General features: G+C 38.6%; 6 protein-coding genes and 4 non-coding genes across 12 annotated transcripts in view; all 10 read left to right on the forward strand.

Annotated features, from left to right (window-relative positions):
- LOC132979364 (zinc finger protein GLIS1) overlaps positions 1-8059 on the forward strand; it is a 54941-nt gene extending 46882 nt beyond the window's left edge. The window contains exons 6-9 of the mRNA XM_061045097.1: positions 425-581; positions 5490-5644; positions 5730-5825; positions 6414-8059. Coding sequence (XP_060901080.1) covers positions 425-581; positions 5490-5644; positions 5730-5825; positions 6414-6556 — 551 coding nt within the window. The 3' untranslated portion in view covers positions 6557-8059. The remainder of the gene's footprint in view (positions 1-424; positions 582-5489; positions 5645-5729; positions 5826-6413) is intronic.
- A 1500-nt stretch (positions 8060-9559) lies between these two features.
- si:ch211-106k21.5 (leucine-rich repeat-containing protein 26) lies at positions 9560-16613 on the forward strand. Of its 2 annotated transcripts, XM_061045099.1 has the most exons (3): positions 9560-9594; positions 14678-14815; positions 14898-16613. In XM_061045099.1, the coding sequence occupies exon 3, from the start codon at positions 14900-14902 to the stop codon at positions 16121-16123; it is 1224 nt and encodes a 407-aa protein (XP_060901082.1). In that variant the 5' UTR covers positions 9560-9594; positions 14678-14815; positions 14898-14899; the 3' UTR covers positions 16124-16613. The 2 variants fall into 2 exon arrangements, with proteins under 2 accessions (XP_060901082.1, XP_060901081.1); XM_061045098.1 differs by lacking the exon at positions 14678-14815.
- A 6292-nt stretch (positions 16614-22905) lies between these two features.
- Positions 22906-26349, forward strand: best4 (bestrophin 4). Its single transcript, XM_061043739.1, has 10 exons — positions 22906-23000; positions 23103-23284; positions 23362-23462; positions 23540-23773; positions 24491-24645; positions 24771-24848; positions 24946-25098; positions 25190-25270; positions 25803-25957; positions 26067-26349. The coding sequence occupies exons 2-10, from the start codon at positions 23133-23135 to the stop codon at positions 26347-26349; spliced, it is 1392 nt and encodes a 463-aa protein (XP_060899722.1). The 5' UTR covers positions 22906-23000; positions 23103-23132.
- Positions 26350-28057: 1708 nt separating this feature from the next.
- Positions 28058-35218, forward strand: hectd3 (HECT domain containing 3). 2 transcript variants are annotated; one of them, XM_061045101.1, is made up of 20 exons: positions 28058-28171; positions 28509-28957; positions 29355-29608; positions 29720-29855; positions 30092-30213; positions 30535-30648; positions 30994-31076; positions 31241-31406; positions 31494-31575; positions 31980-32162; positions 32725-32777; positions 32875-33043; positions 33141-33254; positions 33360-33449; positions 33725-33931; positions 34027-34156; positions 34297-34371; positions 34467-34548; positions 34679-34750; positions 35000-35218. In XM_061045101.1, the coding sequence occupies exons 2-20, from the start codon at positions 28604-28606 to the stop codon at positions 35082-35084; spliced, it is 2571 nt and encodes an 856-aa protein (XP_060901084.1). In that variant the 5' UTR covers positions 28058-28171; positions 28509-28603; the 3' UTR covers positions 35085-35218. The 2 variants fall into 2 exon arrangements, with proteins under 2 accessions (XP_060901084.1, XP_060901083.1); XM_061045100.1 differs by having other exon boundaries at positions 30994-31075; positions 31231-31406.
- Positions 35219-36267: 1049 nt separating this feature from the next.
- Positions 36268-40324, forward strand: rps8a (ribosomal protein S8a). Its single transcript, XM_061045102.1, has 6 exons — positions 36268-36370; positions 37507-37613; positions 37855-37954; positions 38156-38331; positions 38760-38889; positions 40166-40324. The coding sequence occupies exons 1-6, from the start codon at positions 36367-36369 to the stop codon at positions 40273-40275; spliced, it is 627 nt and encodes a 208-aa protein (XP_060901085.1). The 5' UTR covers positions 36268-36366; the 3' UTR covers positions 40276-40324.
- On the forward strand, positions 37347-37422 carry LOC132979677 (small nucleolar RNA SNORD55/SNORD39). The gene has a single exon (XR_009674087.1). It is a non-coding gene; the product is annotated as a small nucleolar RNA SNORD55/SNORD39 (small nucleolar RNA).
- Positions 37661-37770, forward strand: LOC132979680 (small nucleolar RNA SNORD46). The gene has a single exon (XR_009674090.1). It is a non-coding gene; the product is annotated as a small nucleolar RNA SNORD46 (small nucleolar RNA).
- On the forward strand, positions 38561-38629 carry LOC132979679 (small nucleolar RNA SNORD38). Its single transcript, XR_009674089.1, has one exon. It is a non-coding gene; the product is annotated as a small nucleolar RNA SNORD38 (small nucleolar RNA).
- On the forward strand, positions 39865-39933 carry LOC132979678 (small nucleolar RNA SNORD38). The gene has a single exon (XR_009674088.1). It is a non-coding gene; the product is annotated as a small nucleolar RNA SNORD38 (small nucleolar RNA).
- Positions 40325-44448: 4124 nt separating the features above from the next.
- The window catches only part of acadm (acyl-CoA dehydrogenase medium chain), a 9580-nt gene continuing 21 nt past the window's right edge, over positions 44449-54007 (forward strand). The window contains exons 1-12 of the mRNA XM_061045103.1: positions 44449-44570; positions 46437-46548; positions 47107-47204; positions 48135-48204; positions 48435-48535; positions 48829-48909; positions 49090-49220; positions 50064-50172; positions 50782-50922; positions 51024-51119; positions 52311-52559; positions 52657-54007. The exon at positions 52657-54007 is cut by the window's right edge and continues 21 nt beyond it. Of these exons, the coding sequence (XP_060901086.1) occupies positions 44556-44570; positions 46437-46548; positions 47107-47204; positions 48135-48204; positions 48435-48535; positions 48829-48909; positions 49090-49220; positions 50064-50172; positions 50782-50922; positions 51024-51119; positions 52311-52559; positions 52657-52728 (1275 nt within the window). The 5' untranslated portion in view covers positions 44449-44555 and the 3' untranslated portion in view covers positions 52729-54007. The remainder of the gene's footprint in view (positions 44571-46436; positions 46549-47106; positions 47205-48134; positions 48205-48434; positions 48536-48828; positions 48910-49089; positions 49221-50063; positions 50173-50781; positions 50923-51023; positions 51120-52310; positions 52560-52656) is intronic.

Raw genomic sequence — 54007 nt, forward strand, 5'->3', positions numbered from 1 at the left:
CTTTTTTCACCGGATGTTTGAGAAATGAAAATTGTACTTGTAAGATATTTTATTGACTTAAAGATAAAGTGATTCACTGTTAAAAGATTGTCTAAGGTACAGAAGTAAAGTTGTAGACGTAGCTTTATTAAATTAAGATCTATCGATGCGGGAACAATCTAGCAAAGTATTCCGGCATTCGTTGACCTACTTTGAGTTTTTGGAACAAACTGAGCAAAATGGCAGAGATTGTATTTCAGATACGGTTTAAGGAAGTTGTTAAATGTTTTGGTCTTTGTTCTAATCTCGACTGCTGTTTTAATCTAGATCACTGAAGCTTGTTAAACCTTCACTAAAGGAGCAAGCTTTCAAACTGACATGTGATGTTGGATACTCAAAAGATTAGAAGAAGTTAAACTTTCATAAATCTTTGTCTCTCTTTCAGGTGTGTACTCGAACAGCAGCATCGTCCACAACAGGGGAAATTCAGAGTTTCTTCCTCCATCAGCAGACACTTGCTCCAGGTATCAAGGCCTAGAGGGAAGCTTTGACGCCAACAGTCCGATGTCTTCACTTACGAGCCCGGGGAGCATCAGAGAAGGGTGAGTGTACGATGTAATGTAAGCAGATCAATGAAGTTAAATGTGTTGCATCCAAAAAGTCAATTAGGCTTTTTATTTATCCATGCAGGGAAACATCACTGTAAACACATGGGCTTCTTGAGCAATCCTGCAGTTGAACATGTTCACTCCTTCAAACAGATTTATGAAACGGACTGTGAGTTGTTAAGTGCCGTGTTCATGGGCAACACAGCAGTTGGTACAGCTTTTTCCCCTTTTTCATTCTGCTTCAGGGAATTGCTCTTGTTTCATGGAGTAAGTTCACAATAAAAAAAAAAGGGATAACGCTGTTCAACAATCATTTAAAAATGGCTTTGCCTTTATTTCTTGGAAGTCAGGGTATTTTACTCAACAATGTGCCCACAGGCAAACCTAAATGGTCATTTCATCCAGTACAAAAACATATTTTCCCACTTACCACTTGTGTGTTTGGCAGAGTTTTGAGTTATCTGCTGCTTGAGCTTTTCCTGCCAACACAATACAATGGACCTGAATGAGAATTTGTTTGTATTTGGCAGTTTTCATCCAGAGAAGTTTTTTTTTACGAAAGATAAAAATAGCAAGAACTGGCCACATATTTCTGCTTCTCTTGGCAAGTGAAAACTGATCTATTGGTCATTCACTCAAAAATCATTCTTCATTTGATGGATTTTGTATTATTAGTATTTTTTAAACTGCTAGAACCTTTGTTGCTCCTCTTGTCTGGAAAGCACACGCATAAAAACTGGCAGCTTATGCTTGCTGGAATGGACCAGAGACATTATCACCAGTGATGGAGTTTTGGCTTCGCGGTTGCAGTGATTGGGGACTTGGTGGCCACAGAACTTAGTGTTCTGTAAACTGAGACAAATGTTGTCTAGCCCAGTGTAAAAGTAGATGTGAGACTAAAAAGATACAGCTGACAGCCTCTAGGCCTGCAGTCTTTGGATAATATTGCCTCAAATCATTGGTCACAAAAGAACTGCCCGTAAACCAGATTTTATTGGCACAAAAGAAACAACAAAGACCGTCTGTCCAGTAAAAGAGAGCTGATAAGGGCCAACATAACATTTCTGTGGTTTAATACATGATATAGAATCTTCACATTGTGTATACTGTACATAGTTTCACATGATATTGTCCAGCGTTTCCACTATTTATTTTCAAATGGGCTTTGGATTTTGGCAGAGATGTTAAGATGGGTTCAACCTCAAACTTATAGGTTTAAGTTTGAAGGTTTTTTCTCAGCACAGGGTCCACTGACTGGAAAAGCAGATATCACCTGATTTTTAAAGCTTTAAGCCTCATCCTATGGTATTCATGCAGTGGACACATTTCCAGTAAGTTAACTTTGTGCTCATGACTCTTTTTTGCTAAGGTGAATAAGTGGCATTGTGATCTTTATATTGAAAATTTACATTCTGTTATTCAATATAACACTTTATGGGTAAGATGTCAAACATGCCTTTATCATTTTTGGATGTTGGTGGAAATTTGTCAAGAGTACATTTTGGTTTGAGATGTGTTTTTTGCCGTACACTGCTCAAGAAGAAAAAATAATAATAATTGATTCCTCTCACTCTCTCTCACTCTGACGTCTCGTCATTAGTGCATGTCTAAATGACATGTTTGCACTTGTGTGTTTAGCATGTGTCACAAAATCAGAGTGAAAAGTTGTAATTTCCCGGATTAGTAAAGTGTTATAAATTTAATAAAATATCTCAAGGACTAATGCATCTGGACTTTTTTTGACATGTAAAATATGATAACAATGCAAAACTAACCATTAGAAGGTTCTTGTTTAAGTAAATAATGAGTCACTTTTACAGTTTGCAGCATTTCAAAGCCTCCATCTCCTCCAAGTTTTCAGCCTGAGCTTCCATAAAGTTCTGCACAATCCGTCCATTGACGTCTCTTTATAGCGACTGAGGATGTCATAGAATCCCACGGGTGCCCGCAGTACAGACGGCCAGCCAAAGCCAATACCAGACGAGCACTTGTTTTTCCCCCAAACGACTTAGCGAGACGTTAAACACGTGAAAGTCAATTATCTTTGCTCCACAGCAGAGCAGGCATCAAGCTCTGACCTCATAGCCAGGCGGGTGTTTACTCTGGCCGAGACGAGCCATTTCAACGTCTTTTAATTATTTAATACTTGAGGGATTCAGAGGCCCGCGTTCAGGCATGTCCATCAGCGAGTATTTGTGATGTGCAGTGTTTGTGTATTTTGCGGTAGAGGGGTGTTGGGAAGATGGATTGGCTTTTGGAGCGGCTTGTCTCTCAGAAACTATGATGACTCTCACACAGAAACACTTTATTCAATTTGAAGGAAAGAGAAGAAATGAAGTTTACTTTTCAGAAGCTCCCAGTGACACCGGATCCAAAGAGCCAGTTTCACTGAAATGTTTGGCATGTCCACACATTTTTGTTTTTACTGTATCCCTAACATGCAATAAGTGTACTTAAGTTTCTTTAAGTAGTTGATTGGTAGTGCTTAGATCACATTAAATCTCCATATGTGTTACATACATTTAACATGATCCCCTGTGATCTTTATCACAGAAGTACTCTGGCGTCTTTCCTCCGCCAAAACTGAAAGCAGATCAGTTTAGTGTGCGCAGGCTGGCACCTTTGGAGAACCCACTCATCCCCTCCTCTGATCCAGTCAGAGTTTGCTGCTATTAAAAAGCAGCCATGGATTTAAAGCAAGGTTCCATGATGTATAATATGCATATAAATAAGAGAGCTCAAATTCTGCGTGCAGGATTCTTTTCATTCCAGATACCAGAAGGGCAGATGGCTGTGGTAAGCTAGTATTAAGTACGAGAAAAAGTCAGTGCGCGATGGAGGGGTTTAGACGATAAAATATGATCAGAGGAACAGTTTCCTGAGGTGGTGCTGACAGCCTCTCCCTCAGGCGCGGGCCCTCTGTTAAGCTCATGCATCAGGGAACTTTTGGGCATACCGGGCCCACAAAACGACAGATCGACTCAAACATCCCAGCTATGTTGTTGCACTGTCGCAAGAATGTAAGCCGTGGAACAGACGCGGTTGTTTATAGTTAAGGTCAGCTCTGATGATTCTGGGGCCAATGAGGGGGAATCCAGAGAACTGCTGAATTCTTGGGGCTCGCAGTCATCGCGGCACATTCATTTCAACAGTCGTACTATATCAAAGCCTACCATGTTTACATAATCTTATACAAAGCCTGGATTTTATTACCTTGGGAAGCCACAGCCATCTGTAAGTTATATCAGTTTGGGTTTCAAAAAAGTCCTTTTGATTAATTTTGGCTTTTATTGTATTTCTCCTCTGAAAGCAGAGACTGTTAAATTAAATATAATAGCATTTGACATGGGAAATGGGTAATAAAGAGACCTGGGGATGATAAATGATAGATATGTAAAGAAATCTCCAAACATTTCCTTTTTTTATAGCTGTCAGATGCAAATATAGAAGGCGCTCGGGCCGGCAGCCATCAGTATCTGTGACAAGGCCTGGCTTGTTTATGAAGCCCAGTAAAACCCGTCCAGCAGAAACCAAGGCCATTTGGCTCTCTGGGGACCAATATGCTACGGTACATCATCCAGGAGAGTTCTCAGGGCACATGAAATGCTGAGAGAAAGCTCTTTGATGGAGGACGAGGGGGGTTAAATACTGTATTGGGGGGATTTCAGCTGCATATCCTTGGAGAGATATTCAGCTGCCTTTCTTTCTTCTTGTCGACTTGGCTCCACTGACTCATTCGTTTCCACATTGAGTCAGTCTGTTTGCACAGTCAGCACATTCTTTCAGCGTAACGATGGATACAGCTCCACATAAAGCCCGCCTACATTACCCCCATGAGACAGAAACACTTCCATGTTTAAACTGCTCTGTTTGTGCACGGGTTTAAGTAGTTTGTGTGTGATAACACAGCTGCTGCAACAATGTCAGATAGTTATCAGCATGAATGACTGCAAAATACTTCAGTGACAGCTCGATTAAATACCTACAGTAGACTGGAAACAGTGTTAAACGATTGAATGCAAGTAATAATAACACAGGTATTTTTATAATAATGCGACTAGTCACATATGAATCCTCATGGAGCTTTTATTGTCTTTCACCAACCTTTAATAAATAATAATAATAACTTCAGAAAGATGTTTAAAAGGTGATTTGAAAGACTAAGCAAAGGCAGGAACTTGGGAGGTTAACAGAATAAACATAAAACAGTTCAGCCAAACAGCGAGTAGTCTAAAAATTTCAACAAATCCAAAAACAAAATACAACAAATGGTCAACAAATTAATTCAGATAGAAGTTATTAAGGGGTTAAAGAAAAAAGATAAACAGCAGATGGTGAACAGAAAGATCTTGCAAAGATTAGTAATATATAACGGATAAAAAGAGCAGCAACTCTGATAATGCAAGGAAACAATATGCTGTTGCTATGCTACTGTGAACTGTTTCACCTTTAAAAGTTAGAAGCTATAAGGTAAAAGTTAAAGGTGGGGGGTGGCAGTAGCCCATTCTTTGGGGACTTTTGATGGGAAGTGAATGGTTGCCTGATCAAGTCGGACCAGGACGGACCAAAGTATAAAGATTTGTCTGGTAGCTTGAAAGTGCCGGTTCACTTCCTGAGCAGAGTCGAGATGCCCCTTGAGCAAGGCACTTAACCCCTAACTGTTTAGGCAATCTTTCATGTGCAGCCCCTCACTCTGTCATCCGTTAATGCTCGTCTGTAGGATCCTGTTTGTTCATCTGTGTGTGTATTCCTGCCGTGTGTATGTAGCATGATCGAAAAAATAAAAAATGTGAATTTCCAGACTAAGTATTTAGACACACCACGCAGCAGCGGGAGCAATTTGGGGTTCAGTGTCAGTGTCAGTTTTGGGGTACTGAATAATTGACTATATGTCGTCAACAGGAACAGACCAGCATCGTTGTTCATGTCTGATGTCAGACCGGTGAGCTCCACGTCAGACCAAGCAAACGTCCAGCTGCAGGGCTACGACAAAATCTATGACAAAATCTATAGCCACCAACAAGTACTCTCACAGCAGCAAGGTTCTGACAACACAAGTAAGTTTACTGTTACAAACATGGCATTTACCTCCTACTTTGGTTTTGTCCTTGAAATCCATCGTTCACTCTGTGGTTCTCCAAGGATGTCTGTATGGAGAGGGAAAGGCGGTTCAACCAGCCAGTGACGGAGGCTTTGAACCCACCAGTTACTTCACAAACTCCTCCTCTCACTCTATAGGTAAGACATGACCTTCATACTGTATCTGCAAGAGATCATTACAATGTATTTGCTTTTCCATCCACTACTGCAAAGCAAATATTAAAAGAAGCTTGTTGTGTTCATGTACGGTACAAACCTGATTTACAATGATTACAACGATGGCTAAATGTCTTGTGAATGAAACTTGTTTTTGTGTTGCAGAATCTTTACATGAAAAGAAGAAGTGCTGTCGAATATATGTTAGGGCTGTCAAAGGATTTCAAATATTGATCACGATTACTCTCAAATTTCAAAAGTTAATCACATTTTTAACTGCGTGTTTGAAATTCCTTTATTTTACATTAAAAAATAAAAATAGTTAGGCTTTTATTTTGAAATTTGTGTATTGTCTTAAGCTGAGGGTTCTTTACGTGTTGTTTGAATTCAACCCAGCTTTTATTTTGAAAAAAAGACCTTCTGGTAGATCAAAGGTTACGATATAAACGTAACCAAGGAAATGAAAACAGCTAAAAAGAACAGTAAAAAAGTTAATGTAACAAGGTGGATATTACTTTTGACTCTGTAACTGAGGTATATATATATAAATTCTATGTTTCCTGTCTTCAGGGTTTGACTTGTTGCAGGACCTGCAGGGCCAGGCCGGGGGCGGTTACTTCATGTCTCCCTGCTCAGACGACAGCTTCCTCTTTCAGACAGGAGGTGTCGACCGCTGCCTCAACCAGATCTACTCCATCTACCTGGACTCCTGAAAAACCAAAGAAGTGCATTAGAATTACTCTGAAGACCAAAAGGCAGCATGTGTATGTTGTGGCTGCAGACTATCACACTATACTTTTTTATCCAGGGCTGAAGTTGTCAGAATTTAAAAAAAAAAACTTAAGAAAAGGGAGTCCTTACAGAACGAGGTGCAAAATTGGCCAAAGGCTTAGCTGTGAACATGGACGGTCAAAGAAGACTTCTGGTCAGTGTATTATTGTTAATAGCAGTGATTTATTTTATTCAGAGATGACCAGCATTTATGACCTGGATAGAATGAGCGATGAACTTTTTTCAATGTTTGATCTATTGAAAAGTCAAGAAGCTTTTTCTCTTTCTCCAGTGAGCTCAACTCTAAGCCTCAAGTCCCCTTAAGATTTAAAAATCTATATTCGTCAGAATGACAAACTCAAATGTGGTATTTCCCTACGGGGGCCTACAAGTAATTTATTTTTTTTAAAAGAAGAAATATTTTGGTCAACAGAAATTATGATCATTTTTGTTTCAATCGTCTCTAACTTTTTTTTTCATTTTCTTTGGCAAGCAGCTTCATTTTAAGGTGTTACAAAGGGAAACGTTTTGAATAATTATGTTATTGTGGTTAGAATATTGCATAAAGACGTCCAAGTAATCAAGGAAGACGTTATTGTTACAAAAAAAGCAAATGACTTCACTGATGTGCCTCATGATTTTGTGCGTTGTAGTTAAAAAGTAGGACATTTTAAATTAAAAAAGAAATGAATAACCAGTGCAAGGACGCTTAAACCTGATCACTTAAGACGAGTGCCTTAGTCTGGATCATCTGGACTCAGCTCCTGCATGGTATTAATTTTAAATAAGTTTGTATTGTCAAAGGTTTTTGTCAAAGTTGTGTGTTTATCAGCAGGAAACTGACCTTCTAACCAAAGTGCCATTGAAAAATCACCAACAGCTTGTCCATGACTCCTTTGGTCGTGTGCAGCTGCAGGAAGGTGGAACGTCAAGTAAACTGTAGCAGTGCTGCCACCAAGTGTCTGAAGGACTGTATTGAATGGTACAGTACACTTGGGTATGCAGTGTGTGCTACTGTAGTACTCTTGGGACAAGTAAACTCACACATAAGACTGAACAGTATGTACTTTTTCTGCCAACAAATATGTTTCAACATGTGTAATCAAACAGTGACAGTAGCATAATCTCCTTTTTTAATACTGTCTTTTGTCATTTCATCACAATGCCTTTACATTTTTCTATATGTGTCTATCAGTGTTTTTGTATAGTTTTTTATCAGTGTTATATTCAGTGAGAGGGAGGTGTGCATTGTTTACAATACGTTCTGTGCACTCTTTTCTGTCTCGTCACAGAGACTTTAAGAAAATGACCAACCAGAAAATGTTTACACTGATTTTTGTAGCAATCCAGAGATTTCTTATAAATGTTTTTTTTAACAGTGTATATAGACTGTATGAAAGTATACCTGTCTTTTTTATATCTGAATAAAAAAATCTGTTTGTGTATGTTTGTGTTGCTTGTTTTCAGGGCCTCCGGCTTCCTGGATAAATCTAAATCATTCTAAAATATGCAGGAATAGATTGACCGATATGCCTTTTTGTTCATTATATCCCTAAATGAAAAAGCAGTACATTAATCCGGATGAAAAGGCACAGAGTGTCGACTTCTTTTGATGTTAAATTGTTTCACGTTTGATTTCAAAGTTAAAAGATTATATTTTAACCCTCTAAGAACGGTTAATTAAAGATTGGATCTTGTATTTTATATCCCATTAAAAAATATAAAATCTTGGTAACACTTGAAATTAAGGTCACAATATTCACCAATAATTGAATTGCTCATTAGCATGATAATTAGCAGCATTCTGGCTGCCTATTAGTCATCATTTAACGCTTATTAGTACCTTATTCTAAGTGACCACAGTCTATAGCTAATAGGCCATTAATTTAAGAGTTTGTCCTTAATATCCTCCTAATAAGGAAGTTAGGAAGTTGTTGTACATGAATTATGATCTTAATATGATTTTGCTACCTACCTTATAAGGGCCATACTGAGCAAATCAGATTAAGGTCAAAATTCATACGCAACAACTTCCTAACTTCATAATCACAGTTCTGCTATGCAGTAAAAAGCAACATGTGCATTTTTCTCCTCTTGAGTAGAATAGAGTACCAACCAAACGCAATAACTGGGGTTTTGACGTTTGTGCAGAATCACTCTTTTTTTCTAATGGGGATGGACTTTCATTTATGTAAAACAAGATATTATATCATGCACGCAACATAATATCTTGTTCACCTAATATATTTAACATGTGCACACAAGATTTTGTGTTTTACTTTTTGGGACTTCAGGGGCTCCGTACATTTCGGCCTTTGACAAGTTTTTTTTTCATTAAGCCAAAGAAGCAACAGAATTTCAAATCATAATAGTGCACTCTGTTTAACTCTAGTTAAGCTCTAGTTAACTGGAACAAAATCAGAATTTGATAACATGTTTTTTTTGTTTTTTTTACTAAAAAGTAAGCCAAGCAGGAGCATGACATTGAAATACCAAAGCAAAACATCACTGTTTGAAGAACAATGCATTGAAAAGCACGCAGGTCCATGAATCAGCCACCAGAGGGCGCTGCAGCATCGCACTAAAGTTAGTGAGGCTCAATCCGTGAGCTGAAGTCGCAGGTGAACGTAGCCTATTTAAACTCAACAATCTGTATGGATAAACTTAATTAACACACACACACACACACACGCACGCACACACACACACGCACGCACGCACGCACGCACGCACGCACGCACACACACACACACACACACGCACACACACACGCACACACATACGCTTACTGGCAGCGGAAGTTTTTCCACATTCCGCTCGGAGGTAGACACACCCTCTGACCCGCAGGAGGAGGAGGAGGAGGAGGAGGAGGAGAGGTGTGTTCACGCGGGACACTTGATGGGATGCAGAGAGGAGAGAAAGACGCTGCTGCTGATGTTTGGATCCTCACACAGGGCTGTAGCTGATATGAAACACAGAGGTGAGTAAACACATTTTTACACATTATTTACATCTGGGTATCCTTCATCTCACTCACAACAGGTGTCATCGAAATTAGGGCACATTTAAATAATTTTGATTATCTTAATAGTGTCGTGCAGTTCTGCTGTAACTTGAAGTGACACTCTTATGGTGTTTTTGCTCATCATTAGACAGACACTGTATTTTAAGGTAATGAGCCAAAGACCCCACATAGAACCCCAAAAGTACAGTTATGGAATTTATGGATTTTTTTTGTAATGTTATCAATAAATGAACAATACATTTGTAGTAATAAGTAATGTCTCTACATAGCAAACAATAGCAAACTGAGTCTTGTTTTTTTTCATTATTTCTACCTTGAATTAGCAATTTTTAGAGATAAAAACTTCAAAAATGAATTTGCCTTTGACCATTTCGATGACAATTAGGACCTCAAATTCACAGAAAATCAGTCAACTGTAAGATTACATTCTTTTAAGATGATTTACCTCTATTCTTTAAAAAAAAAAAAAAAAAAGAAGACCTCCACACATCTGAAATATGCAGTACAAAGTACAAAGTAAAATTATTTCGAATTTAAACTATCAAAATTAAGAGAATCTGCATTTAAATCATCAAAATCCTTCAATTCTTGTCCCTGTAAGATTCCCCCTCTGTGTAACTTCAGCTGCGGTCTCTGTTTAATGTAGGAATATTTTATGATAGGGAGAATGGAGACCCTTATTTCAGAGGAAGCTCCGCTGCCAGAGAGGATGTAGCTGCTCACATTGTTAGCGAGTGAGATCATCCACCATCCCCAGATTTAAACCTCCCTCCTCTCAATGGCCACTCACACCCAGAGAGGAGAGGGTCCAGGAAAAATCCTCCTGTTTGGCTAACGGGCCTTCACTCACACATTTCATTCCCTGTGAAAGTCAGCCAGTGTCTGTTCTGTTTTGTGTCGCATTAAAAATTCCAAAATTAACACCAGAGAAGTGCAGCCAGCTCTTGCATGGATATTTGTCGTCCTGAGAGGATGAATCCTACTTACTTTGGCAATGATTTGAAGTCTCCTTCATTGACCAATGACAGTGTTTTGTGTTTTGATGACTTAAAAAAAAAAACTTTTGATGAAATTGCATGTTACCTTAAGATCCAAAGATCAACTTCTGTGTCAATATTAAGAGTGCAGACCTCCAGATGTGAGGTTCTTTAACCTGTATCAGTCTTCTCTAACCTTTAGACTCCTTCTTTTATCAGACTGAGATGGGAATTTGCCTTCTCAGGCATCATGTTATCTTAACTGGTGACTGTGTGGAATAAGCAGCTCACACAAAAGACTTACCTCATCCAAACTTTGCTCCTACAACGGTGTGAAGAATTTGGACTACTGCATCCAAATTTAAGCAAATTATAACCTTCATGCGACCATGCAATTTCCCTTTTCCTCTTCAGATTGATGGAGCTTTGAATTGATGTCCTGTTGATAGTGATCAGTTAGAACAAAAGCTTTTTTTACTGCAGCATGCAAATAATTAAAGTAAAGGGGCTATGTACTACAAATAAACGGAGAGCATTACAAAGGGTTAATTCATGTGATAGAATATGAAATCACTTTAACAGAAGTTAGCTGCACCTCCTTATCTGGAAAATATCTCTAACGCTATATTCGTCGATAATGTCGAACTAAGCATTATGTTGTGGTTGTTGTTGAGACTCCTCGTGCAAATTCATGATGCAAGCTACATCTCGTGCAGGTCAAAGCTGTTTTACATTGAGAAAAAAAAGCTCTTAAACTTAAAGCTCCTTTGAGAAACTTTACATCTGTGTCGATTTTGGCCTATGCAAGGCGTTAGAATCAGAATCAGAATCAGCAGTTACATCTTATTTCTTTGATGATCCTATCCTTCCCATGCATATGGGTAGTGTTTGCTGAAAAGTATTAAATAAGTAATTTTATCCAGCTTTTTTAATGGTCAAATATATCAATTAATTCAATAATTTCCTGTGTAAAATGTAAAAAATACAATAAAGTCAATAGCAGAGTAGGCCTATTATAGTTCAATCAGGAGAGACAATTGAATGAAGACAATTATTTATTACAATGAAATATGGAAATGTTCCTTGACAGAAATAATTTTGGCGCTTGGACTGACAACTGGAATGACAATTCTTAGCAACGTCAGAATAGATCCCCCCCCCCCCCCCCCCCCCCCCCCCCCATGGCGTCCAGACACTGGTGGTGGTGAAGCTGATGACTTGATGAGACCAGGTGGGATGAGAAATGATGGATGATGATTCTGCGAGATGGCGGTGTTGGGGAGGAGGAGGGGCGCCCGAAACATCAGCATGAAGGGACTAAGGGAGAGAAAGAACCATATTTAAAAGGGGAGTAGAACGATGATAGGCTGAAAATAAGGGAGGAACACCGTGCCATTTGGTTAGATGAGTACCGCTGACGAGACAGCTGATTAACCAATGACAGCTCCCAGAAGATGACAGCTCAAGAATGACAGCGGAAACGGGAGTAAGCGTGCAAAAAAAGAAAGATGAATGAGAAAGACCCGATCGTGAAGGCGGTTATAGAGTCTTCCTTACTGAACTTACGCTAGAGCTTCATTTAATCTTGTTGGAATTATTATGAGTGATATCAACAGAAAAGTTGACAATATGTCATTGTTGTGTTTGTAACTTCTCTCTGCTGCCCCCTTTAGGCAAAAATAAATAAAAAGTAATTGCTGGTTTAAGAGCAGTTACCCTTGGTTACCTTTTACTAGCATGAAAGCTGAAACTCTCTGTTTCATCCCTCAGTGGAGACCTCAAACTTTCACCCTTTACGACTCACTCATGGACATTTTTTTTAAAAGGCTACTTGTCTAGTTAGCATGCAAATGTTATCAGAAAGCCTGACAGAGCTGCTAGCGGGTTAATCTATAATGTAACATTAAAAGAAAAAGCTTAAAACTTGAGATTTTTATTAACTAGGCTTACCAAAAAAAAAGAAAAACAGCATCTTAGTGTCATCGTTTAGTTAGCATGCTCATGTTAGCATGTAGCCAAAAGTACAGAAATAGTGCAGCCTAGCTGTTAGCAGATTCATATTTAACATTTCAAGTAAAGCTAAACTGAAGACATGAAAGAACAGAAGGCTGTAGTTTAGGTTGTCAACTAAACACAGGTACATTTTACTACAACAAGATTTGGTTTAGTCACTTTCTCATACCAAAAAAAAAGAAGGATATGGAAATTTAGCAGAAGAAACACAATTAGACATTTTCTGTTTTTTCAGTCCCATTTAATGTCCTACAGGGACTTAACCACACTCAGGTACTTCTATGTTGTTTATGTTGCACATAATATTTTTTTCCTGTATTGATTTCTTCTATTTTTAATCTCTTGATTATTTTTTGGGTCCAGATACAAATGCAGCTATTTAGTTGCTTTATTTCATCTGTATCAAAAGTCTAAAAACTAAAGAAATCTGAAAAATGAAAAAAAAACTTTTTAGAATAAGGAACAATGTTTTGGTTTTGACGACGTCTTGTCAAACTTTGTTCAAGAATATGATATTTTGCTGCCCATCTCTGCTGGACTCGGTACGCTGTAGAAAGTGCCCTGTTTTAATGAGAGGGTGATGGGAGGTTTTATTGTTTTATTGGGACTTTTGGATTATAACATTTGAGCTCCAGTTAGTAACACTGGTCCAGTTTAAACCCTCCACTGGTGATGAACTGTGGTTGTTGGGAAGTAAGCACATTGCCCCTCCTATAAGAGCAGCTTTGAGCTCTATTGTGGTGGGTGAGGAAGTCTGACTTCATAGCCAAACACGCTCCCTTTCCCTCTTGCCCTGTCTCTTCCTGCCTGTTTCACATGTCAGACTTTGTTATTGTTGAAACACATCCCTCGTTTTTGTCGACCACACATGCTTTGATTTTCGAGCAGCAACACAAAGTATACAGGAGTTTAAGGAATGGACCAGCAATTACTTCTTCTAAGTCATAAAGAGGAGGCTTCTCCAAATTTTGTCGTGTCACGAACTTCCAACTAGACTTAGTCATAGAGGGGTAATTTCTACAACTAAAAATTACAGGGAAATTTCATAGCTGCACATTATTTTTATGGACCTTGTTAAACCTTGTCAGGATCATTTATTCTATATTCACTTGTGTGTTTATGCTGTCTGCTGTTTGTTGTGTTGTATCATGTTTAAGCATCTTGGTTGCTAAATCTGGCGCCACACATAAAAACATAAAAATACTGAAAGCTCTCAATGTTTGTGTACATTGAGGCAAAAATATAGCATTTTATTATATTATAAAGCTAATTTGGCTGAAGTCTACGGCGCAAATTTCACAACAGCACAATTTGTCCCAAATGCAATGCAATTACTGGAGCTACAATACATTGTCTTTGGGAGTGTTGGGAAAAATTCAATCATTTTGGAAGGCAATATGTGGAGAAATAAGCATGATGATAGGACAGGCCAACTAGGAACTATACCCAACCCCTTGAAGCGACATAAGCGGAGATACTGTATACTCATTTTTTTAAAGAATATTGGAGAAATCTCTGAACCCCCTACTTGATGCAAAATGCACTTTGGCATGACGATGACAGAATGGGCTTCAGGATTGTTTTGTTAATGTACAACAGCATTGTTTATCACATTTGTACTACTGGCTTGATAAGTGTTATACGAACTGCAGTGCAAATACTTTGTTAAAGTGTACTGAGCTGTTATATATATATTAATAATAGTGAAGCATCCTACTTTTTAATTCTGAAATAAATATTTTATCTACTTTTTAACCAGAAAAGAAAGATTGAAATCAGGTTATTGAGATTATCAGGGGTATGATTTAATCTTTTAGTCCCTTTTCAAAATACAGTTAGCTTAATGTTAATTTTTTTTCAACTACTTTTTCCAATTCGCAGGTTTTTTTATTATATTGACGTCTGTACATCACATTTATTGGGAGGATACAATGTAGACTTGTGAAAAAGGCCTTAGCTTTATCTTTGAATAGTGTTTGTTTATACCTCCCATTTCTCTATTAGCCTTTAGATGAAAGTCATAGTAGCATCTGTTTCCTCTCCAACAGCCAAACACTGAACTCTTGATCCCTACTGACCTGTTACCATGCCAACTCCCACAATCCTCACAGCAACCGGAGTCCTTTGAGAAGTTGTTAGGTTTTACGAGCACATTAACATCTGTGAGGGATACGCTCAGTTAGCAGGTGGGTAAGGCTCTTGAGGAAGAAGTGAGAAAACCATTGTAGTAATATGATGAAGCTTTAAATTTGTGTTTTTCTGTTTCAGAGATGGTTAGCCAGTGGGCCCCCCTTCTGATTTCCATGTTGCTGGTGAGGATGGGACTTGTGGGTGGATGTGTGTGTCCAGCAGCCACCATTTTGTCCCAGTTTCCCTTTGAGGTTCCCGCTGACGTCTGTTGCTTGAACTTCTCTGGCTCCACTTTCAGCCACGTGCACTGGACTGTGTTTACAAATGATACAAACATACAGACACTGGATCTCTCCTCCTGTAATATCAGTTCTGTTAATACTACTGGCATGGATACCTCATCTTTGCAGAAGGTATACTTAGGTCATAATAAACTAAAAGACTTACCGAGGGAGTTTCTTGCCAATCAGCCACACCTGACGAAGCTGGATCTGAGTGGGAACTTGATTCGGCAGCTTCCTGAAGGTTTTCTCCAGAACTCAGAGAATCTCCAGAAGCTGTATCTGCAAGGAAACCAGCTCCACCACCTCCCAGGCTCTGTGCTGCAGAAGCCCAGCCTGCAAACACTTGTTCTGGATGGGAACCCCTGGGACTGCTCCTGCCTGTTACTCAAAGGCCTGGAGGAAGGCAGGAAGGTTAACAGGACCGCTAACTTTGACGATCTGGTGGGGAACTTGACCTGCGTGTCTCCGAGACATCTTGCTGACATGACTGTGTTGTATGTAAAACTAGCCGACGTGTGTCGGCCGGCTGGTCTCACCGCGCTCTTCATCGTGCTCCCTCTTCTCATCCTCTCCGCTCTGATTCTTTGCTGGTGCTGTGGGAGGAAGAGGAAGAAAAAAGAGACACCTATAAGCAACTCCAAAAAGAGAGCTTACAGTTCAAGTAGCAATGGCCAAAAGCATCACAAAAAGCAACAACCTGTGGTTACAGTGCAGAGTAAAGATGGACTCTGCAGAAATGAGGGGATCCTGAAGAACCAGCTGCTGCTACGCCCGGCATCCACCCTCTTGGGAAGCACCAGGGACATTTACGAAGAGGTGGTGATTAAACTAGGCTCAGTGGAGTCTCTTCACAAAGAACGCTCATGTTGTTCCTCCACAGAGGGGAAGCAGGGTCCACAGGAGCCTGATGGGGTCAGTAAGACAGAGCTGGACACAGTCAGTGTGACGGAGGTGATGAAAGACTCAGCAGACAGAGAGAAGGCTTACATGACTCAGTCAACTGAATACTACAGCCTGGTGCCGGGCATTGAACTGGAGGACTCGGATCACGGGGAGTATGAGAACGTCAGTCTCTCGTGACACCATCTTAAGGGAATTCGTTTTTTTGTTTTGTTTTTTGGATGAGAATTAGATAAGAACATATGCACCAATTTTGTTCGTTTGAATCCACCACAATGGGATGACCAGGTTTTACATGAACACAACCATTTTTCTGCCGGAGTCAGTTGTTATTTGTTAATAAGTAGTAAGAGACTTTGTATTTTCATCCACGCATTTCTCACTGGCCTGAGCGAGGCCTGAATATTTAAAGCTTGCGAGATAACTGCTAACTGTAACACAGTTGTCTAACCTTTTTTTTTAATGTCTTGTTTACTTCCGCCTGACATTTTGAGTCATTCACCATCATGTCGATTCATTTCACTCATCAAAAAAAGGGGGGGGGGGCATTCAGCTGAGCTGCATAGCTTACTCCTAAAGTAGCATCAGGCTAACTCAGCAGGTGGGACATCATGTGTTTGAAATTAATTTGTAAAATCAAGTCCTGTCTCATTAACTGCCTGTAAACCATCTCTTGGAGCCTATTCTGACAGTAGAGGTAAAGAAGAAGTTGAACAAGCTAACTAGCTAGGATGTTGTCCTCTATTGAACTCCCTTGTCCTTATAGGTTTGCACCGCAGCAGCAGCTAGCTATATCACTATGACCTTTTACTGTATAAGGCAGGTATTCAACTTTGAATATGACCAGACTTGCATATCATCCCTGCACTAACCCTTATGCTAGGATAAGTTTACTATCTCTTGGCTCCAACTTTATACTTATCTCACAAAAACGGTGTACTTATCTTGTTATCTTATTCTCAGCAAGAACCTTAAAAGCATGTTTCCCCAAATATCAAATGATTCCCTTAAATGGACCAAAGGGAGACACTGTGTGTTTAAGTGTGTGTGTTAGTGGTGTGTTTGTGTGTATGTGTTATCTACTGATACAAGGATAGCATGGTCCAACCACTGTAGTATCACAATGTAAGAGGAAGTGATTTAATACGGAGCTTTTCCTGTGGGACCTGAGGAACGCAGTGACGGCTTGAAAGGGAGGCACTTCTTTTTCTCTCTCTGGAAAAGCTATTTTAAAGACAAATGCAAAAAGGACATTTTTTTCTATTTATGCTGCACTCAGTGCAAATGTACTCTCAACAATGTTTTCACATCCATAACCATGAACCACACATATTTTAATGACTACCTGTTTTAGGTCAAGCAAGCTTTTGTATCTGCTCGTTTACCTCACCCAAGTGCAATTGTTAAATGCATTCCAGTTTGACGTGTTACTTATTGTGCTACAAACAGGATGCTCTGGATCAAACTCACCTTGTGCTGAACATCCAGAAATGTAAGTGCTGAAACAATGACTAATCCCATTACCATGCTCGTTAATTCAGCATGAAATGTGGATAGTAAAACCAAGACGAGAAGTATCAAATGATGTCATTGTTAAACGAGGGTTAAGGACATATGCTTGTTAGTGCTCTACATCACAGGTTTGAAAATACCAGCGTGGTCAGATTTAAATGCTGGTGAATGCAGATGTCAGATAAAAAAAATAATTTCTGCTTGTTCAGCAGACAGAAAGGACAATGCATTAAAGGCCATAGAGGAGGCGCAAGTTGTAGACACCTGATCATTATCTAAGACAATGAAAAGAGACATCTCCCTCTTGCTGGCTCTGAATGTTAAGTTGTTTGTGTTCAGTCAGAGAGGGTGCAGCTTTGAGGGTGGGGACCTTCCTGTGAGTTTAAACAACTGAGGTGTTGTTTCCAGACAAGAGTTTCACATACTTTCCATCGAAGCTTTATTCATTTATCTTGTAAGGTTCACTGCTTTCCAAATGCAAAAAAAAAACAAACCCTGAGGTCACAATACAAACAAAATGAGAAAAAGTTGAATTTTGGTATTTTGTACAACTTCTGCACTCACATTGTATTATTAAAAGCATGTTTGCTTCATTTGTGTATCTCTAGCTACATTATATAGGCTCTGATGTTTAATTGTTGTTGTTACATCTGAGATTCCCTGTTTTGCTCACCACATTGAGCAGTTTACAATGAAAACAGTAACATTTATATTTTTTATATGGCAAAGCAGAGGCAACTAAAGCAAGCTTCTTGTTTCTACTCAGTCACATATTTGTATGTTTAAATTACTGGCAGATTTCATGAGCTGTGCAGGCTAAGTTAGCTGAAAACACTCTCTCAGGCTGGCTCTCTCAAATATTTTTTTAAAATTAATATGAATTGGTAGCTAGCTATAACATACAGCTAAAAAAGTATGCTATGTTATGTTAGCTTATACGTACAATAGGCCTACATGTTGATATCTATAGTGTAGCCTATATTTTACTTAAACCAATACAGAGGCTTTTATTAGTAGCCTAATGTTTTCCACAAACACAAGCCATACGTGTCTAAAGAACAGGACAGAACTGCTAACAAGCTTAGCTGTAAGCCCACGCACTAATGTATGAAGTTGTTGATACACTTTTGAGGGAGAAATTCTACTCTAGCTGTTTAAGCTAGTTAGCAGAAAATGCTAATGCCAGAAGAACGCGTTTAAAGCAGTTTTACTTTTGTTTGTGTTTTTGGTTTGAAAAAGGCCAAAGAAAAAAGAAACCATCCTACAAAATCTGTAGATACAAAATATTTCTCCTTTAGCATCAAATACATTTGGAAAAAAAATACTTGACTCCAAAATGGGTTGAGCTAAGGCTTTTTAAGCGAGCATAATACATCCTTCCTCTTTACTTCAAACATAGTTAATTTTACATTGATTAAAAGTTAATAGTATGAAAACGGCTGTGAAACAAATTTTAGAAATTAGAAACTATTCAAATTTAAAAAGTTGTAACTGGTTATGTCAATGGTTAAAAATAGAATAATCATCCAATGAGTTCTATACATTTCAGACCAAAAGTTCAGACTGCTGCTGTAACATAGTAGGGTGAATTAGCCAAATGTGGGACACTGCCTAATGTGGGACACCTAAGCTCAGGTGGGTGTAGGTCTTCCTACAACAAATTAAAGTCAATAAAACTAAGGGTTAACACAAGTTGTGATATCATGTGATCAAAATAACATGACTTCTCAAATGTCCAGTCATAGATTAGAATGATACACTCTTCAAATATGAAGTACACAGCATGAAGACCACCCAAAGGTCAGGGACATACTGTTTAGACAAACTTAATGTTAAGGATATACATTTCTTATAAATAAAACAATCCTACTTTTTATTATCTGGATGTTTTTATGATATGCTTATTCATCAAAAAATATTATATTTTGTTTTAAATAAATTCTATACTTGTTATTTTAAATTAAAATTTCCTTTGTCCTATTTTAGGAAACATGTTTCCTAAAGTAGGATTTATGTTCAAAAAGGATTTTAAACATAAAAATGACATTTTTGGGTCTTGTTATACCGTTACAAAAAGGCATACTTGTCACAATGACTTTGAATCCTTTACCACTTACAATGATAACTTTGAAAATTTAGGAAACATGTTTCCCAAAGTGAGACAGTATGACTTGTCTAATGTGGGAAAGTTTTTTGCATTCAAATATGCCTGTTATGATTGTATGCGTTTCCTGTTTAGTGGAGCTATTTGTTGACTTATTGGTCGTTTTTTCCATGGTGAATGACATATTTTTAAGAAACCTTTGTACATCTCTGGTAAAGATACGATTAAATTGGTTATGTTGCATATTTCTATGTGGAAAACCCCAGTTTTGAAGACTTGTCGATCAATTAATCAACTAGTCAGCAAAGTATTGGTGTTAGTTGGCTAAGAATTTATTTTATTCAGGACAGACGTATGGAATAGAAAATATTTTAACATTTTAACATAGTAACATTGCAATTCTTTAAATAAATGAATGCATAAAATGTTCATTACATTCTGCTTTCTCTGCATGTCAGATATGGTGATATAATAGCCTATTGTCTTTCAACTAAATGCATCAAAACTATTATTGTCCTTTTTTAGTGTTTTGTAACACCAATAACATTGTAAGTGGTAAAATTACAGAACATTGGATTGCACATTTTAGACTTGAGAGGTTTTCATACTTGAAATAAGGTGATTTAGGCCTTTTAACATAGACTTTTCAGTGTCCCACATTTCAAACAGCACTGTCCCACATTAGGAAATGCAGATGCACTATTCAATTGTTTTTTATACAAAAATATGATAATTGTTGAACAACAATAAATGTGTTTGATTGATATGTCTGCCTCAGGATTGTGTTCAATGATGATTTGATGACAAACAAAACTTAAACTATGTCTTTAGCTCTCTGTATTTTTGGACAACTTGCTCCAGATCTTTTCATTCAAGCTTTTTTTGCAGCCCCCTTCCACTCTTTCTGCCCCGACAATGACCCAGGCCGGCCTCAGCCACCTGAAATCCCTCTTTTCTTTTGAGCTCTAATTTCACTCACCGTGGGAAGTTGTAATTACCGCATTGGGTTACTCAAACGATCAGCTCTGAGCCTGCTCTCTCTGTCCTGTTCTCAGAGGTCTTAGCCCCGACCAGTGGCTCCAGTAGCTATGGAGCCAGGAAATGACTGGGACGTTAATCTAATCTAAACACAGATTAACTAGATTTACATTGGACGATATACTAACTTAACTAATTTCTTATGAAATTAAAAACAAATGATTGAACCAAAGAGCTGAAATGAGCGACAGAATAAAATGAAAAATACAAGCATAAACAACAGAAAAGAAGTTTAAGTGTGCAGCAAAACCACACATCTGTCCTTTCTAAACATTACTAATGGACCTATACAAGGTATTACATATATCAAAAGTAATTTTTTTATTTTGTGTCAATAAAAGATCATTTTGATGTCTTAGTTTAAGAGCTAAATACAGAAAGGGAGGCCTCAGGGCTGTGGCTGCAGACCCAACGTATTACAAGAGTGCCACCTAGTGACAGGAATGGAAACTAACACACTGTGAAAACTATTGTGATGAATCAATTTATCAATTTATCAATTTATAACACTAAAGCTGTGTACACACCAAAAGCAAATTTTGTTTGTAGCACTACCAAAGTACATAGAAAGTCTATCTCATCCTTTGGCTGCAGCTGAGGGAGTTGTAATGATTCAGACAAAGAAAAGGGAAGTTAAAGTTGATCACTTGTCCAGGCTGTGATGGAGAATTGATGGCCTCATAAATATCCGGTCAGAGGAGAGCAAACACAGTCAGCGGATTAAACACAGCTGGACAAGAGACTCTGATTTACACTGAGCAGCTGTAACGATGTGAAAAGCAAACAGCAGAGAGAGTACAGCAGCCAATGAAAAGGGCAGAGAGACAGGAGGGATGGACCTATCAGATGGGCTGTCTGCATCACACTGTAAAGATGTTTGCTGCTGATGGACAGAGCAGTAAATTACAGAGGAAAGCCTGTTCTGTGCAATCAATCTTTGTGTGTTATGTAACTTAAAGTTAGCATTAGTTTCACGCCGATAACAGGTCCAAAGTTCTTTGATTTATTTTGCATCGCACAAAGTCATGTTAACAGAAATCATGTGGATTTTTAGAAACCTTTAATATGAAGGTGTTCATTTCTTTGTAGACATTTCAAAACAATCTTAGAACAAATTAGATAAATATATAGATTTATAAAAGCTCCAAAGGGTGTCATAAGATAAAGTATCAGGAATAAATCACAATAACTTCAAATAAATGATTTGAAACACTGTCAGCTAGATTTACTTTTCACCAAAGATAATAGCTGCTGGATCGGTATATAAATGTATTAAGTTCAATGTGGTTCTTAAATGTTTTATTATGGCCTCTGAAGACAGTGTATTTATTTTTCATATTTATGGGTTGCATTCATTCTATTTGTAGAAATTGCATTTCAGGATACATAGAAGGCATCTTGTGATTTTCTGCTTAATGACGTTAACTTGGACATGTATGTAATAATAATGAAGCTAATAATCAATTATTTAATCAACAGAAATGTTGTTCACTTTATGACAAAGACTACCATCTAGACCTGCTCCTTTTGTTATGTCTTTTCAGAAACTTTTTGTAATTGACGCGATACAAATACAGATTGGTTGATTATATTTTAATCAAAAACTTTTCAAAATGCCTAAACTTACAAACCTTTTAATTTGCCTTTATGTGTATCTAACTGTATGTAAAGGTTGGTTTGTTTATGATATATAAATGTGAGTTATACATGTGAGTTATTTTTGTGTGTGCCTGTCATCTCTAGCTCTATTAGGTTTTAACTTTTGAATTACTTATTTACTTTAATTTAATTACTATTAGCTTATATGATCTGATACTTAGGTCAGACTTATCATTATATTTTAGCAATTTTGGCATTTTCCGATATTTAAACACATTTTCTGATCAAATTATAAATCTGCAGAAATTCATAAGAAGAAGAATAAACATTCCAACATATCGACACGCAGCAGGGTTCAATTAGTTATTCACAGAGCACATAAGATCTATGAACAGATACAAATCAAGTAACTGTTTTTGAAATTATCACTATTTAAACTTTATCTAACCAGGTAATCTACTTTTTGTCAACACTAGAGTTACTCAAGAGTTGAAGTATTTTCAATAATCAACAACAATATATTATTAGCGTGAGTGTTAAATATTACAAGCAATGTTGAATAAAAAGACAACTGAAGTTTATAACTGTTGTCATTTCCGGAAAAATGACTGCTCACTTCATTGAGAGCTTTTGTCACTGCATCACTTTTGGTGTATACGTCTCATGGACTCCAGGTTCCCAGGTTATAAATTCAAAGTGTTAATTTATGACAGCACAACCGAGAGGTTTAAATTCAGGACCAGAGGAAGAGCGTTTCTTTCTCAGGACAGCAGAGAGGATTAGGTGATACACCTGCGTTCACAGGTAAGACTCATCTTTAGATAAGGGAATGGTGGTATTTAAATGTATATACAATGATTGAGAAGTTTCTTCAGATTACAACATTTTTTTTTTTTTCATTTACAGGATTTATCTTGGATCAGAACAGACCAAGAGATGACAGTTTCTTACAGTTTTGAAGTGGCTGATGCCAAATTTGGAGGCTTCTCTAAGCTTCTGTTCAGGTGGAAGGGAAGTATCTACAAGCTGCTGTACAAAGAGCTGCTGGTGTTCTGTGGAGTGTATCTGTTTTTCAGCATGTTATACAGGTACATCCATTTATTGTAACTTTTGATTCTGCTGGTTGCTGGACAACGAATGGTCACAAGTTTGATTTCCCTCACAGGTTCATCCTTACAGCGAGGCAGCAGGACCTGTTTGAGCGTGTTGTCCTTTACTGTGATCAGTTCACCAACACCAACTTCATCCCAGTTCTATTTGTACTGGGTGAGTCAGATTGAACTGGTTTATGTTGTACACACATCAAATCTGAAGTTATATCATCCATTTTTTTTTTGTCCCAGGTTTCTATGTGACCCTGGCCTTTAACCGCTGGTGGGGTCAGTACACCAGCTTCCCGCTGCCTGATAACCTGATGATGGTGGTGTCGGGAAACGTCCACGGGGCAGACGAGAATGGCCGTCTGCTGAGAAGAACTCTCATGAGATATGCTAACTTATCCTCAGTTCTTATTCTGCGCTCCATCAGCACAAGAGTTCACAAGCGTTTCCCAACTTTGGAGCACTTAGTGGAGGCTGGTAAGAGCATCAGGGAAGAGACTAAACACATTTATCAATGAATTATACTAAAAACACACTTTACTTGATAATATGAACTTGAGGATTTGTATTTTACTTCACACAATTTAAACTTTTAATTGCATTGTCTCTGGATGTGTTTTAGAAATAAGTTATCATATGACAAGATATTGAAAGGAATACTGTAGAAATTTGAGTTATCAAGCAAAAAGATGAAGCAGTTACCACATGCTTTTTAAATCATGGACAGTTTTAAATGTTGTTATTAGACTCAGTTAGATCACCTGTTGATACCTAGTTTCCAGACATAACTAGAGGATACAAACAGAAGTATTTATTGAGTATTTATCACTATATTAAGATGTTACTTTTTTTTATTTGTAAAATATTTGAATTTTTCTTCCTCTACTGGTAACACGCTGAGTTAAGTGATGTTAGTGGAGTTTATTTATAACCTGCTTTACTGGTGCTTGGATGTAATATAATAATAAGTGATTTACATCTTTTGGTTGAATGACACAAACGTAAGCTGGAACAAACTGTAAGTTATGATCAAACTTAAAGTAACAAGAGAAAAAAATAATGCTATTAACAAAACGGTTTGCTGTCAGTAATAAAGAGCCTTTTAAAAGATAGTCTACCTTATTTTATTATCTATAAATTTACAATAAAACTTCTCAGATCAATGCGAAACCAGACTCTCTCATTTCTGTGCAGGCTTTATTACGACACCCGAGCTGAAAAAGTACGAGTCTCTTCACTCGGATTTCAACAAGTACTGGATTCCGCTGACCTGGTTCTCCAACCTGGCAGCCAGAGCGAGAGAGGAGGGTCGAGTAAGGGACGACATCGCTCTGAGACTGCTAATGGATGTGAGCGGGTCCTTTCCCCCCAACATTTGCTAAAACAAAAAAACTTTACAATTGTGAAAGTTCAGTTAAGTGCTGTGTTTGCAGATATTGTAGAACTGGTTTACTCATACATGTATATTATATAGGAGCTGAACAAATACAGAGCCAAGTGCAGCCTCTTGTTCCACTATGACTGGATAAGCATCCCTCTGGTCTACACTCAGGTAAAATTAAACCAAGCAAACTATCGTCAACAAAATGTAGAGGCTATTTCAATGCAAATATAATTTGATCACATCCTTGTTTTTTCTGTCTGTGCAGGTAGTTACGTTAGCAGTTTACTCTTTTTTTGCCTTCTGTGTGATTGGTCGCCAATTTCTGAACCCTGAGAAGGGATACAAGGATCACAAGCTGGACCTGTACGTACCAGTTTTCACCGTGCTGCAGTTCTTCTTCTACACTGGCTGGCTCAAAGTAAGCGGACATGTTCATCTATCACTCATAGAAGAAGAAAAACTGTTTTACATTTTTCACTAAGGAATAATGTTAATTTTTCTGTTTGTAGGTGGGGGAGCTGATCATCAATCCATTTGGCGAGGACGACGATGACTTTGAAACCAACCAGCTGATCGACAGAAACATTCAGGTTGTGGCCCTCGAGGCTTCACATAAAAACAACCACAATTCAATTCACGCTTTTATCAAAAACGACGTAGATCAGAGAGCAAGTACAACACAAGCAAGGATCTAGAGAGGAGCAACAACATCACTTAATGCAAACGAACAGCCTTAAGTCTGATCGGACACACAGGTACTGACAGGAAGTGCACAGAGGCAGAGCACAACATCGACAGCTGTTCTAATCTGAATCAAAACCATCCTAAATATTGTCATCTTCATTACCAAATAAAATCATCATCATCATCATCATCAAAATCATGCAGCATAGGTGTTCATGAAAGAGCTTGGTCTTTAGCTTTTTCTTAAAGGTGCAAAGGGAATGGAGTTTGGCAGCTCGTTCCACCAATGAGGGGCAGGGGGAACAAACATAGAAGGGTCATTGGGTCTTTACATTGAAAACAGGTGTACAGCTGTTTACCTTTTTTCCACTGAAAGGGCAGCCTAGAATCCCCTTTCATACATATTGAAGTTTTTAGTTCTGTTTCTCTGTCCTGTAGGTTTCAATGCTGGCTGTAGATGAGATGTACCAGAACCTGGCTCCAATCGTTAAAGACAAGCACTGGGCACAGAGTAATTTCTCCATCCCCTACACTCTGTCAACAGCAGCAGAGACTCTCAACCCCACATTCAAAGGTTCCACCTTTGACATGAGGTAAAGTATGAGCATTAAGTGTTTCAATGCCTTTTGTTGCTTCAGAACAGTCCAGTAGAATCCCACCCACTGCCGAGACTTGATTTTAAATTGTCTGCCATATTTGCAGGATGAGTGCAGAGGATCTTGAGGTTCACCAGCCTTCAGACACTTCTGGAAAGAAACAGTTTTTATCTCTTAACGGCTCTCTGGGTGATGGTCTCAACAGTCTTCTACAGAGAGGCAGAGGAATCCTGCAAGGTGGGAGCCTCCCATCTCTGACTGACGTCTCATTGCACACACGTGAGGAAGATGATGATGATGAGGCTCCAACTGAGAGTAACGCTGAAGCCAACAAACACCAAGAACAAGAAAAGCCATTGATTAACGTCGTGGTGGAACAAAACCTGTGAAAATGATGAAGATACATATTGTGTTCAAAGGTTTTCCAATTATTCTGTTTTCTGTTTTTTTGTTTCAATACAAATAAAAGTAGTTGTAATGACTTCAGTTTTTCTATTTGAAAAAGTTTTATCTTCGAAACATACTTGTTTATTCAAAAACAAGGTATGCAGAAACAACAATTAGGCTATATCCCCTTTGAATTTTATAACATTTCATAATCATACATTTAATAAATATCTGCAAGTAGCCTAGGCTAACTACACAACTTTGCCTGTCAAATAATGAAGTTATTGTTGTTTTTGTGCTAATGGAAATAAATAGTGAAGTAAAAAATAACTTTTGTACAGTTGTACTCTGAACTGAACTAAACAACGTGTTGTGTCATGTAGTCTACTGCCTTTGTATAATAAGAAAGTAGCCTACAGCATTTAGGAAACATTGAACACTTGCAGGAGGGTATTTTACTTGTAGACTCGTAGTTCCTTTATACCAAAAGGGACACTGAAAAACTGATTATAGCAAGTATGAAACTGTTATTATATCGTATTCTAGGATTACAACGATGTTCTACTGGTTAAATGCTAGATCCCTGATACACAGGGTAGTTGTGTATGAACCTATCATCATCATCGTCATCGTCATCTTTATTGCCAGACTCAGGAGTCCATTAGAAAACATGTAAAAAACAAGCAAAATAAAAACACTGGGTAAAAACACAGACAGACAAAACATCACCAATATCATAAAAGACAACTGTACCAGTGTCACCACAAGGATGACTGGTATCGCACAGAACTATGACTGGGATTTGTCAACAGCATAATGATGGAATTCTGAGAATCCTTCAATCGGCAGATACATGTGTACATTAAGTGTTAACTTCTGCATTACAACATAACTCACTTGCACTAGTCCATCGAGGTTTTTTTAAACAGTATTCTCAGGGAGTCATTATATGCAACTTTTTTTTGTAAGCTTGCCTTTTTAAACCTGGCCCACAGGGGGGCAGTATAAAGAGGAGTACAATGTGCTCTCAAGAGATTTTTCTTAACATTGTCTGTCCTTAGATACCACACTGGCCGAAGCAATAGGCCGGTAGTTATCTAGGCTCCCAACCTTGCCAGCAATGAGTCTCTGCTCTCATTACCTGCTCATTTTTACAGCATATTTAAATCTAGCATTAGTGAGCTTTTTGTGATCCAGGACAGGCCCCTGTCTGGGTCGACCTGCCTGATTCCAAGCCTTGAAAGCCTCCTTTGCTGCTGCATGATGTAGGCTATAGCCACATGTTTATTCCAGCCTGGTTTGATGTTGAATGCCTTCTTAGAGCGAGTAAGGTATGATCTACTGGCCTCATGCATAGCTCCTATAATTCCATCATACAAGGAATAGAGGGATTTCCCATGAGATAAATCATTACAGTTTACACTTGAACACATGAGAGCATCTTTGGGTAAATATAGATCACTCAAGAGAAAATCAGTTTTCCCATAATATGACAATAAATCCTCATTTGTGAGTTTGGGCCAATGCAATTTCGCCCCTTTAACCTTTAAGACTATCAACATCAAGAATCATAACAAATGGTAAATATGTAAAAAAAAAAAAACAGTGTGCTGCTTTGCTTTTAACACGTACAGTAGCCTATAATAAAGTAAAAAACAAATCCACTTGTAAGACTTTTATTTTGAAGCACATGCGACGGATGTTCGGAAGGGTCAAAAGTGATTTTTTTTTTTTTTTTTTAATCACTTCCGCGTTGTCAGAAATGGAAAGAAATCCTCACCGATAGGCGAATTTCCACGTTTAAAATAATTGTTGGCAGAAACGGTACGTTAATACCAACTGTGTGTATGTATGTCCCTCTGTCTTATAACGAAAAGAAAACATCGCTGTGCCTAACTAGGTGATATAATTAACTTGCAACCTGTTTCTGTTGTTCACACAAACAGGTTAGTTAGCATGCTAACTTTAGCTCACTTGTGATTTACAGGCTGTCCATACTTTAGTCTATGAACTTTGCTCCTTGATAAGCGGACTGTTTTAATCTGTTTAAAATCTGCATGCAGCTTGTGAGAGTGAGTTGGAATAACATTTAATTCAGGGGCTTTGTGTTGAATAATGTGACACTGAAGAATATTCTGCATTGTTTGTGTTGTTTTGACAGGACCAGGAAAACAAAGGGAGACCCTGTAATGTCATCTGACGCCCCTCTTTAGCTGCTGACTCACCCCGATCATCATCATCATCATCATCATCATCATGTCTGTGGGCGACAACCCTCACCTGCTGCTCGGTAGGATCCGCTTCCTGAACCGGTGCATTGAGTGTTTCAAGAGGAGCGAGTCGGTGCCGCAGTGCCTCTGTTACGTCTCTAAAGAGGTGTGCTACAAAATCTGCAAGGACTCCTCGTCCTCATCGTCCGCATCCTCCGGAGCGACTTCAGGAGGCTCCACTGTCGGGAAAACGCTCGTCTCCGTGTTCGAAAGCCCGCACCAGACCCCACACGTTAAGAAGTTGTGCAAGTACAACATTGAACCAAAGAAAGGGACTTGTATCCGGACAACGGGGGAGGAATACTGTAACAGTCAGGGCCTGTGGGTCAAAATCAACAAGGTAAGGTGGTTCTCCTCGTGTTGCATGACTTGTTTGTTTAGGAAAACGGCGGCAGTAGCTCAGTCTGTAGGGACTTGGGTTGGGAACCGGAGGGTCGCCGGTTCAAGTCCCGGTGTGGACCAAATATGGAAATTGGTCTGGTCGCTGGAGAGGTGCCAGATCACTTCCTGAGCACTGCCGAGGTGCCCTTGAGCAAGGCACCAACCCACCATCAGCTCAGGAGCGCCCGCTGTGGGCCGCTCCGTCACTCTGACATCTCTGTCCATAGGATCCTGTTTGTGCATGTGTGTATATTTCAGTCTATGTGTGTGTTGCTGACTTACAGAGTGTAAAAACTGATCAATAAAAGTAAATCTTAAAACATCATGTTGCCGAAATGAATCACATCTGTGTCCAGGATCAGCTGGAGGAGCACCGTCCGGGTCTGGACTTGGAGGAGGGCTGGATCCTGGTGTGCAAACACACAGAGGGGGGCGACAGGCTGGTGCCGGTGGAGTCCCCGGAGACGGTCAGCAGACAACAGCAGCTCTTCGGCTACGACCACAAGCCCTGCAACAGGTGGGAGCAGGTGGTGAACGTGGAGAACGCCCTTTACATCGGCTCCAAACCCAGAGTGGCCGAGTGCGATGACGCCGCCGTCCAGAAGCTGAGGTGAGCATGTCTGTGTCGACACAATTAAAAGTGAGCCGGTTAACTCTTTGTAGTTGTGCTTTGGACAGCAGCGGGTTATTAAAAGAAGGTTCTGCCCCTTAAATCTTCAAGGTTTGTTCCTCCCACCTGGACATATGAATGTGACGAGGACCTGGTGCACTACTTCTATGACCACATAGGGAAAGAGGATGAAAACCTGGGGAGTGTCAAGCAATGTGTGACAAGCATTGATGTTTCTTCATGTTCGGTGAGTCACATGGTTCGTTGTAGGTCTTTGTTTTAACTTTTCATCATGGTGTGAAAAGATTTTGTTTGTGATTAGCGATTTGAAATGTGCTTCTGTTTCCATATTTTTGTCTAGTCAGATTTGTAAGTATGAATCTGTGTTTTTAGTGGAGGCAATAAAGTTCTCAGTCAACACTTAACTAAATCTAATCTAATTACATTTGTCAGTGGTTGAATTATGTATATATTTGCTGATAGGAGGATCCCAGTGGAGGGGCGAGCTGTCTGACTGACGGCGACACTGAAACTTACTGGGAGAGTGACGGCATGCAGGGGCAGCACTGGATCCGCCTGCACATGAAGAGAGGCACTGTGGTCAAGTAAGGAGCTGCAGAGGGACAACGTGAATTAAAAAAAAAAAAACATGTCATTTTGTATGTTTGGTAACAATTGGAAACCAATACTTTTATTTCCTCATCATTTTCAGGCACCATGTTTCAGCTCCTGTTTGGGATTTTAAATATAACTTAGATGCTGATCATGGTGTCGGTTCTCTGTGATCGAGAAAACTTAGAACTACATACCGTTAAAAAAAAAAAAAAAAATCATCCAACTTTGGTTATTCAAAGTATGTTGTGTAAAAAAAAAAAAAATTAATAGAAGATATGTCTTTTATTATAATGCTTCTCTTTGCTCTGCAGTAAGCTGATATTGACGGTGGACTCCACAGACGACAACTACATGCCCAAGAGGGTCACTGTGTTTGGAGGAGAGGGAGACAACCTGAAGAAGCTCAGTGATGTCACCATTGATGAGTGGGCTTCTTTTATTTTTTTGTCAACATTTTCCAATAAAAAAAAAAAAAAAGTATCACAGTGAAGCTTCAGTTTGTAGAATTTGAGATCGTGGTGTTGTATTAAAGCTGTCATCAGGAACAGTTCATTCTCAGTGTTTAATGTTTGAAGCCGCTCTTCAAGGCTGAGTGACTAAAACTCTCTTCAATAAGAGAAAATATATGATTCTAACTCAATTTTCAGATTGTTATCAACCACAATCCCCTTCTCATATCTCATATCATATAACACTCAGGGGAATACTGAGTCTTCACATACCACAGATTGAAGTATTTTACATGACACAATTTTTTTTTCTGTTATCAGCAACCTGATTGGAGAGGTGTGTGTGCTGGAGGATATGACATCTCATCTGTCTGTGATTGAGGTCCGGATCGAAGAATGTAGGGGTGAGGCTTTTTAGCATGTGTTTCCATATTTTTCCATATATAAGTGGATATTTCTTGTGGGGTTTTAACATGTAAGTACATTTTTTTGTGGGTTCTTTGGCTGCCAAATCTTTCAAAGTGAACTTTAAAAACTTTTTTCTTTTTCTCGTTTTTTGGCTCTAAAGATGAGGGCATAGATGTCAGGATCCGAGGTTTGAAGATCAAGTCGTCCTGTGAGAGAGACCTGGGTCTGAACGCTGATGTTTTCCAGTCCACTAACTTGGTGCGGTACCCCCGTCTACAGGGAAACACGCCTGACGTCCTGTACCGCAGAGCGCTGGTCATCCAGAGGTGGGTTTCATCTCACTGCATTCTAACAGTCTACTACTTCAACTTTTACAATTTCCCAAACCAATCAGCTCTACTGTTCACCTGCAGGTTCATCTGTCTCCTGGACTCTGTGCTTCCTCACTTGGTACCTGCCTGGGATTACAGTCTGGGCACCTTCAACCAGATCAAAGTGAGTCCAAGGACACAATAGTGGCATTGAATATCAGTTAAAAGTCAACATGTATTTGTGTGTGTATATATCATATTTCTAAGAATTGTTCTGTATCTATCAAGCACAGCACTAAAAGGCTAAACAAGGCAAATTATTTACTGATGTTAAATATGTCCCGCCCTTACAAGATTTTTGAACAGTGAGGGGCTTTTTTTTTTTAAATACAGTGTTTGGAAAAGTGCTTGTTGGTTTAAAATCAGAGCCTCAGAAAACTTAATTCTGCACTTTTCCAAACCCTCAAGTCAAAGCAGAATCATTTCCATTCTCTCTATATGCAGTGCTCAGTATACAGCCGAGTGAAATTGAATTGTTTCGGTGCTCTGGAGTGCACAGTATTTGACTTGTCTTTCGGTGTCATGTAGAGCATTAAGCAGTTCCTCCTGCTGTCCAAACGCCGCTCAGCCCTCATCACACAGTGCCTGAAGGACTCTGAGACCAGTAAGCCCAACTTCATGCCCCGACTCTACATCAACCGACGTCTGGCCATGGAGCACAGAGACAACCCGTCTCTGGACCCCAGCTGCAAGAATGCAGTCTTAAATCAGGTACAACAACCAAACTCCTGCTCTTACATGGAAGTGGGACGCTTAGCATTTACTAACAGTGCTTGAAAGAAACCGAGTATATTACTGTATGAGTACAAGTTAGCGGCTACCTTCGTTTTACATTTTGTGTTTCGACAGACGTCTATTTAACTACAAATACTGCACTTCTATTTTACTTCATGTCTTTGTATTTTAAATTATTATTTTATTATGTACAGATTCAGGGTATTAATACAACTATGAATATTTCTATGATATCATGCAAGTGTTACATGTAAGACACACAAAAGCAAAATGAGTGTAAGGTCTATTATCCAATAATTCTACACGCATTATTCTGAAATAAGAAAGTAGCTCTTCTTCTGGTACTACTGCTAGTCCTGATGATTCTGTTTCTGATATAACACGCAAAATTCACAAAAAAAAAAACTTCCATATGACAAGAAAGTTACATTTTGGACAGACATGAGTCAGATTCAATCTGTTTGTCCATCCAACAGGCTCTGATGCCTTTTGGATGCTGTTACCGTTTCTTTATAAAAATACATTTTTCCTCTTTCAGGTTTATGAAGGTCTTAAGCCATCTGACAAATTCGAGAAGACTTTGGATTACAGGTGTGTAATATTAGATTGTGTCTCAGGCTCTTGTGCCGGATAGTTGTTACGTGATTATGATGGACATTAAACTTTAAATCCGCCGTCTTTCCTTCAGGTGGCCGGCTCGGTATGACCAGTGGTGGGAATGTAAGTTCATTGCCGAGGGAATCATTGACCAGGGAGGGGGATTTCGGGACAGCCTGGCAGACATGTCTGAGGAGCTCTGCCCCAGCTCAGCTGAGTGTCCCATGCCTCTGCCATTTTTCAGTCGTACGTCCAACCAGGTAAACACCCCAAGCACTGCCTGCACACAGTCAGAAGTAGACTGCTCTTCATCTTTCTCATCTGTTTATCTTCATCTGTCTTATGTTTGTGTCTCAGGGCTCCTTAGAGGCCAGAGATTATTACGTCCCTAACCCGTCCTGTAAAGAGTTCCACAAGTACGAGTGGATCGGTCAGCTCATGGGAGCTGCTCTCAGAGGAAAAGACTTCTTGGTGAGGGATGCTTGCCTCCCAACAGCTCTTGATTAATGTTAACCTTTCTATTGAGTGAGATTAAGTGGATTTAGAAACCTGAATTTCTGACTTTATGCTGTGCAGGTTTTGGCTCTGCCTGGGCTGGTGTGGAAGCAGCTGACAGGAGAGGCAGTCAGCTGGAGTAAAGATTTCCATGCTGTAGACTCTGTGCTGGTGAGGATATTCAAATTATGAAACCAAGAGTAAACTATATCTAACCTCTCCTCTGACTGCAGAGAATTGCAAACATGTACAGCACTTTGAACCTAAACATTATTTCTTTGAAATAATGCCATTATCAGTATTTTTGTGATTTTGTTTCTTTTTTACTATTGGTATTTTAAAACGTCTCTGTGTGGCGCTTAAATAGTTAAGTCATTTACTGCACGTCAGCCCCAATATTTGCTTAACCTCCTCATTTCTCAAGTCAAACTTGGATGTGTCTTTAGGTAAACCTGCTGGAGGCCATGGAGAACATGGACCAGGAGACATTTGATTTCAGGTTTGGCGAGGAGCTGGTGTACACCACCCTGCTGAGCGATGGCCAGATGGTGGACCTTATCCCCAGTGGTAGTAATGTGGCCGTCCGCTACGAGGACCGCAGCGAGTTTGTCCGTCTGGTGCAGAAGGCTCGGCTGGAGGAGAGCAAGCAGCAGGTGAGACTAGAACTCCTTTCACTCCAGCTTTTTTCTTCTTTAGTATAAACATATCGGGTTATTATGGTGCCTGATTATCTGATGGTGTGCTACAGATTGCAGCCATGCAGGCGGGGCTGCTGAAGGTGGTCCCTCAGGCGGTGCTGGATCTTCTCACCTGGCAGGAAGTGGAGAAGAAAGTGTGTGGAGATCCTGAGATCACTGTGGAAGCCCTGAAACGACTCAGTGAGTGTCCCACTTGTGTATTGCCATTTTTCCAATATGAAGAAGCTAGCCTTTTAAGAAGCTAAGTGGTGAGAGGTAAAACTGTCAGAGGAGCTTGATTGTCGTTAAATGGCATTAATATCGTTCTCGTCTTCTACCAGCACGCTATGAGGACCTTGAACAAAGTGATGTGAGAGTGCAATACCTATGGGAGGCACTGACGAACTTCACCAATGGTCAGTCTACTAAATACAACATATCCAATCTACGTAATTCAGATTTTAATAGAGAGCACCAAGTTACTAACAAAGACGATGAATTTTGTTTTCAGAGGATCGCAGCAGGTTTCTGAGGTTTGTAACTGGTAGAAGTCGTCTTCCCGCTCCTATATATGTCTTCCCTGACAAACAAGGGTGAGTGCGTCCCTGAAAATGGAAATGATCACAGAAGAAAAGTACTTTTGAAATGTAGAAAAATACCTCATTCACAAAACTCACAAAGCACCTCTTGTCTTTTGGTTTAAATCTCTTTTTCTTGATTTAGCTCTGAAACGACAGATGCACTTCCACAGTCCTCCACATGTTCCAGTACTCTTTATTTACCTAACTACCCAAGGTACACTACTGTTCTGTTGTTTATATGCAGAATCTGTTACTGTGTGATAATAATGGTTTACATGTGAAATATAGTTGTTTGTAAATGTACTGTTTATAGAGCCACACACATCTGATTTTGGTTTCATGATGTGAAAGCCGAAAAATATAATCTTTTTAACTCCTATGAAGCATCATTTTCTTCTTAGTGACATGTTGCATTAATCAACTTAAGTCCCTTCATTTCTTCTTGTTTTTTTCCCCCCTGCAGTGCAAAGGTTTGTGAGGAGAAGCTTCGTTATGCCGCATACAACTGTGTAGCCATCGACACAGACATGAGCCCGTGGGAAGAGTGATCTCTCTGCTGCTTCACCGAACAAACCCTGCAAATCACTGTTGAGTGGAGAAAGCTTGCCAAGTTTATCAATATATCTGCACAACTGCCAATTAATCCTAGCTGTATATAATAAAGAACTATATGGAAAAAGGATGTTGTTGTTTGTTGTTTATTAAATACTGCTATGAAACTTCATATTAGAGACTGTGTTGAACGTATCAGTGGCATTGACTTACTAAAAAGATTTAAAGCTATACCATTAAGAGAAATGTTTACATTAATTATTAAACTGGATAATAAAATAATTATAAAGATGACCCAAGAGCTTAATGACTTTGAAATAGCGGATAACAAAGTGAATTGAATTACCTTTCAATAGCTATTTACATGAAATGTGATTGATAAACAGGTTTTAATTCTTGTGATAATGTTTCAATATATTTTGAATAAATAGCTAATCCAAATATGTAATGAATTTGCATTTCAATAATGTCAATAAATATTACTGCTGCACCTAATTTTTTTTTTTTTTAAATAATAATATTTCAAATGACAGCTATGTTGTCCCACTAGGTATCATATGGTGTTTCTAAAAGACTTTGGTCTGAACTGCAAAAAGAAGCACTTGCAATTGAAAGAGTGTAATTATGAAAGGATGTGTAACTGTTTCTGTATTAACATGTTTTCTTTTCCTTTTTTTACTTGAACTGCTGCTGGAAAACCCCAAAGAAGAGATCTTGAAAAAAGTCGGTCGCACTTGCTTAAACCAAGGATAAAAGAAAAATAAAACAATTATAACAAAAATAATAGTAGAATACAGGAGGAATATAAAATAAAATATAGCACAAATAAAATTTACATTTTATATTTCCTTGTTCACATATGCATAAAAATGCAGAAACGAAAACGAAAGTTAAATTTAAAACTTAAAAAAAGCATAATTGAATCGGTTAAAGCTAATTGTATTAGTGAAGTTGATTTTGTTTTTGCTTTTGTCTGGCGATTGGTAAATAATGATTGATTTATATTGATTATCTACTGTTACGATGATGTACATTAAAATATTTCGATTTGTTAAATGGGGTTTATTCATGTTATGTACCATCCAGTGCCAATTGAAGAAGAAAAGTATATACAGTATTCGATTAACTTATTATTGTGGGTTTCCTAACAACAAATTCACTGTCAGGGCTTTACTTGAACAAAGTCCCGTTTGTCAAGTAGTGAAATCTCGCGAGAACAACTGGGTTCAAACCTCCCCATGAGCCTTTGCGATTCCTCTTTCTAGCCGGCGCCTGAGAATGGGTACGTGTTTTCATGCTCGGGTAGGAGGGAGAATCCTTGTCCATCTGCTGTTTTAAAGAAGATATATTCCAAAAATGGTTTGAGAAATTGTAGCTTAATGCTTCTTGATTGTATGTAGGGTTAACTTTTCGGTCTACAGCTAGATTATTTATCTTTAAGGAAGTAATTTGGAAAAGATGTCCGATGTGCTCCCAAGATGGCTGCTCTTTATTGCTCATGGAGTTACCTGCGAATGCTGAAATGTGCTTTAAAACAGCAGATTTCCCCGTTGTTTGTGATATGTGGCGTCGTCCTAATGTTGCGTTATGTTAAAGAAGATTAGTGGACGTTAATTGAGTGCGCAGGAGAGTTAGGTTATGTTAGCGTTAGCATTAGCAATCAGGTGGTAGTGGTCGTGGCACGCTGCTGCACTAAAGGGGAATTCTGTGATTTAATACAAGATTGTGTGTGTGTAGCTGAACACACAGACTGTAACATACTGAAAGTGGGTGAAAACGAGTTAATTTGCAGATTTCTGCCCAAGCTGAGGTGCATGCTGCTGGCGCCATGCTGGGCCTCTGTGGTATTACAGCTTAAAACCAGTCTGCCCATTTCAGTTTATTCTACTACCCAGTTTGAGGTTAGTTTCTGAAACAGGTGTTTAAACAAGAGTAGTTTTCTTAATCTCAGCGCATGATTAAGTCAAGTAATATGTGAGGATTTGGTTGTAAATCAAGTCAAACATGATGTTCAGGTGAGATTATGTTAAAGTTTAGACCACATGGTGTCTGAAGTGTTCAGGTGAGATTATGTTAAAGTTTAGACCACATGGTGTCTGAAGTGTTCAGGTGAGATTATGTTAAAGTTTAGACCACATGGTGTCTGAAGTGTTCAGGTGATATTATGTTAAAGTTTAGACCACATGGTGTCTGAAGTGTTCAGGTGAGATTATGTTAAAGTTTAGACCACATGGTGTCTGAAGACATCAAACTGTGCTTGAGTGAAATGATGAAACTCTTATAGCGGAATCCAAATCACATTGCGGAAACCAACCTTGGAGAACTGATTACTCAAGCATTAACACTTATTTCATAGTTGTGATCTGTGTGTTCAGTCATGTTCTAAGTCCTTTTGTTTGTGCTCCTTCATTCATTCAGGTATCTCACGGGATAACTGGCACAAACGCCGCAAGACCGGCGGTAAACGCAAGCCCTACCACAAGAAGAGGAAGTATGAGCTCGGACGTCCTCCCGCAAACACAAAGGTAAATAAAACATTGGTTTCTGTCTCTAGCTGCACTTTCCATGATTGAGCGTGAGTGATGAAAACCTGACCTTAGGTAGGTCTTTTTTTTGGACTGTTTTGGTTCAAATGCTGGGGCTTACCAATGTTAGGACTTGTCATAGTTACGCTGACACGCTTTTTCCAAATGTTAATTTACTCTTACTTAACCTGAACCTTAGACATGCTCAATATTAGAACTAAAATGTAACCCCTTTCATTAGATTGGACCTCGCCGCATCCACACAGTGAGGGTCCGCGGTGGGAACAAGAAGTACCGTGCTCTGAGGCTGGATGTTGGTAACTTCTCATGGGGCTCTGAGTGTGAGTTTTATTTTTTTTAACTCTCTGAAATGAGCAGTGTATTGGGTTTTATTTGTCCTTTTTGCCTGTGACTGCAAGTGGTGAGCGTCTTAATACATGTACTGACATGCAGCAGACTTTTCAAGATTCATAAAAACAATGTTACTGGTTTAATGTAATTAGATTTTCTTTAGCTAATTACACTTTACTTTCTGTGCACAGGCTGCACCCGCAAGACCAGGATCATTGATGTGGTCTACAATGCCTCCAACAACGAGCTGGTCAGAACCAAGACCCTGGTGAAGAACTGCATCGTCCTCGTAGACAGCCTTCCTTACAGGCAGTGGTACGAGGCTCACTACGCCACTCCTCTGGGACGCAAGAAGGGAGCCAAGCTGGTACGTTGTGGGGCAGTTGTGTTTCCCTCAAAGCTTTATTTTATTAAGATGTGATCAGTATAGCTGAAGCACACAAAGTTCATTTTGCAATCTGTTTATATACTCTGGTGCTGGGATAGTTGCTGCCATAGTAAGTCAGGATCAGAGCAAGCCGAACCAAGTTTGAAAATCCTCTCTAAGGATAAATAAATTTAAATTGATGGCCTTGAGGATTGGTGTGGTGTACGTCTTTCTATGAAGATAACTTTGTCCAGTTCTGCTACTGAATGAAAGTGATGATAATCGTGACTCTGAGAAAGACCTTGTTACCCACACTGATGTGTGACTACACAGTTACTTTGAAGTACAAATTACCTTTTTTTTTTCTTTTTTTGTGAACTGAAGTGTTCAATATCTCTGAAGAATAACATTCTCTCCTCTCTCTGTAGACTCCTGAGGAGGAAGAAGTCCTGAACAAGAAGAGGTCAAAGAGGACTCAGAAGAAGTACGATGAGCGTAAAAAGACTGCCAAGATCAGCACCCTCTTAGAGGAGCAGTTCCAGCAGGGAAAACTGCTAGGTGAGTCTAAACATGTAAAGGCTTTAAGTTTAATGTGCAGCTCTTCAATGACATGGTCAGAGGGGTGCAGTTGGCCTAGTGGTTAGGGCGTCTCCGCTGTACGGAGGACAATCCTCCTAGAAGGCACTCCAGGTTCTAGTCCAACCTGTGGCTTCTTTCTTGCACATCATTCCTGACTCCCCGATTTCATATTAATTCCATTGTCCAATAAAATAAATGCATTAATAGAGGTAGATGTACTTGGTCACTGCTTGACTGGTACCCGAAAGTCAGCGGGGAGTTTGAACTTGGCCAAGTTAGGTTTTAAAATATTAAGTTCTGATTTTATTAATTAAAACACTTAAGGCATTGAACCTCAGCCGTGACTAATTTAAACATGCCGTTATAGGACGTGTATATCGGAATAACTACGAAAGATCACACTGCAGCATTTCTGCAGCAGGCCATTGTTTGCAACAAAACCCACTAAACCTGTTGAACTTCTATATTTTAGTATTGATCTCACACTCCAGTTTATGAGCCAGAGAGCTCATGTGACTATTAAACAGAAGAAAAACAAGTTAGTGCGAACCTGTAATGTAATCAGAATACATTTTTGTTAAGTCTGCTCATTCCTTTTTTCATTAACAACAAATACAGAAGAACTCCAGTAAGATTTCTTACACCACAATTGAATGGTTTCTTAGATTAATATTTGAGAAAAAAGTTTTAGATGTAATAAAGAAATATATTCCTTTGGTATAGTTAGCAGTTTGAGTCACTCCCAATTTATTAGACATTTCTACTTGTTTATGTATTCTCTTGAAAGAAGAGTACATTTTAAGGAATCTGTAGATTCTCACAAATAGGTCTATATGCTCTTTTACATTCAAATTGCAAATTTAGCAAGTCCTGCTTTAGGTACATGTTAATTTACTCCAGTGAAAAAGCTTTTATTTTCATGTCACTAATTCATATTGTAGTGTGGTGTACGTCTTTCAATGAAGATAACTTTGTCCAGTTCTGCTACTGAATGAAAGTGATGATAATCGTGACTCTGAGAAAGACCTTGTTACCCACACGACATCTACTAAAGTGTCAACTCAAACAATCCAAACATGAATTTGTACATTTTTTGGACTTGATGTCTAGAAGTTTGAAGCGACAGCACCTTAAAGACTTGAGAAAGAATCTATCTGGAAATGAGTGATTAAACCTCGGCTATTTCAGGAGGTTCTTAGACAGTTTTAGATTTTATCGATATTTTTCACTGACTTCTGTCCTCTTCCCCTCTCAGCTTGCATCGCCTCCAGACCCGGCCAGTGTGGCAGAGCCGACGGCTACGTCCTGGAGGGAAAGGAGCTCGAGTTCTACTTGAGGAAGATCAAGGCCAAGAAAGGCAAATAGATGTACAGCTGTTTGATACGTCAATAAAATCCCGATCGTCCCAAAACTGTATGCTGTCTGCTTTACTTTGTGTCAGTTTGATATGAACTGAATGTAGAGTCCTCATCACGTGGTTTAAACTGATAGTGAATGAAACGCACTACATCAGAGCAATTGACCATATACCTCAAGATAAAGGGTCATTTTATAAAGTAGGATAAACTCAAAAACATTTGGCAACTCCACTGAAATCCATTACCTGATTCACAATAAGCAAAGATACAGACATTTAAAACTACAAATGTGGTTGGGTGACTGATTCAAAACATAAATCTTGTTGAAGTGGAAAAACCTGTGTGCAGCTGCTTGCTAAGATATATTTGTCCCAATTCAAGAGCAACGTCCAATACAGTGTTTTCTTTTTGTTGAAAGCAACAGGACATGTGATGGTCAAATAATATTGAACTGAGGAAAGTAGTTCAACTTTAGATCAATAAACCTACCATGCTCCTACATAAACTCAACAGCCTTGTTCACGATACAATGACTTCAAATAAATCTGAATTTAACAAATAATGTAAGAGGTTTCCAACAATATAAAATGTGATTGTTTAGTCTAGTGTATGATTTTTCTCCCTCTGTACTTTGGAGACAGAAAAGAACACATAACAGGTAGAATTTAAAGCAGCACTTCATTACCAAATGTAGGGATCTGTGTGCTTTGCCAATTTTTTACTTTTGTTTTATAAATGGCCTCATTAACAGTTGATGAGCCCTTGATATACATCTTGTAGGTTGAATAATATTGGCTTTCTTTTTCCTTTTTTTTTTACTTATTTTTTATTTAGTACACAGATAAAACACACAACTTCAGGAGATGCTTTTCATGAAATCCTAACATGTCATTTTACCAAACAACTCAACACATCCATATCCATACATGTATTATATACACAAACCTTTTCCTTCATACCTACATTAGATAGACATAAACATACATGCATATAACCACATATGGCAGCCTTCACATCGTTTTTTCAATCCTTTTTCCTTGATTGACTAATGGCTTCTGCAAACATATTTGGAATTTGCTATACAATAGACAAGTGCATTTAAAGTAAAATAAATAACTAAATAAAATAAAATTTAAAATAAAAATATTAAGAGGTGACTAGAGCCCAGGCATTACCTGCATCACTGGGGCCCATTTTACATCAAATCTGTTTGTTTTCAGCTGTAATCTGGCTGTGATTTTTTCCATGATGAAAACATTTTTTAATCTTTGTCTCCACTGATTTATGTTGGGAGGCTGTGGTTTCAGCCAGGATGCTGTTATTGTTTTCTTTGCTATTAATAGTAAAATTCTAAGCAAGGAAATCAAGTCTCTGTCCATGTTGATATCAGGAGCTATACCTAAAATAAAGAGTGAAGGATCCAATATTAGATTGATGCCCAGAATCTGACTTATTTCTTTTTGTACATTTTTCCAAAAGTCTTTAACTTTTGGGCAGTCCCAAAAAATGAGTGTAAAATCCCCCACTAGTCCACATCTCCTCCAGCACAACTCAGAAGTACTGCTGTATTTTGAGGTGATGGATGGAGTGTTAAAGTATCACATTTTGACTTTCCAGTCAAACTCCCTCCACATTGGACTGTTTGTTAATTTATGTCCCTCTTTGAATGATTCCTCCCATTGTTCATCTCTTATTATAATGTTTGTTTCTAGTTCTCATTTTTCTTTAACCCTCATGTTGTTATCTTCAGATTCATGTTGTAATGCTTTATACATTTTTGAAATAACACCTTTCTTTGTATCTTTTTCTGTAAATGATATAAATACTTGCTCTATTTCAGAGCCCATTCCTTATGGTTCTGAAGATAACTCCTTAATTGTAGAAATGTATAAGAATCTTGTGCAGGTAGACTAAACTCCTTTCTAAGTTGTTCAAAAGACTTCATGTTTTGTCCTTTAAACACTTGTGCTATATAAACCAAACCTTTGTTTGCCCATTTGTTGTATCCTGTATCCATAGTGGAGGGTACAAAATCTGGATTTAATGCTATTTTAGTTGCTCTACAAGTGGAGTTTGACAGTCCTAATTTCTTTCATACTATCAACCATATTTTCAACGTTTCTCTAGTGCATTCATTAGTAATCTTAACTCCCCTCTGAGACTTTTCTGACACAAAGGGAAGAGCAGCTAAAGGTAACCTTGGACATGAGTTCTGTTCCACTCCTACCCAAATAGAATCTGTGTCATTAGTTATCCCCATAATAATAACCCTGAGCTGTGCTGCCCAGTAATACTTTTTTAAGTTTGGTAAATTTAAACCTCCTTTCTCCTTCGAGCAAAGAAGAACAGTCTACTTAATTCTAGCTTTTTTATTTTGCCAAATACATTTTGATATGATCTTGTCTAGTGTTTTAAATATGTAATTGGGAACTCTTATAGGCAGCGACTGGAACAAAAATAATAATCTTGGTAAGATATTAATTCTCACTGTTTCTATTCTCCCTATCAGAGTCAGGATTTCCCATCTAGCTATATCCCTTTTGATTTCTCCAATCAATTTCCCATAGTTTGCTTCAAAAAGCTGTGATATGACAGGGGTAATGATGATACCTAAGTATCTAAACCCATTGTTAGACCATTTGAAATGCACCTTCTTCTCTAGTTCTGCTGGATATTTGCCTGAGAGCATCATAGCTACGGATTTAGACTCATTAACTAAATATCCTGATATTTCTCCATATTCAGCCAAGTTATTTAACAGAGCTGGAACAGATGAGGAAGGTTCACTTATACAGGTTAATATGTCGTCTGCAAATAACAATATTTTGTGTTCCAAACCCCCCTCATCTTTAATTCCTTTTATGTCTTTGTTCATTGTTATTGACTCTGCCAGGGGTTCAACACTAACCGCAAACAGTAATGGACTAAGACGATCACCCTGCCTGACCCCTCTTTTAAGGAAAAATAAGTCTGAGCAGCATCCATTTACTCTGATTCTTGACTTCGGGTTATTGTAAACTATTTTTACCCAATCTATAAATGTTGTGTTAAACCCAAACTCTGCCAGAGTTTTGTATAAAAAACTCCACTTCACCCGGTCGAAAGCTTTTTGGGCGTCTAGACTGAGTAACATGGTATTCTGTCTGTTATTCTTAGTATCTGTTATAACAGTCAGTGTTCGCCTAATATTGTTAGCACTTTGCCTCTCAGGAATAAACCCTGTTTGGTCCGGTTTGATTATTTTCTTTATATTCTTCTGCATTCTCTGTGCTAAAATGTTTGTCAATATCTTTTACATAGTAAGCTAACAGAACCTATAGTTTTCACATAAAGTTGGGTCCTTCCCCTCCTTATGTAAGACCGAAATGATGGCTTCTGACCACGTTGTTGGTGGGTTACCTGATGCTACAGCAAAATTAAAGACTTTAAATAATACTGGCGTGACTTCATTTATGAGACATTTATAAAAATTCCCCCGGGAACCCGTCTGTGCCAGGGGATTTGTTATTTTTTAGGTTTTTTTTATAGTGTCGGATATTTCTTGACATGAAATTGGCCGTGTCATATCAGTGGCTTCTTCATTTGACAAAGTTGGCAGTTGTAGTTTTTTTAAGGAATATCTGTGTTTTGCCTTCTATGTTATCAGAGTCTGAAGCATGGTATAGATTTTTGTAGTATTCTGAGAATGCTTCATAATATTGTCTTTCTTCCTGTCTTATAAAGATAGAAATGGAGAAGAGTAAAATGCCAGCAGCATCTCTTACACATGAGTTCAGCTCTGTTTCAACAGCATCATCTGTAGTTCTACAAACTGAATGTATCTAACGCCACCTGCTGGTGATGAGCTGTAACATGACATTGTGATAATTTTTCCATATAATAAGTTATTGTAATATTTTTACTACAAAACCGTGTTTGACCAATATTGTTGTTGCATTAATGAGTATAGTGCATTTCTGTTTGCATTTCTACCTTTATTATCTGAATGTATTCCATGTTTGTATTTTTAATATAGTTAAAGTTAGTTATAGTCTGTAGAGTTAAGAGTTATCAAACTACTGGGCATTTTGGTGGAAGTTTTGAGTGTAAAAACCACAGACTGTAAGGTAAAAACTCTATTATGAAACAGAGGTTACATTGGGTAACAAACTGGGGGAAAAGTCATTTTCCGGATCCCGAGACGTGACACGTGATCAAATCCCGCAGCTGTGATTGGCTGAGGAGGCGGATATTAATATCTGGGACAAAGGTTGCGGTGAAGTCTGTTTTCGCACTACTGTAAAAACGATGCTGTTCAACAAGGTAAGCGCATTTATTGGACATTAAAACGTTATTCCACCGGCATGTCTCTGTAGTTTAAGTTGATTTGAATGGTTCGTGGTAGATTGTGTTCGCCGTCTGATCGAGTCTGAAAGCTTTGGTTCGCTACGTCAGCGGCTAACGTTAGCTGACACACATTCAACGATACCTGCACATTTTAAGACTTGTTGTAAAGTGTGCAATATCTTGTGTTTTACCCGTGTGTGTGTCCAGAATTAATCTGCTGTCTCCCTGAAAAACAACTAGCTAAGCAGGTCGTTTTACACATTTCACCCCTAACTTTAATTTAAACACATGTGCAGTATATTAAAATAATAATATTGTAAAAGCTGCAGTCAGACTGTTCTGTCATGAGACCAACCTGCAGTGTTTTACATGAGCATGTTATTCAGGTGTGTGTTTGCATTAAGGTGATATTGAACAAGATGATGTTGAACTAGATGATGTTGAACTAGATGATGTTGAACTAGATGATGTTGAACAAGATGATATTGAACAAGATGATATTGAACAAGATGATGTTGAACTAGATGATATTGAACAAGATGATGTTGAACAAGATGATATTGAACAAGATGATATTGAACAAGATGATGTTGAACTAGATGATATTGAACTAGATGATATTGAACAAGATGATATTGAACAAGATGATATTTGAACAAGATGATGTTGAACAAGATGATGTTGAACAAGATGATGTTGAACAAGATGATATTTGAACAAGATGATATTTGAACAAGATGATGTTGAACTAGATGTTGAACAAGATGATGTTGAACAAGATGATGTTGAACAAGATGTTGAACAAGGTGATATTGAACAAGGTGATATTGAACAAGATGATATTTGAACAAGATGATATTGAACAAGATGATATTGAACAAGATGATATTTGAACAAGATGATGTTGAACAAGATGATGTTGAACAAGATGATGTTGAACAAGATGATATTTGAACAAGATGATATTTGAACAAGATGATGTTGAACTAGATGTTGAACAAGATGATGTTGAACAAGATGATGTTGAACAAGATGATGTTGAACAAGGTGATATTGAACAAGATGATGTTGAACAAGATGATGTTGAACAAGATGATGTTGAACAAGGTGATATTGAACAAGGTGATATTGAACAAGATGATATTTGAACAAGATGATGTTGAACTAGATGATGTTGAACAAGATGATATTGAGCAAGATGATATTGAACAAGATGATATTGAACAAGATGATGTTGAGCAAGATGATGTTGAGCAAGATGATGTTGAACTAGATGATATTGAACTAGATGATATTGAGCAAGGTGATATTGAGCAAGGTGATATTGAACAAGGTGATGTTGAACAAGATGATATTGAACAAGGTGATGTTGAACAAGGTGATGTTGAACAAGATGATGTTGAACAAGATGATTGAAGAGCTTTGTGTTATTGATGATGGTGTGGATGTTATGGCAGGGCTCTTGTGTGATTGTACAGATGTGGTTTAACAGTCCACTGAGCCTTTGCTTACTTTTGTGAACCTGTCTCATGTTTTATAAAGTGGGTGTAGTAATTGCATAATTTTTTTGGTTTTGTGTTTAGTTAAAAAGTCAGTGCAAGGACAGGTGTGTGTAATCAACCTCTATCTGTGGCAGTAGAACCAGCTTAACCTTTTTTTTTTTAATGCACAGAATATTTTTGGTTTTAAAACCAGATATTTATAAAGGATGCTAGAAAAGCCTTTTGATAACAACTGCTGCCAGTTTTTAACTTTGGCTAAAAAGGTTTTAGCCAAAGTTCCAAACATGTTCTGTTGGGCCTGTTGTGAATTTTTGTGCTGATCTTCCCCCTACCTGCTCAGGTGCTCAGAGCCAGTGTGCGCTCTGGAATCCGGCTTCAGAGCTCCAATGCTTCTGCAGCCAATGTTGCAGCCCCTCACGGCGGCCATGCAGCATCCCAAGGCTTCTCATTTGGTGAGTAGGATGTAAAGCCTTGACTTTATTTTGAAAAGATCTGTTCATTCTGTCATATCTGCCTCATAACATCAACACAAACCCAGCACCTAATAAGACTTCTACCTCATTGTAATGTTCCTGCGTTCTGAACTAGGTGATCCCATCCTACTGAAAGTGTGATATTAATGAAGGGGGGAAAAAGGTGCTGCCAATCAAGTGTCTTATATTGCAACTTTAATCTTTGTAGGATAAAACCATACCTGCATTTATGGAATAATCTTTCCTTTGAGGATATTTGACAAAAAAAATAGAAAGAAAATACCAACTTGATTTGACTGCTGAAGCCTAATTAAAGCGTGTGCTGAACACAGAAGCAGGTCTGTGTGTTTTGTCCTTCATCATTTACATCCAACTTTATTTAGGAAACGATTTCTTCACACTTTGATCAGTGGAAGAAATCATAACCGCTCCAAATAGTTATTTTAATAAAGAAACAGTATTCAATGTAAAAAAAAGACTATATAACTATATAAAGTGTGTTTAAGTTTCTCATCGCTTCTTTTTTTTAAACTACAGAGATGTCAGAGCAGCAAAAGGAGTTCCAGCAGCTGGCGAGGAAGTTTGCACGTGAGGAGATTGTTCCTGCTGCGTCTGCTTATGACAGGAGTGGTGAGGTGAGAATGCCCAAAGATTAGTAATAACAGGAAGTGTAAAATCAAAGGTGAAATAAAGCTGGATTTAACAGTCAAATCATATAGGAGCTATGAAAAGTAATCGTGCTAGGAAATGTGTCTGCTACCGTGCCTGCACATACTTCACCACCCCCTTCTTGCCCTAAAAAAAAATCCTTAAAAATGAATAACCTCAAGTTTCACAAGTTTTCACAGAAATGGTAAAAAAAAATAAAGAAAACTTGTGAAAACAACTAGAACCGAACCAGATTGGCTCATAAAACTAGAAACTTTTTACTTTGTAGTTTTAAGACTTATCCCTCCCCAGAGCAAAAAGGTGTGAATACTCCATAGAGCTTACACATCATGACTGTCAGCGTAACACCTCTGGACATCTGTAGCACAAATATTTGAACCATTAATATTATATTAACCAAATATTTGAAACATTTGACCCTCCTACTTTCAAATCACTTATCAAAACTCACCTCTTTAAACAAGCTTTTAATGTATGATTGTGATGTGTTTTCTGTAGTTTTACCTTTATTGTTGTTATCTTTATGATTTGTGTGTAATGTTGCAATGTCTGTTAGTCTGTCCTTACTGTGCTGTTCTTTCTGTTTTTTAACAATTGTGCAGTTTCTTTGAGTTTTTGAAAAGCGCTTATAAATAAAATGTATTATTATTATTAAAATGTTTTAATAAAGGCTCTCATAATGTGTATCAAGTATGTCACCTTTTTTTAAATCTTATTTCATTTACGTCATGTAGAGTTTGTTTTTGTGTGTTTATCTGTTTACTCTCTGCTGCTGGAACATGTTAGTATATCTTTTTAGGGATCAGTAAAGTCTTGTTTTTCTGTTTTAAACTAACATTTTTTTATTTTAAAAAAGTTTGAATAACAGTCAGTTCATCTTCCCATCATTTTTGCAGTATCCTGTCCCTCTAATCACGAAGGCATGGGAGCTCGGTCTGATGAATGGTCACATTCCACAAGAGTACGGTGCGTAATTCTCTGTCTTTTTAATTGTTGAGTTACCCACCATGATCAGAGTTTCTCTCCTGAGTTTCCCCTTTGTGGTAGGACATGCTAACCTCTTGTCCCACAGGCTTGTAGATGATTGAAAAAACAATAGCTAGGCTTAATATTACTCTCTAAAAATCTTATGTGAAATAATGATTTCTTCTAAATATGTGAATATATTTCCAATGTTTGTCCCTTCTTGTATTTAGGTGGAATGGGCCTGTCAAGCTTTGAAAACTGCCTCATCACAGAAGAGCTGGCTTATGGCTGCACAGGAGTACAGACTGCTATCGAAGCAAACTCTCTGGGGGTAAGAACCACATGTCAAGAAACATGTGACGTCTTTTAAGTCCTGTTCTATTATATGTATACCAAACCAAGGAGTAAGATTAGAAAAGCAGAAAATACGGTTCTCAAACAGCTCTTCAGTGAACCTGTAAGGCTATAAATGCTATTTTGTTGTAACTGGGCTGTACCTCACACAGGACGTTATCTGACATTAAGTATTTTGTTGTCAACATCACATCAGTCTGAGTTCTAACACTGATTAATAGCAGTGGTTGTAGCTCAGTTATAAACATGTGTTATCTTTTTCTCCCAAAGGCCATGCCCATCATATTAGCAGGCAATGACGCACAGAAGAAGAAATACCTGGGAAGGCTGGTTGACGAGCCGCTCATGTGTGTAAGTGTTTCATTTTTAAATGAAATTGTACATACCATGCACCGTTGCTGAAATGTAAATGATTATTAGCCCTGCTGGTTCATAGTATTATTTTACTGCTGGATACTAACACCAGCAAAAAGAATCAAAGATGCTCCAGCTTGTATCACAGCACTCTGTGTGTACTTCTTCTTTCTGCAGGCGTACTGTGTCACAGAGCCCGGCGCAGGCTCTGACGTGGCCGGCATCAAGACCAAAGCGGTCAAAGTGGGGGATGAGTATGTTGTTAATGGTCAGAAGATGTGGATCACTAACGGAGGGAAAGCTAACTGGTATGTACTCGCTATTAATGTGTACAATGATATTATACACACTTGTGTTGAATCCTTTTTTTTAGATCAGTGTGGAGGCTGCAGGTTGTTGTGGAGTCATTGTAGAGTTGGATCAACAACTCATAAGCTACATTATAGTGTCTCCAACAAATAGGATCAGTCTTTTGTTTGAAGCAGACTAACTGTTTATCTGAGGGAGGCCTTTATTTCTAATTCCATTTGTTTGATAAGGCTAATTTATCATCATCTTTTCTGATCTGCTCGAGCTTGCCTTAAAGTTACTGAGTTACTCTTTTAATTCAAACTTTATATATATATTTTAAACCTAACATGTAGTTACTCCCATTTTGTAGCACTGGTCTGTTGTGACTGAAACAGGACAGTAATACTGCATTTCAAATGTAATGTACTAAAAATATGGGCATTTAATGGGCGCCTGTAGCCTAGTGGTTATGGAGGCCTTTGTCCTTAAAGCAGATTGTTTGAATCTGACCTCCTTTCCCCCCAGTCAGCCCCCTCTCTCTCTCTTTCCCCGGTTTCTGACTCTATCCTCTGACCTGTCTCTAGCTAGAGGCATAAAAATCTAAACCTTTAAAAACCATGGACATTTGTTGACGTTTGTTTACACATATTGTTAGTAGTCCAGAATCTGTCAGTCCGTTTTTATTCCTACATTTAAGACTTTCTTTTATTTGTGTTAAGCAAGAGACTTATCTTTTTATAGGAGGGAATACAACCAATTAGTTCTTACTATAGACACCAAATAAAATAGAAACTGATGATTAATAGTTAGGTCTGTATTTTGTACTGAGTGACCTTTTTATCTGTCTTTCACATGTCCAGGTACTTCCTCTTGGCCCGCACTAACCTGGATCCTAAGTGTCCCGCTGGTAAAGCCTTTACAGGATTCATTCTGGACGCTGACACCCCGGGAGTAATGGTCGGAAGGAAGGTGAGTTGAAAGTTGATGTGTTTTTTTTTTTTTTTTTTCATTGTTTTGTTTTTGTGGATCAAAATATTCCCTCAGCCTGAGTAGAGCATTTTTTTCTTTATAGAGCCCATGCGCCCCATAAACATCTTCATGAAATGTAACTGTCAAAAGAGAAATGAATCACATTTCAATTAAAAGACAAAGGGAAATCAAGTGGTTGGATAGTTTCAGCCCATGAGGTAAACATAAGAAATTGGACACAATGGGAAGGGAGCTTTAAAGAGACAGCAGCTGAAACAAACTGTTACAGACAGAGGCTGAAATAAGGGGATTTACAGATGCCAATATAAGATAAATTCATTTTTTTTGGGCTGCAAAGCAACTAGGTTTCCCAGACTGACATCACGAAAGGTGCATTTTAGTATAATATGGGATCTTTAAGCTCCATGGAAGTTTTATGGAAAAGGGCTTTATTTGTGTTTTATCTACACTGGTAATAATTTAAAGCTATAAAATCTGTTACCGTCTGGATGTTTCTATACATTTCAAATCTTACAAAGAAGGCATATGACTCAGGGAAAGAAACCTGCCCTAATGCCATCATGTCCTTGTGATTGTTTGTGCTTGTAGGAGCTGAACATGGGCCAGAGGTGCTCCGACACCAGAGGCATTACCTTTGAGGATGTGAGGATACCGAAGGAGAACGTCCTGATCGCAGAGGGATCAGGCTTCAAAATTGCGATGGGAGCCTTCGACAGCACGAGGCCACCCGTAAGTCTTCAAACTGGCAACACAGAAATTCAGTCCTAATCTGTTACAAAGAAACGTGTGAACTTGTTTATCATAATATATGTTGCTATAATGAAATGCAGGTGGCAGCAGGAGCAACAGGCCTGGCACAGAGGGCACTTGATGAAGCTACCAACTATTCTCTGGAGAGAAAGACATTTGGAAAGGTTATTGCTGAGGTATGATTTCACTGCAAAACATTTTTAAAACATCTACTTCAAATTTCATTTTCTCTCAAAGGCTATAAGCCGCAGTTTTGTTGAAGAGACAAAACAGTTTGCGAACTTTGCAGGCATGTGAACAGATGCGTGTGCGCTGCACTTAATGTGTTCTGGTTGCCCCGCTTGCAACTCGGCTTGTCAAGTTCTGGTATTCCTGGTTGTTTCACAACAGTTATACCCTAGAGCACAAACAAACAAGCGTTCACCTCAGCACACCCTGTGGGAAGGGTTTTGTATGTTGTTAATCAATTTTATTGTTTACACACCAACTTTCACAGCACAACTAGAGAGTAAACCAACAACACGCCATACAAACTCTACATTGTAGCACACACAGAGTAAAAACAAACAAAAAGATTCACCATTAGAGCAGGCTTGAAGCCGCCCCTCTGGCCTCTGCTCTGTGTGTGTGTGTGTGTGTGTATGCACAACTCTGACTCGCTCTTTCAAGCAGGCAGACCTTCAGCTCTGTGCTCAAAGCTTCAACCATGACAAGTATAGGAAACAGACCATGTCACGCCAAGTCCCATTAGTGTAAACTGGCGAGGGTAAGATTGTTGTAGACCAGTGCGTTGCAAGAAAATGCGAGTTGCAACTATCTTTGCCCGACGGCTGTGGCTCAGTTGGTGGAGTCGGTCGTCTCTCAACCGGAAGGTTGGGGGTTCGATCCCCAGCTCCTGCAGCAACATGTCTGACATGTCCTTGGGCAAGACTCTTAACCCGGAATTGCTCCCCGTGCTTCGTCAGCAGCGTATGAATGGGATTAGTTACTTCTGATGGTCACATTACATATGCCTTTGCATTTAGTGAGTGAATGGTTAGGTGGGCAATGCGGTGTCATCACACACAACTCGTGCACAAATAGGACCTGTGGACATGCATTTGGGCGGCCACATTCTGCAACGTTCAGTGCCTTGCTCAAGGGCTAGAAAAGCGGTACATAAGCTGAAGTCCATTTACCATTTACCTGATCTTTATAAACTGATCAACTGTCTTTTTTTTTAGTTCTCTGAATTACAGAGTTTACTGTGGAATGCTTTCTTTAAAGGGCAATTAACTTATAATCAGGTGACACTCCAGCTGTACAGTGTAAAAAGTACAAAATATGGCCCAACTCATTAGGTTCCTCTGTCTCTTCCTGTTCCACAGCATCAGGCCGTGTCCTTCCTCCTGGCTGAGATGGCCATGAAGGTGGAGCTGGCCAGGATGGCATACCAGAGGTCTGCCTGGGAAGTGGATCAGGGCCGCAGAAACACCTACTACGCCTCCATCGCCAAGGCGTTCGCTGGAGATATCGCCAACCAGGTGGCCACTGACGCCGTTCAGGTGTTCGGTGGCAACGGCTTCAACAGCGACTATCCGGTAGAGAAACTGATGAGAGACGCTAAGATCTACCAGGTGGGGGGATGATGTTGTGCACTCAATCTCTGTTCTGTAAAGGTTTTTGGGAATACGTTCGTGTTCTAATGTGTACTTTCTCATTCCCCCTTCATAGATCTACGAGGGCACAGCTCAAATCCAAAGACTCATCATCGCCCGAGAACACTTTGGAAGACACAAGAAATGAACTCTGCTCACCTGACTTGTCCTCATTGAAATGTACTTTGTTGTAATTTTTGTACACATAGGGGTGTCCATGGAAATAGATCTGAGAACTTAAATGACCTGTTTGTAAGATTCAGGGGTATCTTTTAACAGAAATCGGTGTGAAATATTCAAACATACATGTGTTTTCATCAGTTTACAATCAACATAACATAATAAATGTTTGTTTTTGTATGTCTTTGAATGAGCTCCTTTTAGCTACGTACAGAGAGTATGTCCTCTTCCACAGCCCTCCATGTTGACTACCATGTTTCTATGGTTACTGAGCTCATCTACATAATTGGAAAGGGTGAGGGGAGGAGATACCTCTGAATCCTACACAATGGTCTTTTAACTCGGTACAAAGTTGTTCAACATTGCTTGCCTTAACATCAATTCATCCTGCCTTTCTTTTTAAATCAGACCCGGATTTTGTAGACAGCAGTCCACCAGTCTATTGAAAGAACTTGAAAACCTGTTTAATGAAGCTCAACTGAGGCCTTGTGTTTTCTGACTAAATAAGTTGACCATGATCTGCTTGCTTCCAGCCGCTGCTTGTTGCACATAGAGGTCAGACAGAGGTCTCCTGAGCTTATGATAGCACTCTGGATATAGTGTTTAATATGTCAATGAAATATATAGTGTATTTATTAAGAATCAACCTGGTACACTAATTGCCAGTTGTCCATGATAAATCAAACTGTATCTCACAATAAATTAGTTTGTAATGAAGTGAGTTGATGATATTAAATGTGGAAATGTTTGAGAATGAGTTTTGGTCTTCAATCTGATTGCTGTAAAATCAAAGATAGCAAGGATTGTTATTTTTTTCTGCACATATCGTTTAGACTGTCATATCTGTCTCTAACGTGCTGTAAATCACACTTTGTTGGCTGTCATTAAGGACTTACCACACATGCTTTGAAAAATTTAACTTTGAGTTCCTACGTCAAACCATGAATGCAGTTTTAATTATTCCGACATGAGACTCTAAAACATTTATCTCTGGACTGTGTTTGGGGGGAAAAAAAGGGAACGTGTGTGGAACGGTATGTTTCATAAGTGTAAAATGACATGTTGTCTGAAGATTGTTTTCTGCCTGGTTTGCAATTAGGTCCTAAGAAGTTACTGTCACCATCCAACATAGAGAGGTGTAAGCTTCACACTTCACCTCTCAACCACTTGACTGGACTTTGGATGTAATATGTTCAAGCTGTCACAGTAACAGAATGAAACTTCTGCTTTTATGTATTCCAGCCATT

Source organism: Labrus mixtus, chromosome 8 (assembly GCF_963584025.1).
Source record: "Labrus mixtus chromosome 8, fLabMix1.1, whole genome shotgun sequence".
NCBI classification, from domain to species: Eukaryota; Metazoa; Chordata; class Actinopteri; order Labriformes; family Labridae; genus Labrus; species Labrus mixtus.

Excerpts from the sequence above, each read along its gene's own strand:
- hectd3 (XM_061045100.1), top strand. The coding sequence starts at position 28,604 with ATGTCTGTGGGCGACAACCCTCACCTGCTGCTCGGTAGGATCCGCTTC. Across the intron at positions 32,163-32,724 it reads AGAATGCAGTCTTAAATCAG|GTTTATGAAGGTCTTAAGCC; the intron begins GTACAACAACCA and ends TTCCTCTTTCAG. Across the intron at positions 34,157-34,296 it reads GGAAGCCCTGAAACGACTCA|CACGCTATGAGGACCTTGAA; the intron begins GTGAGTGTCCCA and ends GTCTTCTACCAG.
- rps8a (XM_061045102.1), top strand. Across the intron at positions 38,332-38,759 it reads GCAAGAAGGGAGCCAAGCTG|ACTCCTGAGGAGGAAGAAGT; the intron begins GTACGTTGTGGG and ends CTCTCTCTGTAG. Across the intron at positions 38,890-40,165 it reads CCAGCAGGGAAAACTGCTAG|CTTGCATCGCCTCCAGACCC; the intron begins GTGAGTCTAAAC and ends TTCCCCTCTCAG.
- best4 (XM_061043739.1), top strand. The coding sequence starts at position 23,133 with ATGACAGTTTCTTACAGTTTTGAAGTGGCTGATGCCAAATTTGGAGGC. Across the intron at positions 24,646-24,770 it reads CTCTGAGACTGCTAATGGAT|GAGCTGAACAAATACAGAGC; the intron begins GTGAGCGGGTCC and ends TATATTATATAG. Across the intron at positions 25,099-25,189 it reads TCTACACTGGCTGGCTCAAA|GTGGGGGAGCTGATCATCAA; the intron begins GTAAGCGGACAT and ends TTCTGTTTGTAG.